The 72,089-nt window shown below is 38.5% G+C and overlaps 1 pseudogene; it reads right to left on the bottom strand.

Annotated features, from left to right (window-relative positions):
• Positions 1 to 47,913: 47,913 nt before the first annotated feature.
• LOC110560336 (transmembrane emp24 domain-containing protein 10-like) lies at positions 47,914 to 48,564 on the bottom strand (annotated as a pseudogene).
• Between the last annotated feature and the right edge of the window lie 23,525 nt (positions 48,565 to 72,089).

Below are 72,089 nucleotides of genomic sequence, written 5' to 3'. Positions count from 1 at the left end.
ATACCAATAATTTTAAGACTTTTCAAAATTTTGACCCTGAAGTGGTTTTTGGATACTGTTCCTTTAACACATGAATTAATAGCCTTTAAAAGTTCTTCCCTCTAATTTTAAGCACATCAATTATATATAGTTATCAATTCCAACTCTGCTCCTATAGCTTTAAGGGATAATTTTCTGAAAGTTAAAATCTTAATTTTTATAAATTATAAAAAAGTTATGAAGTCAAAATATATTGTAAATTTTATTTGACTGATTAGCAATGAGAAAGGCAATGACTTGTTAAGCTAGGTTCAGGGACAACCCCTTAACACATTTATCAATCAGAAGTTTTTCAGTAAACGTACAAATGGAGACAAATCTCTCTCCTCCCACAGGAGAGGGGACATTAAAAACCCTGCTATGCTGGACAGGAAACATGGTCGGTGCTTAGGTTATGAAGTCTTGACTTAAACCTTCTCAACACTTCCATAGCTAGAAAGCAAAGCTTACTCAGTACAGCTTATCATTCATGTTTTCAATTTTGACTTTTTCCAGGCTGTTCATATGTAATAATGTTACATTTTCTCTGGAAATAGAAGGGAGACGCTGATCCAACCAGCCAGTGTTCTAACAAGAGGAAATGTATATGGTAACTATCTCTTATATAGTTTACTCTGTGTTTTCACATCTCATCTCTCTGTATATCTATGAAATAGTCAGTCATTTAAGATACAATCAACTTTGTGTTAGACCTTTTTCCCAACTGTGGGGTCATATAAATTTTTGAGGAGGCTCAATGCTGATCAGGCTGAAGTATATTTGTAGGTTACATGTATTAAGTCCATTTTAAACTTACAATGCTTTCACCTGGTAATGGATTTGTTCAGAAATAACCGTACATTATTGTAAGTGGATAATAACATATACATATATGTTTATATATATATATATGGTAGATATAGTAATTATATAGTTAAAATGTCCATGTCCCAATTCCTAGAGCATGTGAATATCTTATCTTACATGAAACAAGCCGTTCTATCAATGGGGCTACTTGGTTACTTTAAGACAGAAGGCTTGACTTAGATAATAGATGTGTTCAGCATAATCACAAGGTTCTAATGAAAGGAAGCATAGAGGAATAAATAAAGGGAGAAGTGATGACACAGGAAGATGTTAGAATGACTATCTCTAAAGATGGTAGAAATGGACACAACTCAAGCAACTCAGGTGCCTCTGGAATCTAGAAATGGCAAGTGGTCCCTAAAAGTACAGCTGTTATGTCAGCATTAAATCTTCTGAGCAGCACTGTAGCCCATATAGATGAATAATAATACACGGAATTGAGCTGCCATATAACCGTATGCAGAGAACCTGTGCTGCCTAAACATGATGCAGTGGACTTTGAGAGCTGTTTGTCTTCCACGCAGGAACCACTCATTCCATGGGCATTAACTGTATACCGTAAATGCTGCTGAATAGAATCAGGTAGAATCTCCTGCAAAGCCTCCCCAACCTTGTCATTTCTTCAATATTCTTTCTTTCAAGTTTTAGCCTCTTTTCACAATTTTGGATTCACATCTATCATCACTATATCCCTACTAACCATTATCTGTTTTTAAAACACTCGTTTAATTAACTCATTTGATCACATACACACATTACAAGTGCCTCAACACCCATTGCAATCAATTTATTAACGCTTTTTAGATCAGTAAGACTGTGAATACCTCAAGAAATAGTAACATTAAGTTCTGGGTACTTAGAAAAGAAAATGTGGAGTAAAGATCTGGAGTTTATATATTCAGAATTACAGTTTTGAACTACAATTTTTGTATTTGTTTTAATGTGTGTGAGCATTTTGCCCAAGTGTATACTTGTGCCCTCGCGCCTCACATGTACACCCAGTTACCGCAGAGTTCGGAAGAGGGTGTTGAATTCACTGGAACCAGAGACTGCTGTGAGTCACCAGGTGGGGGTGCCAACTGAACCCAGGCCCTCTACAAGAGCAAGCAGTTCTCTTAACTAACTGCTGAGTTATCACCCCAGCCTTCGCTTCCAAATTATTTTTGATGAGTGAATAAATAACTGATAAGTGTAGGTAAAAAATTATATATATATATCATATATTTAAGCCTTTCTCAGTGAGTAGATTTTAAATAATTTATTTATGAATAAGGATCTTAGTTAATTCAGGCATTAACTACCATTATTTGCCATATATATTTGATTTACATTCCAAATACTATGACATTCACAGACCAAATTTGCTACTTCTTCTTCTTCTCTTGTTTTTAGTGATTTAATGCTTTATTTTTTGTTGTTTTTTTTATTAATTACACTTTATTCACTTTGTATCCCCATATAAGCCCCTCCCTCCTCCCCTCCATACCCCACCTTTCCACTCCCTTCTTCACGCATCCCCCTCCCCAAGTCCACTGATAAGGGAGGTCCTCCTCTTCTTCCTTCTCATCCTAGTCTATCAGATCTCATCAGCTGTGGATGCATTGTCATCTTCTGTGGCCTGGTAAGGCTGCTCCCCACTCAGGTGGAGGTGATCAAAGAACAGGCCAATCAGATTATGTCAGAGGTAGTCCCTCTTCCCATTACTATGGAACCCACTTGGACACTGAACTGCCATGGGCTACATCTGTGCATGGGTTCTAAGTTATCTTCATGCTGGTACTTGGTTGGAGTATGAGTCTCTAGAAAGACCCCTGTGTTCAAATTTCTGGTTCTGTTGCTCTCCTTGTGGAGTTCCTGTCCTCTCCAGATCTTACTATTTTCCATTTCTTACATAAGATTCCATGAACACTGCCCAACAGTTGGCCATAGTCTCAGCATTTGCTTTGATAGTCTGCAGGGCAGAGTCTTTCAGAGGCCCTCTGTGGCAGGTTTCTAGCTTGTTTCCTCTTTTCTTCTTCTTCTGATGTCCTTCCTCTTTGCCTTATAGATGGGGATTGAGCATTTTAGTCAGGGTCCTCTCTCTCGATTAGTTTCTTTAGATGTACAGATATTAGTAGGTTTATCCTATATTACATGTCTCTATGAGTAAGTGTATACTGTGTGTGTCTTTCTGCTTCTGGAACAGCTCACTCAGAATGATCCTTTCCAGGTCCTACCATTTACCTACAAATTTCATGATTTCCTTATTTTTAATTGCTGAGTAATATTCCATTATGTAGATGTACCACAATTTCTGCATCCATTCCTCCATTGATGGACATCTGGGTTGTTTCCTGGTTTTGGCTATTACAAATAAAGCTGCTACAAACATGGAAGTCTATTTTCATATGACCTACACCGACAGAACTACTAATACAATGTTGAACTTGTTGCACTGCATTTATAGATGTATAGGATGGCTGGAATTTTTAGTTAGTTTTTGAATTGATTTTCTTTCTTTGGAAACTGCAATTTGATAACTGCTCAAAAGAATGTATTACCATAGTGCATTATAATGGAAGGGGACAGATCAAATGGATGAAAAAATATTTCAAAGATTACCCTTTAATTTTTTAATATATTTGTTATTTTTTATTAATTATACTTTATTCACTTTGTATCCCCCCATAAGCCCCTCCCTCCTCTCCTGCTGGTCCCACCCTCCCTCCCCCTTCTTCATGCATGCCCCTCCCCAAGTCCACTGATAGAGGAGGTCCACTTCTCCTTCCTTCTGATCTTAGTCTATCAGGTCTCATCAGGAGTGGCTGCATTGTCATCTTCTGTGGCCTGGTAAGGCTGCTCCCCCTCAGGGGGAGGTTACCCTTTATTTTAAAGCAAGCAATCAAACTAAATCCAAACACTGTCTATGAGCAAATAAAGGGAACTTCAGATTAGATATATCAAATCATCTAAAATAATATATTAAGGATGGTTACATAAAAACTGTCATCAATTAAAACATGAAATCTTCCAACATTTACCTGCAAATTTCATGATTTCCTTGTTTTTTATTGCTGGGTAATAGTGGTAACTGGAAAAGATCTTCCTGAGTGAGGTATCTCTGAAGCCCAAAGACACACATGGTATATACACACTTATAATTGGATATTAGACATATAATATAGGATAAACACACTAACACCTGTACATCTAAGGAAGCTAATCAAGAAGGAGGACTCTGGCTAAGATGATCAATCCCCATTCAGAAAGACAAAGAGGATGGACATCAGAGGAGGGAGAAAACAGGGAACAGGACAAGAGCCTATCACAGAGGGCCTCTGAAAGGGTCTACCTGTAGGGTATCAAAGCAGATGCTGAGACACATAGCCAAACTTTGGGCAAAGTGCCGGGAATCTTATGAAAGAAGAGGGAGATAGTAAGACCTGGAGAGGACAGGAGCTCCACAAGGAGAGCAACAGATCCAAAAAATCTGGGCATAGGAGTCTTTTCTGAGACTGACACTCCAGCCAAGGACCACTTATGGAGATGGCTTGGACACCCTGCACAGAGGTAGCCAAGGGCAGTTCAGTGTCCAAGTGGGTTCCATAGTAATGAGGACAGAGACTGTCTCTGACATGAACTGATTGGCCTGCTCTTTGATCACCTCCCCCTGAGAGGGGAACAGCCTTACCAGGCCACAGAGGAAGACAATGTAGCCACTCCTGATGAGACCTGATAGAGTAGGATCAGAGGAAAGGGGAAGAGGACCTCCCTTATCAGTGGACTGAGGGAGAGGCAAGGATAGGAAAGAGGGAGGGAGGGTGGAATTGGGAGGAGAGAAGGGAGGGAGCTACAGGTGGGATACAAAGTGAATAAACTGTAATTAATAAAAATAAAAATAATAGATAAATAAAACATGAAATCGTTCATGGTGTAGCAAAAAGAACTTAGTTTCTTGAGAGGAGGTCAGACTTGTAGTTTGCTGGAGTTGATGGACATTTGAAGAAGAGCTATACTACATTAAAGCATCAAGTTATATGAGATAATCCTCAGGAAATGTGGTCAGAAATGACATGCTCAGGCTAAGGTGGAATCATGACTTCATTTCTTTGGGGGGGGGGCACTGTGCACACATAATCCTAAGTGCATCAAGGCATCTGTTCACATTGTACACGGATGATCATATGATATCACGGTAGTAGTTTCTTGTTCTCATTTGCAAATTTCTTAATTTGTTAACTAGATTATTAAGTCATGGAAATACCTAAGAAACAAATAAACATCCAAACAAATAAACAAACAAATAACAACAACAACAAAACCAAGGATAGAACTGTTTTTCAGCACCCACATGCTGGATCACAAACATCTTTATCTTCAGTTCTGGGTTACATTCTGGCCTCTGTGCGCAATGCACATATACATACAGACAGACAAAAGAGCCAAACCATGCAATAATTTTTATGAAAAGGAAATAAAAGCAGATGGTAGACGTATATCACTGATAGTAAAGTGTTACTGAAAAGAAAGATACCTAGATAGAAAGGTTCCTTTCCATACCTTGAAATTCTGTAACTAAGATAACTTGAAGAATATCCTCAGTGCTGCAAATAATAAAAAACAATGCTTTGGTCATAAAGGCTGCTGGTTGATCTAAATTTTCAGAGTCTCACAACAGTCTGATCGCTCTTCAGATTCTCCACTGATACCCTTCCTGTGCAGAGTCTCCTGAATCCATGACTCAGAAGGGTGTGATGAGCCCCAACCACTCTCTTTTTCTCTCCCACTAGGGAGAAGAGATAGTAGAAATGGGTCCTTGGGAAGGGTCATGTTTCTCTAATTATATGGTCACTCTTGGGTGGTTTTTCATCCAAATCTGCCATATTTTGGAGATTAAAAACATTCTTGCTTTGTTAACAGGTTTTGGGACCACTCCTGTACAACTTTATTCACTGTGATTTATATCTTTTCCCTTTGATAAGAATGTCCTTACTTGAGTTACCGTGTATTTAAAAGTATGTATGCATGCAAGCATATGCACATGAACATATAGCCAATTTGACTATAAAGCAGCAGGTTGATATTTGAAGCTTGTTGTAGTCATATGCTCCAGAAAATATAAGTAGAGTGAATATAGCATAAATGTACTCTTTTTCTTCCCATCTTTCTCAAACACACCTGGATTTTACTTAGGTGGAAATGCAAAAAGGCTCCTCTTAAGCTCGTTGCTTTACACTGTGTATCATTTAGTATATAATGTACTTACTAATTATCACATAAGTATGCTATAATTTTCTAAAATTAATCTGTTAATTAAAGTGAAAATGTTTCTTTAGGACATAAGCCCTCTAGTGTTTTAAACAGTATAGTTTCGATGCAATACAATATCAAGGAAATGCCTAACTAGACATTTGCTTTAATTTTGACTTCCATTGTCAAGATAAAAACTTAATGTGTAAATTACAGGACATCTAAACACATAAATGACTTAAGACCCAGTCTCCTACTTGGGTCTTAGACAGACTTACACTTACTGAAGACAACATTTTTTTAAATGAAAATTTAAAGCCCCATTTTAGGGTACTAGCTTTCATATATTTTACTGCTGAAGAATTATAGCAAAATCATGGTTAAGAACATTTTATAGCAGTTATGAACTGCAACCTTTGCATAAGTGTTGTAAGTTAAAATGTCTATGCGATCACATCTTAAATATGGCTTTGGAGAATTTATAAACTACTGACCAGCCTTATAAAGTACATAACTGAATTGTTTGGGCAAATAGATGAGTATGAAAAACCATGCACTCTATTAGAAACAGCAAGTAATTTTTTTGCCACAATAATTAAAAATTACAACAATGGAAATATTTGATACACGTGTACTTTATTTGTATGGAATAATGGCAAAATATATTGAAATCCCAAAGTATTTAACATAGCCATCATTATTTTCTTCTTTGAATGAAATTTACAAATAAATTGCATTTGAAACATATCAAAAATGGATTTTCTCTTGCTTGCTAAATTCAGTGAAAGTAAATTGTGCCTTAAAAACAAAGGTCTGTATAGGATGAGACATGCAGCACTTATTTATCATTTACCAATCAATCAATGTTTTGTTTTTCAATATATTATCTACCTCTCACCTATCTACCATTATCTATAAAAATCTATCATCTATCTATAACTATTTATCATTTATATGCACATATCATCTTTATGCATGTATATATCTGCACATCAATCTATGGGTCATCTATTTATCTGTCTAGAACCTGAGTCATGTATCTGCCACGTCATTTCATATCCTCTATTCCACCAAGGAGTACTTTGCAATTTAGCTTTTTGCAAGGTTACACAGTTTAAAACAAACAAACAAAAAACATAATACTGGTAACAAATATCTATGAAAAATGATGTCAAGTTTAGTTTTAGCACAAGTCATAAAAGTTGCCAATAAGTAGACACATATAACTATTTCTTTACTATTTTGAAGCTATCACTTTTCTTCAAATTACTTTACAATTAAACATCATTTCAGCTATAATCATTATAACGTTTATGTTCAGAACTTGTCTGAGTTAGGACATGGAAGAAGCTTAGATGTCATCACTTTCTTTTAAAAGTCAAAAATCTATTCTTAGATCTGTCAAAGAATTGAAGTCATAGAGCTAACTTCTATCTATCAAATTAAAGAGATCCACAGAGGCACTGATTTGTAACTCAACTAGAAATCCTTGAATGGGTGGCATTATAGCAAACAGTGTGAAGGAGAATCCGAACCAAATTTCTAGAAGTTCAGAGTGGACAACTTGAGACGTAAACTCACCATATAAAAACCACTTAGTTCCCATATAACCACTGTGAATTTTATTTTCTGAAGTTCAACAGATCCTCATATTAATTAGAAGGAAATATCTATGGCTTTGGCAGGAGGAATTTAAAGGGAACTATTGATAAATGTGGCAGGGCATTGCTCTTTACTTAAGAAAAACTGTCCTCAGGGCAATTTGTTCTAGCCAACCCTTTTCTGCTCTAGTTTTATCACAGTCTAAATGACTTGTCAGGGAGAAAACACAAGTCTCCCAGAAGATCAATAATAATAATAATAATAATAATAATAAAAGATTAAAAATGCCATCCCTCTTTAGCCACTGTGTTCTACCCAGGAATACAGGTGCTGTGAGATCATGCTATGTATTGGTAAAGTTTACAGGGCCACAGTCTCACAAAGGGAGGACTTAATTCGTGACTGTAGAATATTTCTTTTCATGGTACCTTACTGCTTTGCATAATGTCTACTTACTTCAGTTTGTTGTTTTTTTGTTGTTGTTTTGGTTTGGTTTGGTTGGCTTTGTTTTGGGTTTCTTTTGGGGGGGAGAGGTTATTTGATTTTTGGTATATAAAAATTGCCAATTCAAAATAGTGACAAATATAATTTATATTAATTCAACCATTTCAAACCCCTTCTTCATTGGCAGTGTGAGTTTACCAACATTTAAAGGCATGTTCCTTTGGATTAAACAGTCCTGATGAGACCTGATGGGCTAGGGTCAGATGGAAGGGGAGGAGTACCTCCCCTATGAGTGGGCTGGGAAAGGGGCACGGGAGGAGAAAAGGGAGTGAGGGCAGGATTGGGAGGGGACCACAACTGGGATACAAAGTGAATAAATTGTAATTAAAAAAAAAAGCAAACACAAACTACCATATGTTATCTCCATAAAACTCACTTTAAATACCAAGACACATATATTAATAACAAAATAGAATAATGTTTACCAAACTACATTAATAAAAAGTAGTAATACGCTTACTAATTTCATCAAAGTAGGCTACAGAGCAAGCACGGCTCAATCAATGCTGTATCATAATGAAAGAGTAAGCCACAACTGTCTTCATCTTTGTCAGATAAGTAATAAAAAAAACTTACAAAACTTCAAGAAGAAACAGATGAATCCACTATCAAGGTGAATTTTCCATTTTAACGAAGATGCTCATCATCATCTCACACAGATGAACAGGTCCCACAGACCCAGGGTGCGCACTCAAAGCACTCAACAGAGATCAACGGATGATAGTAGACACCTCGCTCACTTGCACCAGAGTGTCGTCTGCTCTCCTCAAACTAAAAAAGGACACTCACTGCGAAAGACCACATCCTGGGTATGATACACATCTTCAGAAGATTAAAGAAGAGTTCGTGATAAAACGTCTCTTCTCAGACCACAAGGAAATTGAACTAGAAATCAATCATAGAAATATAACTGGAGATCAAACGTGCCCTCAGTGTAAATGGCTCAAAAAAATAAATCCCAAGAGCAATTACAATTCGGGATGTTCATCTCCAAGACTTCATCCTTTGACACGATAAGCCATCCAAGCTGATGCCTCATTCGTGGTTATTATTCTGAGATTTATTTGCCAGTGCTTTCTGTTGGGTATGTAGCTTGGTTCATACCCAACAGGATGCCGCTGTTTGATTTAAATTATTATTCATTTCAATATAATAATTTACAGGGCTATTTTTAATGCACTGTTTACTTCATGTACACATTATTGAATGTTAAAGTCTTGGTTTTCATTTACAATAAGTCTTCGGTTTGGCCTGTACCAAGCAGCAGATGAGCTACATTCTATTATTAATGCATAAATTTCCAAACTCAGTAATGCAAAATGTATAGCTAAAAGGCTGTCCCAAATAATGCTTAAAAGAAATGGTCTCTATAAACACTAACAGAGCTACATTAATGAAACCAAAAATAAATTTAAACTATCATATTAAAACATTGATTTTTATAACGTGAATAAAATATGGTACAATTGTCTGAACAGTGCCATCCAGTATGTAAAATATTAATATGTATCTAAAGCACTCTGTGTACACAAACTATTCTTTTATTGTCTTCTCATTTTACTTCAATTGTGTACCATAATCTAAGAATATTCAAATATTCTTGTTATTTTTATTTCTGTTTGATTGCAAATTAAAATACAGGTAAGATAGTACATACATTCAATTCCAGCTCTCTGAAACCAGAGGTATGTAGATTTCCGAGTTAGAGGCCAACCTGTTCAACAAAGAGAATTTGAGGTCAGCCAGGGCTCCATAGGAAGACTTTTTCATCAAAAAAATCATTTACATATATATAAACTTTGGTATCTATTATACTTAACTTAAAATTAAATTCATATGTCTTTCATATTAGCTGTTGGTAGGCAAAAATTCTCCCCTAGTTGAATTATTTGCAGACATGTTGAGATCTACATTAAATTATGTAAGTATCCAACGAATTTTCTCATTCATAAATAGTAACCAAACCAGCTAACACTATCAATAATAACTAATAACTTATCTATTTCCAACTCAATATGTTACCTTAAAATAGACTTTGTAATCCTCTTACCCAACTATGTTAGGATCAAAGACCAAGATGGAATAGTTTTTGAAAATGACATTAACAAATATTTGCCACTTTCTTGACCCTGGAATCTGTAAAAGAGCTGAGCTGCTAATGGGATTGTGTCTGCCTCCTGAAGGTCTGTGCTGAAAGCTCTTTGCCTGTCCTTGCCTTCCGCTGTCTCAAAAGAGCTGTTAAAGCAGTTAGGATAATTATAAGCATTATTGACAGGCAATAACTGCTTTCCAAAATATCCATTTAAAATCACAATGATACTCATATTTGCATTACAATGAAGCTGCTTAATCTCTCGGCCTATATAGAGACGAAGGAAAATGTGCTGGGTTCATTGTTGTTCCCTATATGATAGTTGATTTGAAAATTCATTTTTACATCAAGGAGGGATACTGTAGGAGGTTTAACAGAAAATTCAATACATTGGAACTTTCATTTTATTTGTAGGACCCATTATTTATGTATCATCGAGGTACAAATTTCAAACATTAAAAATATTTTTATAGACCTGAAATATCCACTTTTCTTGCCTCCTCAAATAATTCAATTTTTATCTCACTTTTTCAGTGGATGTTGGATTTCTCTTTACTTATGTTATATGTGTTCCCTAGTCTCAATAAAATGTGTGTATCTCCATTTACTATTACCCAGCCATATTTAATAAGTACATTCTTATTTTCTTCTTTTAAAAGTTATGACTGACATAGTAAACTATGTATTTCCTAAATTGCATCAGTAACTGAATGACAAACATACAGTATTGCCATTTAGGTGAAATCATGAGATATGAGAAAATAAAAGATAAATAATTTAAATTACAATATTCCAATTATGCACAAAAATTCGAGGTTCCAAAAATATAGCATGGATCAAAACTGTATAACTGTGGAAGTCAAGGCATATAAATATATAAGCTCTAAGTCTACAAGGGGTCCAATTGAGATTCTTGGTGAGAAAAATGAATTTCGCTTGACTACATGGTTTCCCAGATAAGTTTATCAAGCTGTGCGTGTGTATACCCCACCTAACACACCTTGCTTGGGTCCCTGTGTGTCTGTTGTTGCTTTGGGGTATTATGCAGAAGCTCTTAGAATGTCTGCCCTGATCGACACCTTAGCTGAGCAAACAATGACATCTTCTGCTTTTGTATCATAATTGTCCCCTGAGACCAGCTTACAATTCCTTTCAGACTTCTTTTATGCCTTGCAGCCTGTCTGTGATAAATTCCTTTCACATAATTTATGGCATGTAAAGATTTTCCATCTTAGCACATTCAGACAAATGAGAAACTGTAGCCCAAGATGCATTAAACTCCTATTCTTGGTGGCCGGCTAACCTCCATACAATGGAACAGGAACATTTTTTTTCCAACAGCCAATTTGCTCAGCCCTTTAATGAAATCCAAATACATCCCCTCTCAGGATGCTTCTCTCCCTTCATACAAAGTAAAACACGTATATTGCACAAAACAGGTGGGAAAATTTCTTTCTCCATAGTCATTCCGGGATGTGCATGGAAAGGTCCCTGATATCATAATCTATTCTTATTCAGCACTAACAAAGTACAATGAGTCATCAAACGATACCACGCCACCCAGGTTATTTAGTATTTATTGTCAAAAGAAAACATGGCAATATTCTATCTATATTTCGGGACTGATATAAAGATTAATGAAGGGGCTGCTTTGTTCATAAAAAATTATATGTCCCACTTCACATCGGCATCAATCACTTGATAAATGGGTGAGGATTGTGTTCATAACACACTCAAGCCTCTATAACCCAAAGAGGACTAGCATATGCTGTGGATCTTCCTAATGAGTGAGATGCAATGCCATTCTCACCATTACCTTTCAGAAGGCAACAAAATGTCCGCATTCGTCAAAATAGAAACACTGTGAGTTGGCATAGTGCTAAAATTTCAAAAGTTTTTCTCGCCTTTCACATCTGTTGTCGGAGAATGACATCTAGGTGTCTTGTAAGTTTGTGCCCAGCAAGTTCAATTCATGTGCTGTCATCACTCTAGAGAACAATTGTGGGGTATCGCCCACTTGTTAACATGATCAGGATGCCTGTCCATATCTTGAAGAGTTTCACTATCATTGGTTAATCTGTTGGAAAAGTTAAGTCTGAGATTTTAACCCAGAACTGCCAAATTAAAATTCCCATTTTAATAAGATCTCCAGGGGGCCTTAAATGGAAGCTTAAGTGTAGATACCTTAGACTTTGCTATGAAAAAGAGAAGAGTAAGATAGCCTAGAGTGAGGACAGTTGAAATACACGTCTGCTGTTGCCCGGTGAAGGTGAATGCCTAGAGACATGCACCTGAGGTTGAGGGAAAAGAGCTTTGTCCAATGAATAGGTACTTGCCAAATGCCAGCTGCTGTGTGACTCTGGATCAATAACATAATAAAATGCCTGACACAAGATCCAAGACTCACACACATCTCTTAAGTCAAAATGAAACTAAGAAGGCAACTCAGCTATACTTGCAGACAGGAGCTTACATAACTATCTTCTGAGAGACTCCACCCAGCAACAGAGACCCACAGGCAAACATTAGGCCAACCTTTGCGAGTTTTGTGGAAGAGTGGGAGGAAAGATTGAGAGAGCTGGAGGGGTCAAGGACATCACAGGAAGACCAACAGAGTCTATGAGACTATGGGTATTCACAGAGACTCAAGCACCAACCAAAGAGCTTGCTTGGCCTGGACCTAGATCCCTTACATATATGTAGCAGATATGCAGTAAGGTCAATATATGCTTCCCCTAACAATGGGAGTAGGGCTGCGTCTGACTCTGTTGCCTGGACTTGGATCTCTTTCTGTTAGCTGGGCTGCCTTGTCTGGCCTCAATGAGAGAGGATGCCCTTTGTCTCATTTATAATTATACATTTAACATCTCAAATAATTCTCTACAGGCCATTTTCATGTATAATTTTCAAAGGAACCACTGCATGTGACCAATGAGACTAGCTCTAAGAGCTCTACTGTAGCACTGGATGTTTTATTACACATGAACATTTATCTATTGAGGAGTACCAATTTTAATGTTCTGACAGCTGCGCTTTTGACTTTCCATTGTAAAAGTGAATTCCTATTGACAGTCTACCATGTCTTGTCTAGTCCTTTTGATCTTTGGGCTACACTTTGTTCATACCCCATATTTAATTCTGTTTTTTTCATCATCAGCATCATCAGGGTCTAATTCTTATGGGTGAATCATATAGACTGTCTAGCCTTCTTTCATCTCATTAGTTAAAAAATAAACAAACAAACCAGAGAAAAGAGAAATTAGTAAAGGTTAAGGAATGCAACCAGAATCCCAGTATCCCGGTATACTCACATTGTGTACAAGCATAAGAATGCTATATTTCAATGAAAAAAAAAAAAAAACAGATGCTCTCAAGGCAGTCACAAAAAGGAATTATATATAGCTGTAAATATGCAAACCAAACTAGGATATCCAGTATCAATGTCTCAGAAATACTTTGATAACGTAATTATAAAAAGTATCCTCAATCAAATACATAAATGTTATGTGTATGAATAAAATTTAAGAAGTAAAAATGCAAAAGTGTAGAACATGTACTTAGATGTACATACATTTTTTACCAAATATACACAAACATAAGAAAGAATAAACTGAGCATGGTGCTAGGTAATCGCTCACTCACTAAAACTCTTATTTTGAAAACTCTGGGATGTGAGTTCCCACGACCAGCCCACACCTGTAATCCTAGAATCAGGAGGGGGTAATATCAAAATGCTTTGAGCTCCCAGCCTGCTAGTCTTTCCAATTTGTGAGCTTCAGGTTCTCCAAGAAAAGATGAACCTCTCAAAAATAAGCTGGAAAGCATCCAAGAAAGGCCATGATACTGAGTTGTGGCTTTCACGTGCACACATGTCTTTGCATCCACATACAGACATGAACATACATGCACTACCATCTCTGTCTCTGTCTCTCTCACTTACACATACAAAATGAATATGAAAAAAAATCATGCAAAAATACATACGAGAGATGACAAAAAGAAATATAATTTCTGAAGAAACTCATGAAGGCATACTAAAGTTCTATGTCTTAATTTAGGGTAGTAGGTACACTAGAGATATTTTCAGTATGTCTTAAAGCCCTCTGGAAACTTTGAATATATTATGTCATATACATCAATAGTAATAAAACAAATGTTGCAGTTCAAGAGTGAAAGGGCAAGTGATCAACTTCAGGGTGAGCTGTATGTTAATAATGTTGTTAGAGCTCTATATTTATTTCTGCTATTTCTAAGGGTAAATAGAGTGTAATTATGATCTGGTTGCTTAATGCAGATCAGTGTGATGAAGCATACACTTACTTGGAGGTCATTGTTTAGTTCACAGACACTCATTGTACACTTGAGAATCTTTCTGTTCACTGACAACAGCAACAGCAATGAAGAAAAAAAATGGTATTTCATATTCAAATGAAAGCCCAGAAAAGCACATACAAAATAAAGTCCTCCTTTCACTTTCCATGAAGAGCTCATACCTCTCACTAAAAAAATAAAAAAGAAAGAAATACTACATACATAAACAGTCTCTGCAAAACATTCATTACATAGCCATGAGTAAACTTTTTTAATACCCATAAATCTGATTTATTTATTAAGCAGAGCTTGGCATGCTTCAGATTACAGTTCCCCCTCTCCCCTTCTCTCTCTCATGCTTTCATTTAGCTCAACTATACTCAGCACTGAAGACCATATATCCCAGAAAATATTTTATAGGGATAGATTGGCTATTACTAATTTAAAGCCTTACATCTGACTGGCCTCAGCAGCCTGAGTGTGCAGCAGAATCTCATCAGTCCCCTGTGTATTGAAATTCTGGTAAAGATCTGATTTTTGTTCCACATACGTTGTAACTAAATTTTTTCACAACTTTATACCTTGGGGCTAAAGGGGGTAACGATTGGTAAATGCTTCAATTTTACCAAATAAAGGAGAAAGTCGTGAAGAGTTGATGGGTTTAATTCATATATTTTAGCGTATATTTGTTATCTTCTTTAGATACATACAAAATTTTTCATCAACTTTGAAAAGAAACATAGAGCCCAGAGCTAATTTGGAAAATACAGACTTCTAAAACATACTCATAACATAAAAAAAATGACCTCTTTTAATTTATTTCTAATAAAAGGTCAATTAATGTTTTTTTTTAATTTTCTTCTTATTATTGCCAATTACAATATTTTTCACTTTCTACCCAGTTGTAGCTTCCTCCCTCGTCTCCTCCAAGTCGCCCCTCCTTTCCCCTCTCCCCTATACCCCTTCTCTAGTCCACTGAAAGGGGAGTAGAAGGGAGGTCCTTCTACTCGTTTATATTACCCTAGCTTATCAGGTCTCATCAGGACTAGCTACATTGTCTTCTTCTGTAGCCTGAGAAGGCCTTACCCCCCAGGGGAAGATGATCAAATGGCTGGATACTGAGTTCATGTCAGAGACAGCCCCTGATCCCCTTACTAGGTCACCCACTTAGACACTGAGCATATGGGCTACATCTAAGGCCGATGATACAACCAAACCATATTATAACATAGCAAAGGCATTAGGTAATCTCCATGCATGGTTCTTGGTGGCCTCTGCAGGCCACCCTGGGTCCAGGATTTTGGCTCTATTTTCTCCTTGGGGAGCCCCTGTCCCCTCTTGGTCTTTCTATCTCCCCCTTCTCCCATAAGATTCTTTGCACTTTGTCCCAAGTTTGGTTATGAGTCTCAGCATCTGCTTTGATGCCTTATTCAGTAGAGTCTTTCAGAGGCCCCCTGTGGTAAGCTCCTGTCCTATTCTCTGTCTTCTCCTGCTTAGGATGTTTTTCCTGTTTGCCCTTCTGAAGGATGATTGGGCATCTTCCCTAGGGTTCTTCTTTTTGTTCAGCTTCTTTAGGAGTACAGATTTTAGTAGGTTTATCCTATGTTATATGTCTAATATACACTTATAAGTGAGTATATGTCATGTGTGTCTTACTGCTTCTGGGTTATCTCACTTCAGATGATTATTTCTGGTTATATCCATTTGCCTGCAAATTTCAGGATTTCCTTCTTTTTAATAGCTGAGTAGTATATAATCATGTAAATGTCCCACAATTTCTGTATCCATTCCTCAATTGAGGGGCATGTAGGTGGTTTCCAGGTTCTGATTATTACTAATAAAGTTGCTACAAACATGGTTGATCAAATGTCCTTTTTGTATAGTTGAGCAAATTTTGAATATATGCCCAGAAGTGGTAGAGCTGAATCTTGAGGTAGCACTATTCGGAATTTTCTGAAAATGCACCAGATTGATTTTCTAAGTGGTTGTACAAGTTTATCTTCCCTCCATCCCTAATCTTAAGCTGTAGTATAGAGCAACAGTAATAAAAACTAAATGGTACTGCCATATAATCAGACTGGTGGATCAATGAAATGAATAGAAGACCCAGATTTAAGCCCACACACCTACAGATACTTGATTTTTGACAAAGAAGTAAAAAACATAATAGAAAAAAGATAGCATCTTCAATAAATGGTGCTGGTCTACCTGGATGTCTACATGTAGAAAAATACAAATGGATCCATACTGATCATCCTGCACAAAACTAAAGTCCAAGTGGATAAAAAAACCTCAAAATAAAACCAGACACACTAAATCTGTTAGAAGAGAAAGTGTGGAAGAGCCTTGAACTCATTGGCAGAGAGGGCAACATCCTGAACAGAACACCAACAGAACAGGCTCTAAGAGCAACAATCAATAAATGGGACCTCAGGAAACTGAAAAGCTTCTGTTAAGCAAAGGACACTATTGTCAGAACAAAACAACAACCTACAGATTGGGAAAGAATCTTCACCAACCCTCTATCTGACAGAGGGCTAATATGCAGTATATATAAAGAACTCAAGAAGTTAAACACCAACAAACCAATTAATCCAATTAAAAATGGTGTATAGAGCTAAAAAGAGAATTCTCAATAGAGGAATATAAAATGGCAGAGAAACACTTAAAGAAATGGAGCACTTTTCCTATCACTGAACTGGAGGAGGGGCATGGAGGAGAAGAAAGAGGAAGAGCAGGATTGGGAAGGGAGAAGGGAGGGGGCTACAGCTGGGATACAAAGTGAATAAATTGTAGTAAATAAAAAAGAAATTAAAAAGGAAAAATTCTGTAAATTTGATTTCTTCCTCACCAAATTTCCCACAATGAATTATTTCACTATAATAAAATAAGTGATATATATATATATATATATATATATATATACATACACACATAAAAAAGAAATGCTCAACATCCTTTTGTCATCAGGGAAATGCAAATCAGAATGATATATGTTTTAGTGTTTAACTTTTGTACATATGTTAGTGTTTGTATTTTTACACATGTATGTGAGCTCTTGCTTCATGCACTTATGTGTGTGTACATGTGTGTGGAGAGGCCAGAAGTTAATGTTTGGTGACTTCTTCAATAGTTCTCTACATTATTTTTGAGACAAGGTATCTCAGTAAAGGTGCTGCTAGCTGATCCAGCTTGAATACAAGTCAGCAATGCTTAGGGTTCCTGTCTAGGTTACAGCCACATGCCACCTTTCCAGGACTAAATGCATGTCCTGGTGCAATTTTTTGAATGAGCTGACACCTAGCCTTTAATTTATTTATTTGAAATAAATATTTATATATATTTAACATACTTGTATTGAATATATATTAAATATATATGTAAAAATGCTGTGTGTTGAATGTGTTGTAGTATGCGCAAACACAAAGATATTTTATTATTAGGGGTGGTAGGGTGCACTTTCACTCAGGTTTCACTTGATTCATCTTTAAAAGTGAACCTTTTAATTTTTTAAGTACATCTTACTGTTCCTACTTTTCTCATAGTTAAATCTAAGCCTGAAGGTAATGCTGAGAACTACTGAGGAGATCTTAAGGGTTAAAGATGAAAACAATACACCACGAAGAAATGTGCAACATGACTTTTCACCACTAAAATGTGAAGCAAATAGCATATAAACAGGTGGATTTTAGCATCCACAAAAATATTGTCCAAACTCACATCTTGGGTAAGTAAAAAGTCTAGAAGTTGAATCTGAGTTTCAGCCTGAGTTTGAGAGGAAGTGGTGATTTGAGGTCATGTGTGTTTAAATATAAACTAAAGAAAGAATTCAGGAGCAGTAGGAAATACACAATTGTGAAAATTCAGCTCCAGTTTGTGGTGATGTTATTATACCTTTTCCTAATGGCTTGTCTTGTTCAAATGCTTGAATATGGAGTGGCTTTAAGAGCAATTCAAGGACATTGGCAATATTTATGTCGTTTGTTCAAATGCTACTTTAATATGTTCATGCTGCTGTCTCAAATATTAAAGTAAGCAATGGTTGCATACACTTCAGACTATTGAATGGGCCAGTTTCACCTGCCTACTGTCACAGACACATGTAAAATCAAGGACAGGAATAAGAGTCAAAATTATAAAAGTTCACTTGGGAAAATAAGAAAATAATAGCCCTAAATAATGATGTTTCAGCAATTTTGGCTTAGTAAGCAATCAGTTTTGAACACACGCACCACACACACACACACACACACACACACACACACACCCTTAGAAGATTGCTATCTAGGAAATGTATCATCTGTTCTATCATTTGCAATTCAATATTTTGCATTACTTTTTAAAATTAAATAATCAAGGCTTTAGGTTAGCATAAGAATTAATGAGTTTTATCATAGCATCTTTTTTTCTCTTTCTTTATTACAACTTATTCACTTTGTATCCCTGCTGCAGCCCTCTTCCCGCATATCCTTCCAGTCCCAACCACACTCCCTCCTCTTCCCCTATGCCCTTTCCCTAGTCCACTGATAGGGGAGGTCTTCCTCCCTTTCTATCTTACCTTAGCTTATCAGGTCTCATCAAGGCTGGCTGCATCCTCTTCCTCTGTGGCCTGGAAAGGCTGCAACCCCAGGGAGAGGTGATCAAATTGCTGGCTACTGAGTTCATGTCAGAGACCCTTACTAGGGAACTCATTTGGAATCTGAGCAGCCAATAGGCTTCTTTTGAACAGGTGCATCCTTTCCATGCATGGTCCTTGGTTGGAGTATCAGTCTCTGCAGGACCCCTGAGCCAGGTATTTTGGCTTGTTGTTCTCCTTGTGGAGCTCTTGTCCCTTCCACATCTTTCTATCTCCCTCTTGTTCCATAAGGAAACATGCACTCTGCCCAAAGTTTGGCTATGAGTCTCAGTATATCCTTCGATACCATAGTGGTTAGAGTATTTCAAAGGTCTTCTGTAAAAGGCCTCCTTGTCTTCTACTTCCAATGTCTATTCTGTTTGCCTTTCAAGAAGTTAAACACCAACAAACTAAGTAACCCAATTAAAAAATGGGGTACAGAGCTAAAAAGAGAATTCTCAACAGAGGAATATTAAATGGCAGAGAAAGACTTAAAGAAATGCTCAACATGTCTGATTGCATGCGGGTTGATGCCCCAGGTCCCGCCTCTGAGAAAAAAGGTATCGGACGGGTCTGATGCTCTTTGGGTGGATGACACCTAAATGAACATCAGTACAAAGTCCCAATTTATTTCTAATATCAGAGATCAGACCTCTACTCTTGCCTGATGCGTCTAAAACAAAAAGGGGGAACTGTAGAGAGCTGCGGAATGCTGTGCCTTAAAGATGGAGCTGGTTTCTGCCTTCCACCTTCCCGACGGTGAGTGCTCTCTGTCACGAACAATTCCACATTTGGCTAAGGCTGAGGATCTGGCTTGCTTCCATATATGTGGACCTATCTGCATTGCCCACGTGGCACTCTGGGGTTGGCTACCCAGAGGCTATTTAAGCTGTGGGCTGGCTTTCCCCAGGGTCAGATGATTGTTCAAGGTTCCTGAATAAACTGCATTGAAAAAAAAATTAAAATTAAAATGTTAAAAAGAAAAAAAAAAAAAGAAATGCTCAACATCCTTAGTTATTTGGGAAATGCAAATCAAAACCACCCTGAGATTTTGCCTCACACCAATCAGAATGGTTAAGATAAAAAACTCAAGGGATGATGCATCCTGGAGAGGATGAGAGAAAGGGGAACCTTCCTGCATTGCTGGTAGGAATGTAACCATGTACAACCACTTTGAAAATCAATCTGGTGCTTTCTCAGACAATTAGAAATAGTGCTACCTCAATATCCAGCTACACCACTCCTAGGCATATGCCTAAAAGGTGCCCTACAATTCAGTGAAGACATTTGCTCACTTAAGTTCATAGCAACTTTATTTGTAATAGCCAGAACCAGGAAACAACCTAGATACCCCTCAATGGAGGAATGAATACAGAAACTATGGTACACAATGGAATACGACTCAGCAATTAAAAACAAGGAAATCATGAAATTTGCAGGCAAATGGTGGGAACTAGAAAAGATCATGCGGAGTGAGGTAACTCAGAAGTAGAAAAACACATATAATATACACTTACTTATAAGTGAATATTAGAAATACAATATAGGATAAACATACTAAAATCTATAGCCCTAAAGAAGCTATCTTTATAAACATGTGTCATTATGCTTTGCTATTTATTCCTATATCACTAAATATAAAATGAAAGTAAAAAACAATTGAAAACAATTTAAAATGAGAGTCTACAGTCTGAATACTGATTCCGTGTTAATCACTGTCTATGAAGGAATAAAACAGAAAAATGAATATTGGTATGTGTATTTGTTTTGGGCAGTACTCTTAGAAAACCCAAGAAACTGTAGTATATGGGAAACTGCAGTGTCCTCAAACAGGAAGCTCTTAGGCTGCCCACTACTTAATGCCACTCTTCTACTGTTGTACGGTTTTGATCAGTTGGTAAAATTAGTACATAATAACTCTAGATCCACTGGCTGCTTTAAGTCAAGAGTTGAAGGATCAACAGCCTAGGTAGATGCCACTCAATTTGCCTTCCACAAATAATGCTCTGAGGTCTACTACAATTGCGAAGTATCCTACAGAAGAAAAAAATAAATAAAAGAAAGAAACATTCTGTCAGGTTGGCTCTGAGTAGTAGGACTGAGTTCTGCATGGAGCCTGTACCTGAACTAGTCTCAGAATGGGGTAGTCTTACCAGAAGTACTTAGATTGAGTGATTTCAGGGGGCAAGAACATGGGAAAATGCAATGTAATTGGGTGGCAGGAAAACAACAGGACTCCATTTTATTGACCCTATATAATGTATTAGCTCTATGCTCAAGGCTGAGCACTTGATTCCAGAGGATAGAAAGATTCATGGTAAGAAGCTGCTGTGCAGAGTTAGGGTGATTGTTGTGCTGATGGGTATGCTCTCTGCAAACCTAGATGTGGCCACAACAAATGCAACCAGAGTTCTGTGCCAGAGCAAAGAAAAGCCACGACTGTGGATTGGTGTGAAGTTCCATTTGTTCTGCTACAAACCATACCTCTGTGTCCCAGTTGTCAGTCAAAGTGAAAGTCTCAAATTGAAAGCAGGCTAGGTGTTTTTATTGTTAAAGATGTCTTGTCATCAACCGTTGAACCATGATCACTGGGAGCTGATGCAAAGAGTCAGGACTCATTAAGAAAAGCATGGCCTTGGATTGCCTAGTTAGTTCAACTCAAAATTCTGTGGAGTCTGACTACAAGAAATGGAGGTAGGTATTTAACCCCCATTCACCGTATCACTGGAAATAATATTGTTGTACATTTTGACATCTTCAAAATACTAAATACCAAGTAGAGATACCAGCAACAACTTGGGCTCTTTAAAAATAATTGAAGTTTTTCAATCAGGTCATGTATGATTTTACATATAATATTCATTTTTCTTAAAGTTGGTTGTGCAATTTGTGAAATTTGTACATTTAATTTTGGTATAGGTTTGACCAGTCATGATTAGTCCTTCAAAAATGTCAATCAAACTATTTTTTAATGATTAAACAGGGAAGAGAAGAGGGAGGGGACAACAACCAGCATTCAAAGTAAATAAATTATTTTAAAATGTCATAATATAAATCAATCCCACTGAAATCAGGAACAAGGCAAGGCTGCCCACTCTCTCCATATCTCTTCAACATAGTTCTGAAGTCCTAGCTAGAGCAATAAAACAATTAAAGGAGATCAAGGGGAAACAAATTGGAAAGGAAGAAGTCAAAGTATCACTATTTGCAGATGATATGACAGTATACCTGAGTGACCCCAAAAATTATACCAAGGAACTCCTACAGCTGATAAACACCTTCAGCAAAGTGGCTGGATACAAAATTAACTCAAAATATTCAGTAGCTCTCCTGTATACAAAAGACAAAAGGGTTGAGAAAGAAATTAGGGAAACAATACCCTTCACAATAGCCACAAAGGACATAAAGTTCCTTGGTATAATTTTAACTAAGCAAGTCAAAGACTTTTCTGAAAAACAAAAAAATTTAAGTCTTTGAAGAAAGAAAGAAAAGAACATATCAAAAGATGGAAAGATCTCCCATGCTCATGGCTTGGCAGGATTAGCATAGTAATTAGTCCTGGCCATGTTACCAAAAGCAATCTACAGAGTCAATTCAATTCCCATCAAATTACCAACAGAATTCTTTACAGACCTTGAAAGAAAAATTCTCAACTTCATATGGAATAACAAGAAACCCAGAATTGCTAAAGTAATCCTCTACAATAAAAGATCCTCTGGAGGCATCTCCATCCCTGAACTCAAGATGCACTATAGAGCAACAGTAATAAAAACTACATGGTACTGGCATAGAAACTGGATGGTGTATCAATGGAATCGAAAAGAATTCCCCCCAAAAAAACCCATGCACTTACGGACACCCGATTTTTGAGAAAGAAGCCAAAACCATACAATGGATAAAAGAGCATCTTCAACAAATGGTGCTGGTCCAACTGGATGTCTACATGTAGGAAAATGCAAATAGATCCATATTTACCACCCTGCACAAAACTAAAGTCTAAGTGGAACAAAGACTTTAGCATGAAACCAAAGACACTAAATCAGTTAGACGAAAAAGTGTGGAAGAGCCTAGAACTCATTGGCACAGGAGACAACTTCCTGAACAGAACACCAACAGCACAGGCTCTATGAGCAACAATCAATAAATGGGACCTCATGAAACTGAAAAGCTTCTGTAAAGCAAAAGACACTGTCATCAGAACAAAACAACAGCCTACAGATTGGGAAAGGATCTTCACCAACCCTTTATCTGACAGAAGGCTAATATCTGGAATACATAAAGAACTCAAGATATTAAACAGCAACAAATCAAGTAATCCAATTTAAAAATGTTTTAAAGAGCTAAACAGAGAATTCTCAATAGAGGAATATCAAATGGCAGAGAAAGACTTAAAGAAATTCTCAACATCCTTAGCTATCAGGGAAATGCAAATCCTAACGACCCTGAGATTTTTACCTTACACCTATCAGAATGGCTAAGATAAAAAACTGAAGTGACAATACTTGCTGGAGTAGATGGTGAAAAAAAGGAATCCTCCTCCATTGCTGGTGGGAATGTGTACAACCACTTTGGAAATCAATCTGGCATTTTCTTGGGCAATTAGGAATATTGCTACTTCAAGATCCAGCTATACCACTCCTAGGCATATATCCAAAAGATGCTCAAGTATACAAGGACATTTGCTCAACCATGTTCGTAGCAGCTTTATTTATAATAGCCAGAAGTTGGAAACAACCCAGATGTCCCTCAGTTGAGGAATGGATACAGAAACTGTGGTACATTTACACAATGGAATACTACTCAGCAACTAAAAACAAGGAAATCATGAATTTTGCAGGCAAATGGTTGGAACTAGAAAATATCATCCTGAATAAGGTATATCAAAAGCAGGAAAACACACATGGTATTACTTATAAGTGGATATTAGACATGTAATATAGCATAAGCATACTAAAATCTGTACACATAATGAAGCTAATCAAGAAGGAAGAATGAGCTACCATGGGTTGCATCCGAGCACTGGTTCTAGGTTGTATTCATACATGTTCCTTGTTTGGAGAAACAGTCTCATAAAAGAACCCTATGCCCAGATATATTTGGTCCTTGTGGAGCTCCTGTCCTCTCCAGGTCACACTAACTCCCCCTTCTTTCATATGATTCCCTGCACTCTGCCTGCCGAAGGTTTGGTTATCAGTCTCAGCATCTGCTTTGATACACTGCTAGGTAGAGTCTTTCAGAGGCCCTCTGTGGTAGGCTCCTGTCCAGGGACATTTCTGACAGAAACTCAATGGCTGGCTCTTTGACACCCCCCTCCCCCGAGGGAGGAGCATCCTTTCTAGGCCACAGAGGAGGACTTTGCAGGCAGTCCTGAAGAAACCTGATAAGAGGGTAAGACATAAGCGGAGGAGGACCTCTCCTATCAGTGGCCTTGAAAGGGGCAGGGAGGAGAAGGTGGGATTGGGAGGGAATGAGAGAGCAGGCTACAGTTGGGATACAAAATGAATAAACTGTAAACTGTAACTGATATTAAAAAATAAAAATTTAATTGAAAAATCATCAAAAAACAAAAAAAGAAGGAAGACTGTTGGTAAGATGCTCAATTCCCATTCAGAAAGGCAAAGGGGATGGATATCAGAAGAGGGAGAAAACAGGAAACATGACAGGAGCCTGTCATAGCCAAATTTTGGCAGATTGCAGGGACTCTTATGAAAGAAGAGGGAGACAGAAAGACCTGGAGGGGACAGGAGCTTCTCAAGAGGAGCAACACAGCCAAAAATCTGGACACAGGGATATTTTCTGATACTGATACTCCAACCAAGGATCATTCATGGAGATAACCTAGAATCCCTGCACAGATGTAGCCCATGGCAGCTTAGTGTCCAAGAGGATTCCCTAGTAATGGGAACATAGACTATCTCTGACATGAACTCAGTGGCTGGCTCTTTGATCACCTCCCACTGAGGGGGGAAACAGCCTTACCATGCTACAAAGGAAGACAATGTACCCACAGTCCTGATGAGGCCTGATAGACTAGGTTCAGATGGAAGGAGAGGAGGCCCTCCCCATCAGTGGAGCGGGAGAGGGGTATGGGAGGAGAAGAGGGAGGGAAGGTGGAAGTAGGAGGGCCTAGGGAGAGTGCTACAGCTGGGATACAAAGTGAATAAACCGTAATTAATAAAAAATAAATTAAAAATTAAAAGTAATATAAAAAGAAAATTCTAATGAAAGAAGATTAAACAAATTAATAAACTAAATTAATATTATTCATTCTATTCCTTGGTTGCCATTTAATAACCTTCAGTAATCCTAAGCTTTTTAACTATAGATAAAAAAAAATACTGAACAATATTTCTCTGTGCATATCACTGCTTAATTACATAAAGATATTAGAATAGTCAAAGAAATCAGTAAAGGCAGAGGTTTCCCGTAGATCTGCCAACGTGCTATTTACATAATTAAGTCTGGACAGGCAGGTGGAGAAGAAAGCAAGTATCTTTTATCTTCTCTAATTGTAAATTATGATCCTTCTTGGTATTTTGACACATTTTTTCCCAGTTTAGCTTTGAAATATTTCATAACTGTTTAAGAATTTCTATACAAGTACTTTGATTATGGTTTTCTCCTTTATCAATACTCTCCAAGATCTTCCCCCACTTTCCACACCTATACAACTTTATGTTCCTCATATTTTTAAAACTATATTCTTATTTTTTCACCTTGGACAAAACTTAATACCACCCTCACAAGGGACTTTAAAATATTTTTAAGATGTTCAAAACTTTAGACATCAACGAAATGCAAAACTACCTTGAGAACTTGTGTTACCACTGAACAGATGGCTAAGAAAAAAACGATAATAAATAATATTGTCAATGTGGAAAAAGAGCCCCTTGTGACCCTGGTAGGCCAGGCAACAAAAAGGAACCCCACAAGAAGACCAAAAAAGCCGAAAACCTGGGCCTGTGGTGGACTGCAGACACTGATGCTTCAGCCATAGACCATGCATAGAGAGGACCTAGACCCCCTGCTCAGTATCCCATAGACAGCTCAGCGGGTAGGATCCCTAAAAAGGGGAGGAGACAATCTCTGACATGAATTCAGTTGCCTTCTCCTTGATCATTTCTCTCTGGGACTGTGACCTAGTTAGCCCACAGAAGAAGAGGATCAAGGCCGTCCTGATGGGATCTGATAGGCTAGTGTGAGAGAGTTGGGGAAGAGGACTTCCCCTATCAATGGACTAGGAAAGAGAGATAAGGGAGGTAGAGACAGAGAGGGTAGGCTCAGGAAGAGAAGAGGAAGAGGGCTACAACTGGTATACAAGGTAAATAAATTGTAATCATACTACTACTAATAAAAATAATAATGAAAAACAGAAGAAAAAGAACATGGGAAAAAAGGAATACTTAGCCACTTGTGGTGGTAGTGAAAACTGGTCACACCCACATAGAAATCAGGGTGTAGGCTCTTCTAAAATTTAGAGTCAGATCTGCCACAGAGCCCACTACACCGCTCTTGAGCATAAGCTCAAGAGACACTATTTCCCATCTATAGAAATTTGTGCTTATGCATATTTATTGCTGCTCTGTTTGTAATAGCCAGGAAACAGAAACATCTTAGATGCCAATATATGGTTGGCTGGGTAATGAAAATGTGGCACATGTACACAATAGAACAGTAGTCAGTTGTTAAGAAACATGAAATCCACTATTAGACAGATGAAGCTGGAAGCAATCACGGTGAGTAAGGCTACATAGGCTCAGAAATACAGTGTTACATGTTTTCTCTTGTATATGGATAACACATGCTATTTTCAATGTGCACAGAAGTCAGGATTAATTGAGGGCTATGGATAATTCAAAAGAGCAGAGATGGGATACAGTGATATGAATGAGAAAAGGAGAATAATGACATAGGAAGAGTCAAATAGAGTGTGTGGTGGGGGCAGTAATAAAGGAAAAAGGGGGGAGATGTCTCACACTCAGAACTGAAAAAGTCATATGAAAGACTATGTCTGCAAAAGCTTCCTGAAATAATGTACCTAGTTGAATTTAGGACATTTGGTAATTTTAACTATAAATGACAATTTAAAGTGAAAATATCCAAGCCTGTATTCATCCATAGGTCGTCATTTGAGACTATGTTCAGTTTTAACATTTTATAACACACACACACACACACCACACACACACACACACACATATATATACATACATACATAGGATATTATATGATTTTAGTGCTCAAAATTTTACTGTAAAATAGTCGAAATCAGAGTATGTTTTATATTTTAGCCATGAGTTTGTTAACAATTTCAAAATGTAGTTCTTGATTGATAACAACTCTCCATTCACATTAAAATTTGTTCAATATTAACTTACATAACACATGGAAAATGCAGCTACTCTTCATCAAGTGCATAGACCATGGCAGATGCACAGAAAATTTAGTTTTATATTCTTCAATATAGAGAAACTTATTCATAAATATTAGAGATAACTTCCCTATTAAACAGTCCCAATGCCTTTTGAGAATTAAAGTTCGTTTTTAATTATAATTTTAAAAGGCATATTTCCAGTATTGTATATTGCTATCTTTTTTTCGTTCCCACGTCATAACTTTATTATTATTATTATTATTATTATTACTGTTATGGATTGTAAATATCTGCTATGCAACTGTGGGGGTCGCGACCTACATGTTGAGAAACACTTGTCTAGAGACCTGATCTCTGCCCCTTCTGTAACTGTCCCCTTTTGTGAGCCTTTCGGAGGGTCTAGGTGCCCTCTGGATCCGCAACTAATGGGTTGTTGTCCATCCCTGCAGAATACCCGCAAAGAAGGGGTCACAGTACCACCTCGGGGCAGCCTGGAGCCAGCCAGCCCGACTAAGGCCCACCAGTGAATGATGTAAGCCACTATGCGCCTGTCTCTCTCTCTCTCTCTCTCTCTCTCTCTCTCTCTCTCTCTCTCTCTCTCTCTCTCTCTCTCTCTCTCTCTCTCTCTCTCTCTCTCTCTCTCCATACCCCGCCTCTTTTATGTAAGGCCAGGTTGACTTCAGACTTCTTGAGTTTCTGTTGCAGGGATTCTCCATTTCACTCACCAGTGAGCCTGGCAATGCTGTCCACGCTGTGGTCACAGAGGAGAGGACAGCAACCTGCAAGGAGGCTGCAAGCTGAGACCTGAGGGCCTCTCTCTCTCATCCTGACTTCCTTGGCTGCGAGTCCGCACTATGCTTCATCCTCTGCAGCTGCAGATAGGCTCTGTATAAGTCAGGGAAAACGATTCTCAGCGGCGGGGCTCCTGCTCCTTCAAGGACATACAGCCGTCATTTCGTCAGCCTCTACTTGGACAGCATACATTGCTGTCTTAAACTACGAAGAGGGATGTTCTTCTCAAATGCCCAAACGATCTTGTGCGAGTCTGCAGGATTTTTCACAATTATCCTTAATTTATTTACCCGATAAATATAATTTTGATCCCAACATAACTACGGAAGAGTCTGTCTGAAGTGATAAATAAAAATCATTAGCATTGATATTTATGACAAGGCTATTCTTATTTGGGGTACAGGGACATAATCCCATTTATCTTAGGATGGCCTTGACATTTCTACGGTAGCTAGGGATGGCCTTCAACTTCTCTCTGTGCTTCCGGAGTTCTAGGGTTGTAGTCATGCACCACCAGCCCTGGTTTATGAAGTCCTCAGGGAGGAACCCAGGGCTTCTGCATGCTAGGCAAGCACTCTACCTATGGAGCCACAGTCCCAATCCCCAAAGCAAACTTAAACAAAATAGAAACGGAGACAAAGACACTGTGAAACTTTATGTAATATACTGGTGCTACCTTATATGTTTTGTTTGTGTGTTTGTTTCAATTCATTTTACTATATTGGGAGAACTTAATTTTCAGACCATCTACAATATTTGACTAATTCACATCAAGTATTTTCTGTTTTCCATGGCAGTATTGTGAAGTTTGTTGGGAAACCATCTTTCTTTTCTGGTAGTTCTTTCTGTTGTGTGGCACTTTAGGCTTTCTTTTTCACACCCGGAGTGTAGACATCTTTCAGGGACCAGAGATTCTCTGTGGGGCTCTGTTGTAGCGCATAACCTTTTCCAATTAAATATTTCCCAAACTGCCATAGCACACAACTCTTTCCAATAACAATTATTACAAGTTTTATCCCAGTTCAACTGAAAGTAGCCATGCCAAACTCTCCCCTCTTTCTCACTTTTATGAGTTGAAGAAATATTCTTCATTATACTAAGCAAAAAACATCTTCTGCTCCATCATTCACTTTGGCTTTCTTCCGATTAAAGTATTTTAATACACTTTTTGGATGTGCTGCTGCTGCTGCTGCTGAGGCTTCAAACTGGGAGTGGAAAAGCCATGACAGTGGACATGCTTTTAATTGTTACGATTTTTAAAATTTTCAGTTTATTTACTTTTCATCCCAAGGATGCCCCCTCCCTCCTCTTCTCACAGTCTCTCCCACTTCCTCTCCTTCCCCTCCCTCTCCCTTTCCCTGGAGAAGCAGGGTACCCCCACCCCCATATTAGCCCTTCCAGCACACCAAGTCACATCAAGACTGAGGATATCCTCATCCACTGAGGCCAGGCAAGGCAGAGCTGCCAGGGGGAACTAATCCAAAATCAGAGTCCATGTTAAAAACAGCACCTATCCCTCCACTCACCAGGCACCCCGTATGAAGACCAAACCAGCCATTGGCCACATATGTGTAGGAGGCCTAGGTCCACACCTGGCATGCTCCTGAGTTGATGTCTCAGTCTCTGTAAGTCCCCACGGAACTGTGTTAGCTGTCTCTGTTGCCCTTCCGATAAGGTTACTGTCCCCTCCAGGTCCTTCCATCTTTCCTCCAGCTCTTCCACAGGATGCTTGGAGCAACTCCACACACTTGGCTGCGAGTCCCAGCATCTGTCTCCAACCATTACATCATGTCTACTCTGATAATTTATTTGGTGTGCTGATAGAGCCTTTGTCCAAAGGATGATATGGATAAGAGTATGAGTATGAGTAATATCTCTCATAAAACCTAGGTAGGAAATTTGAATTTACAAATATTTTAGAAAAGAAAAAAAAATAGAAAAAAAAACAACATTTAATTTTGAGTTAAGTAAGACATTTCTTCTTATTCTTCTTCTTATTATTATTTACAGTTTATTTGCTTTGTATCCCAGCTGTAGCCTTATCCCTCATCTCCTCCCTATCCCATCCTCCCTCTTCCCCTGCTTCATCCTCTTCCCTAGTCCACTGATAGGGGAAGTCCTCCTCCCCTACTGTCTGACCCTAGCCTATCAGATCCCATCAGGACTGTCTGGATCATCTCCTTCTGTGGGCTGGCTAGGTCACCCAATCAGGAAGAAGTGATCAAAGAGCAGACAACCAAGTTCATGTCAGAGACAGTCTCTTCTCTCCTTATTAGGGCACTCACGTGGAGTCTAAGCAGTCTATGTACTACTTATGAGCAGGGAGTCTAGTTTCTCTCCATGAATGGCCTTTGGTTGATGTGACAGTCTCTGCAGTCCCCCCTTTGGGCTGAGCTATTTTTGGCTTTTTTGGTCTCTTTGTGGCACTCCTGTCCCTTCTGGGTTCTTTTATATCCCCCTTCTTCTATAAGACTCCCTGGGCTCTGTTCAAAGTTTGACTGTGAGTTTCTGCATCTTCTTCAATCCCCTGTTGGGTTATCTGTGGTAGGCTCCTGTCCTGTTCCCTCTCTTCTAATGCTTCCTGTGTCCTTCCTGTTATCCCATCTGATTGAGAATTAAGCATCTTCCTAGGGTCCTCCTCATTGTTTTGCTTCTTGAGGTCTGTAGATTTTAGTATGTTCATCCTATATTATATGGCTAATATCCACTTATAAGTGAGTATATACCATGAATGTCTTTCTAGTTCTGGGATACCTTACTCAGAATGATCTTTTATAGTTCCCTCCATTTGCCTGCAAATGTGTTTAATAGCTGAGTAGTATTCCATTGTATAAATATACCACAATTGTTGTATCCATTCTTCTATTGAGGGATATCTAGGTTGTTTCCAGATTCTGGTTATTACAGATAAAGCTGCCATGAACATATTTGAACAAATGTCCTTGTGATATGGTTATTCATCTTTAAGATATATGCCCAGGAGTGGGTTAGCAGGGTCTGGAGGTACCACTATTCTCAGTTTCTGAGAAAGTTCCAGACTAATTTCCAAAGTGGTTGTACAAGTTTACATTCCCACTAGCAATGGAGGAGGGTTCCCCTTTCTCCACAACCTCTCCAGCATGTGTTGTCCATTGAGTTTTTGATCTTAGCCATTCTAATGGGTGTGAGCTAGAATGTCAGAGACATTTTGATTTACATTTTCCTGATGACTAAGGACATTGAACATTTCTTTAAGTGTTTCTCTACCATTTGGTATTCCTCTGTTGAGAATTCTCTGTTTAGCTCTGTACCCCATTTTTTTATTTGCAAGTGATCTTTATTTTTTTTATATTTTCATACTCTTTTTTTTAAAATTTTTTAATTTATATTTTTACATTAATTGCATTTTATTTGCTTTGTATCCCAGCTGTGGCCCCCTCCCTCATTCCCTCTTAATCCCACTCTCCCTCCCTCATCTCTTCACATGCCCCAATCCAAGTCTACTATTAGGGGAGGTCCTCCTCCCCTTCCAACTAACCTTAGCTTATCAGCTCTCATCAGGACTGGTTTCAGTGTCCTCTTCTGTGGCCTGGCAAGGTTGCTCTTCCCTCAGGGGTGGGGGTAGTCAAAGAGCCAGCCACTGAGTTCATGTCAGAGACAGTCCCTGTTCCCCTTACTAGGGAACCAATTGGAGATTGAGCTGTCATGAGCCACATCTATGCAGGGGTTCTAGGTTATCTCCATGCTTGGTCCTTGATTGGAGTATCAGTCTCAGAAAAGATTCCTGGGCCCAGATTTGTTGGTTCTGCTGCTCTCCTTTTGGAACTCTTGGCCCTCCAGATCTTTCTTTCTCCCTCATTCATAAATTCCATGAGCTCTGCCAAAGTTTAGCTAAGAATCTCAGCCTCTGTTTCTATCAGCAGAGTCTTTCAGAGGCTCTCTGTGGTAGGCTTCTGTCCCAAGTTTTTAATTGGATTATTTTGGTTTGCTGGTGTTTAATTTTTGAGCTCTTTATATAGTCTGGATATTAGATCTCTGCCAGATGTCTGATTGTTGAAGGTCTTTTTCCAGTTTGTAGCTTGTCCTTTTGTTCTGTTGACTATGTCCTTTAATTTACAGAATTTTTTCACTTTCATGAGGTTCTTGTTATTTATTGCTTATCTTAGAGCCTGAGCATTTGGTATTCTGTCCAGAAAGTTGTCTCTTGTGCCAATGAGTTCAAGGTTCTTCTCCACTTTTTCTTCTAACAGAGTTAGTGTGTCTTGTTTTATGTGGACATTTTAAATGCAGCTTGACCCATAAAACAAAAAGAAAGAGCATATTATATCAAATTAAGTATTAGAGTTAATTGGTTTGTGCTTGGTGTTGTTAAAAGATGTAATCTAATGCCATAAGCAAACATTTAAATACATTTATTAGAAAAATGGAAACTTAGTACACTAAAATTTACTGATACTACTACTAATAAGAAATAGTGTACTTGAGACTCTTTTGGGTATATGCCTAGGAGTGGTATAGCTGGATCTTGAGGAAGCGCTATTCCTAGTTGTCTGAGAAAGCGCCAGATTGATTTCCAGAGTGGTTGTACAAGTTTATATTCCTACCAGCAGTGGAGGAGGGTTCCGCTTTCTCCACAACCTCTCCAGCATGGGTTGTCTCTTGAGTTTTTGATCTTAGCCATTCTGATGGGTGTAAGGTGAAATCTTAGGGTCGTTTTGATTTGAATTTCCCTGATGGCTAATGAGGTTAAGTATTTCTTTAAGTGTTTCTCTGCCATTCGATATTCCTCTATTGAGAATTCTCTGTTTAGCTCTGTATTACATTTTTTTAATTGGATTACTTGATTTTTTTGCTATTTAACTTCTTTAGTTCTTTATACATACTGGATATTAGTCCTCTGTCAGATATAGGGTTGGTGAAGATCCTTTCCCAATCTGTAGGCTGAAGAACCAAGGACTATGCATGGAGATAACCTAAGACCCCTGCACAGATGTAGCCAATGGCAGTTCAGTATCCAAGTGGGTTCCATTGTAATAGGAACAGGGACTGTCTCTGACATGAACTGATTGGCCTTCACCTCCCCCTGAGGGGGAAGCAGCATTACCAGGCCACAGAAGAAGACAGTGCAGCCACTCCTGATGAGACCTAATTGACTAGGATCAGAAGGAAGGAAAAGAAGACCGCCCCTATCAGTGGACTTGGGGACGGTGGAGGAAGGGAGGGATTGGGACTGGAGGAAGGAGGGAACCACAGGGGGGATACAAAGTGAATAAAGTGTAATTAATAAAGAATTTAAAAAAAAGAATTATAAAAAAAAGAAAGAAATAGACAGTAAGCTAGGGGAAAAAATTCCCACAGTACCAACTGAAACATTTGGATGGCCAATGTAATATAACCAACATAAGTATTATTTGAGAAAAGTGTGTAATCTAGATATGAAAATAGTGAAAACGAAAGGTAAATTCATGTTGCTAAGTTAACAGCATATACTTCATTATTTCAGATATGAGATAGTCTGTGAAAGAGAAAGCTGAGGAACGGAGGAGAATATAGTGATTTTCAGAGATCTTACATGAGCAAACAAACAGGGAATGAGATGGATCAGCAAAGTGCACTGTCTCCTGCATATTTGATTGATTTAAGTTACTATGCCTATCTCAGAACTCTGAGGCAATTCTGATGTACATACATTAAAAAAGGATATTGATAAACCTCAAAATGTAATTCAAACAACAGACATATGTCTATGTATTTGTAACTGTACCTACACTGAAAAAGTTGAGGTGGAGAAATAAAAATCTAACTTATGTTTTAGCAGACAATACTCCAGAAAGACAACACAGAGTCAAAGACAACTGTCCAAAATTTGCTTGGTATTGAGCATAAATCAAATGCAAATCCAGATACCAGCTTCTAAATGTGTTTACCCAGTAAGAGAAGCCAAATGTTCCTGAAGAAACATGTAATTCCAAAGTTTAAAGAACAAACATTTTCAAGAATCCTGAGCAACTTTGCAGAGACCATCTTAACCATGCTTAAGGATGACATTACCATACTAAGACATTTAAACCTCTGATTATTTAAATGGTTAGATCCTTTCTGTGGCGAATATGTCAATATAAAAAGACATTTAGCACGTGTTCTTAAAGTGGAGACATTCCATAAGTGCTACACATGTCAAAGTCGTGTACCACCATGGCTGGATTTAATTTCTGTTTTAATAAGAGCAATAATGTCATTTTTCTAGATGTCAGTATTAGAGAGGCTGGATACATGGCATATTTGAATTTTTAACAGGGGACAAACAATGGCTATTACAGTCCTCTTCAACTAAAATAATGAGTAACACATGGGTGGAAATATATGTTCATTGAAATGATAAGTTTCTGTGAATTCATCAAAAATGTATCTTATCTGAAATTAAAGGATATTTTAATATATTTTCATACCTTCATTTTTTTGGATTTGTTAGATGGCATACCATTATGTATTAGTCAGGCTAACAATATCAGGGGCATATTAATTTATACCTAATTCCTATTATAACCTTGTTTTTATTTACAGAGAGTACCTAAGACCATGATGAGTGCATTTCAAAACTAATGGAAATATAAATCAGAACATTTCTATTGGATGAAAACTCAAAGGCAATCCTGCTTTTTGCCGAGGAGTATCATAATTACTGCTTTATTGTCTTAAGTATGAATAAGATCCTGTTGAAATGCACTATGCTCTAATACCTATTTGTTCAATACTTTCAGCTTAAGCCAAGACATTCATTATCTTTCAAGGTCAAATTTATGTACTTAGTAAGGTATCGTTGTGGGTATTGCAAAGAAGTATTTTGTCTTTTTGAGATTATTAAATTTTCAGAATGGAAATGAGATATTACGAGGCTTACTGTTGAAGAAAATGTCAATACGCATCTATTATTTAAAATGATGTTTGTCTCCAGCTTGACACAGAGATCTCCCCGCCAGCTTCTCTTTTCTCTACAGGCATTCTGTCCTCTTTTTCCCACTGTCCCAGGCCTATTCTCCACCCTTATATCTTTCTGAACCACCTTCTTACCTTGTTCCTACTCTTCAATCACTGCCTCTATCTATTCTGTTTCCCCTTCCAAGTGAGATTCAAGCACACGCCCCTCCTTGGATCCTCCTTGTTACTTATCTTCTCTGGGTATGTGCATTGTAGCATGTTTATTATGTACTACATAGCTAAAATCCACTTATAAGTGAATACATACCACGTGTGTCTTTCTGGGTCTGGGTTTCCTCACCCAAGATGATCTTTTTAAGTTCTATTTATTTGACCAAAAATTTCATGATTCCTATGTTTTTAATAGCAGATAAATATTCCATTCTGTAAATGTGCTACAGTTTCTTTATCCACCCTTTGGTTGAGGGACATCTAGGTTATTTCCATATTCTGGATATTACGAATAACACTGCTATGAACATAGTTGGTCAAGTGTCGTTGTTTGGTGGAGCATATACCAGAAGTGGTATAGCTGGGTCTTGGGGCAGAGCTATTTCCAAAGCAGTGCTTTTCTGAGATTTCCAAAGTGGTTGTACAAGTTTACACTCCAACAACGGAGAAGTGTTCTGCTTTCTCCACAGCGCATGCTGTCACTTAAGATTTTTATCTTAGCTATTCTGACCAGTGTGAGATGTAATCTCAGAGTCATTTTGATTTGCATTTTCCTGATGACTAAGAATGTTGAGCATTAATTTAAATGCTTCTTGGCCATTTGAGATTTCTCTGTTGAGAATTTGTCCCATGTATTTTCTAATTGGTTTATGTTGTTTATTGATATTTGCTTTCTTGAGTCCATCATATATTTTGTATGTTATTCCTTTGTTGGATGTAGGATTGGTAAAGGTATTTTCCCAATCTGTAGTCAGGGTAGGCTCCTTGGAGTATATAAGTAGCACTCAAATAGAGACTCCTAACAGCAGAGGCCATAGAGACTGAAGAGGACACACTAAACAAGTCTCCTAGTTGACAGGGGAAGAAACACTAACCCATCCAAGAAACCTTATTTACCCTGCCTGCATGATGTGCAGGAATAGAGCAGAAAGAGTTTGAGGGAATGGCCAATCAATGTCTGGCCCAACCAAAGCCCCACTCTATGGGAGAGTGCCAACCCCTGACACTATGAATGATACTCTGCTAAGCTTGCAGACAAGCACCTATCAGCATTTTTCTCTGAGAGGCTCTATGCAGAAGTGCCTCAAAATAGATACTGAGACCCACAGCCAAACATTGGGTGATGGGTAAGGAGTCTTGTGGAAAAGTTGGAGGAAAAAGAAAAGGAACCTGGAGTTGACAGAAGCTCCACAGGAACTCCAACAGAGCCCAGAGGGGTTTCCTGAGGCTGACACATCAACCAAGGACCATGCACGGACAGGACCTGGACCCCTATAAAAATGTACTCGATGAGCAGCTTAGGCTTCAGTAAGTCCTTCAGTAAGGAAAGCAGAAACTGCATCTGACTTGGACTCTCTTGCCAGCATTTTGACCATGTTCTCCTGGTGGGACTGCCTTGCCAGGCCACAGAGGAAGAGGAAAAACTCAGTCCTGTTGCAACTTGATGAACTGGGGTGGATGGGATCTAGGGGCTCCTCTTTTCTGAAGAGTAAGAGAGGAAAGGAAATGGAGGGAGGGTGGAACTGGGAAAGGAGGAGGGATGGTTTTACGACTGGGATGTAAAGTGAATAAAAATAAATAAAGAAGAAAAATCAAGAAATAACATATTGTTCAAAGTACTCAAAATATATCCATTTTGCCCAATGTGTCATAATTTGAGTGGGTAATAAATGTTAAAATTATCAAAAAATTTTAAAAAATGATGTTGGAAAACGCAAGCATACAAATAAGAGAGAAGGAAACACATTAGTGGGGAGAGAAAGTAAAAATTTCCCAGACCCTCTCTGAAGGTGTCCTCTGTCCCCATCCATCACTTTACAAACTGAGCCCCAACATTTAGCCAGACTTAGGAGAAGTGCTGGTGTCAGCTTTATCTCTTCATTATTTTGAGGTCACCCTTTGTAATTGGCTAGTCACATGAGGTTTGTCTTATTTATCACCGACATCTCAAGACCTGAGGCCGAATGGAATTGCTGTGTCTAGAAACTATGGGTTAATTATAGTTTGACTTTCCACAGGAGGAGTTTGGACAAAGGCTTGTAAGCTTCAGAGGTGAGGCCACCACAAGTGCAAGGAAGAGAAGAAGTCACCAACAGGTCCATCACTGAACTAGCCTAATTGTGGATGACTCCATGAAGAACTACAAATTAGTATAGAGCACATTCTCGGAATTGTTGAAAATGTTAAACCCAGTGTCCTAGAATATCACTATAACAGCCTCATCCCACCTCAAACACCTGCCAACCATATTGTTAATAATCCAAATTTTTGCTAAACATTTCTTCTTTAAGATGTCCTGGCATAGTAGCATAACCTGTGCACAGTAAAAATCTGGCTAGAGAATTAATAGTTTAAAAACTCCGTTAATGAAGTCTGATCACGTGCTCAGGGCAATCAGTGTAGTTTGAAACGAAGTGGCCAATGTGCATTGCACAGCTCCTCATCAAAGGCTTTAGAGGGAACAGAGGCATGCCATTTTCGTGGTTCCCTTTTTCTTAGAAAGGTGGAGCTACCTTTTCTGGTTTTCACAGAGAAATTGATACAATGAATATTTTACATCTATCTGACCTTTTATGAAAATGACATTCAACTTCAAAAAGTATCTTATCCCGAATTAATGGAGTAATCTGTACAGTGATCATTGAGGTAGACAGAATAAAGGCATCAGACAAAATGCAGCATACCCTCATGAATAGAAAATAAAGGTTGGGGGCAGGGAGAGACACTCTGCAAGACTGGATTAGGAAGAAACTTCTTTAATCTGAAAAAAAGAATATTTATCAAAAATAGAACCCACAATGCATATGATATTTAATGGGGAATATCTTCCTTCTAAAGTTATGAACAAGACAAGAGTGGTCCTACTCACCAGGTTCATTATGCATGATCCTAAAAGTGTTACTTAGGGGAACTAATAAAGAAGATAAAATGGAGTGAATTCCAAATAGAAAAGAAGAAACAAGATGTTGTTGATGGAATAATTGTGTGTATATATAATCATAAGGACCTGACAAAAACATGATTAAACCATGTGGCTATTTGCATTGTGTTCACTGCACAAACATTGATTGCATTTGTATTCAGTAGCAATAAGCAAACTGGAAAGGCAACAAGGAAAACACTTGTTATTAAAATAGTATCCAAACTGGGGGCTGGGGAGATAGATTAGTAAGTGAAGTGCTTGCTGTTCAAGCATGGGGACCTCAGTTAAGAATCCCAGCACCAACTGGGGAGGCCCCAGGAAGTCTCTGGAGGGTCACCCTATGTGAGACTCCTAGCAGCAGGGGACATGGAGACTGAAGTAGCCACCTTCTATAGCCAGGCAGGACTTCCAATGGAGGGATAAGGACAGCAACCCAACCATGAAACCTTTAGCCCAAAATTTGTTCTGACTATAAGTTGTGCAGGAACAAAGATAGAGCAAAGACTGAGGGAATGGTCAACCAAACACTGCCCCTTTTTGAGACCCACCCCATGGGAGATATCCAATCCCTGACACTATTAATGTTACTCTGCTATGCTTGTGGACAGGAGCCTAGCATGACTTCTCTCAGAGGCTTCACCCAGCAGCTGGTGGAAACAGATACAGAAGCCCACAGCCAAACATTACACAGAACTCAGGGAGTTCTATCAAAGAGTCCAGGGAATGATTGAGGGAGACAGAGGAACCAAGCACTCCACAAGAAGGTGTACGGAGTCAAATAGCCTGGGCCCATGGAAGGTCACGGAGACTGAACCAGCAACCAAAGAGCATGCGTGGACTGGTCCTAGGTCCCCTGCACATATGTCGCAGATGTGCTACTTGCTCTTCATGTGGGTACCCCAACATCTTGAGCGGGGGCACTCTCTGACTGTGATGCTTCTCTTTGGATCCCATTTACCTAACTGGGCTGCCTTGTTTGGCCTCAGTAGGATAGGATACAATAGGATACAACTAGTCCTGGGGAGCCTTAATGTGCCAGGGTAAGTTGGTACCCATGGGGGACCCTTCCTTGAGGAGAAGGAAAGGGGAGAATAGGGGAGAGGGAAAAGATGTGTGAGGGGGGGCTGCAATCAGGATGACAATTAATAAATAAATAATTAAAAATTAATCCTGGCACCCTTGTAAAAAAACATTTGTAATCTATAGTAATCATTGTAATCTATAGTAATCATTGTAATCTATAGGCAAGGGTAGGCAGATGGATCCTTGGAGTTCATTTCCTACTCAGTTTTACCAAATGAGTGAGCTCCAGGATCAGTGAAAGACCCTCAGTTAAGGAAAGGCACCTGACATTGACCTCTATTTGGCCTCTGTTTTCAGATGCTTATTAACTTGCACACACACACACACACACACACACACACACACGCATAGACATGACATATGCACAAAGAAGGAATTTAAAAAAATAAAATAAAACTACTTAGAAATAAATTCAGAACAAGAAAGAAAACCATATATTCTGAATACTATACAACACTATGGGGGAAAATTACAGGAGAATTAAATGATTGAAAAAGTCCCCAGATCCATCAATCAGAGGGCTGGATGACGTGAAAAGGCGCATTCCAGGAACTGATGCACAGATCCAGTGCAGAACATATCAATATCCTACACAATGTCTTTACAGAAATTTACGTTTTTTTTTTCTCTTTTTAATTAGATTTTTTTATTAATTATTTCAATTTACATCTCTGTCATAGGCTCCCTCCCTCCTCTCTTCCCAGTCTCACCTTTTTGTCCACATCCCCTCTTCCCTATACCTCAGAAAAAAAGGAGTCCCTCTATCCAGACACCCAGCTCACCTGTATCCGCACGAAGACTGAGTTTGTCTTCCTGTGTCCTGGTAGGGAAGTCCCATCAGGTGGAAGTGATCAAAAACCACGCAACATAATTCATGTCAGGTATTTCCCTCACTTCTATAACTAGTGGGTCCACACGAAGCCTAAGATGTCCATTAGGCTTAACTTCTTTTTATTCTTTCCTTTTGTTTTATTATCATTTATTGCAATTTATTAAATTTGTTTCCTGGCTGTGGCCTCCTCCCTCTTCTCCTCCCATGCCCCTCCCCCAGTCCACTAATAGGGAGGTCCTCCTCTCCTTCTGTTTAACCCTAGCCTATAAGGTTTCATCATGTTCATCATGACTAGTTGCACTGTCTTCCTCTGTGGCCTAGCAAGGCTGCACCACTCAGGGAGAGGTGATCAGAGAGCCTGCCACTGAGTTCATGCTACAGAAAGTCCTTGCTCCCCTTGGAGATGGAATCTATGGGCTATATCTGAGCCTGGGTTTTAGGGCCTCTCCATTCATTGCCCTTGATTGGGGTATCATTCTCTTCAGGGCTCCAGGGCTCTGTTTTTAGGTTTCCGTTCATCTCCTTTTGAAGCTCCTGTCCCCTCCAGGTCTTTCTGTCTCCCCCTTCTTTCATAAGATTTCCTGTACTCTGCCCAAAGTTTGTCGATGAGTCTTAGCATCTACTTTGATACCCTGCTGGGTAGTCTTTCAGAGGCCCTCTGTGGCAGGCTCCTGTCCTGTTCCCTGTCTTCTCCTGCTTCCAATATCTATGACCTTTGACCTTCTGAATGAGGATTGAGCATCTTCCATACGTTCACCTTTTTGCTTAGCTTCTTTAGGAGTATAGGTTTTGGTATGTTTATCCAATATTATATTTCTCTTTTTTTGATTGCTTAGGTTTATTCTCTTTGTAGTTCTTATTAGCTAATAATGGTACAGATGAGATTAAAAAAAAAAAAAGTTACAGCAGTGAGCACAGAATAATGGGAATCAGAACCAGCTGGAGCCAACCCTCAGACTCTAGGCAAATCACCCAGCTCTCCTCAGTCAAGAATATCCATCTCAAAAATGAGCAAGTTAAACTGCCATTGAGAATTCTTTCTGCTGTATAAAACACAAAGCACAAGAAACACTGTAGTTCTTAGGCAGTCATCAGCCCATTAGGGCCATGATCATAGATCTTGTTGATTGTATGTCTTCCATTCTTTTTTTTTTTTCTGCTGTGTCTTTTTTTTTGTTTATTATTATTAGTTACATTTTATTAACTCTGTATCCAAGCTGTATCCTGCTCCCTCATTCCCTCTCAATCCCACCCTTCCTCCTTCAGCTCCTCCCTGCCCCTTTCCAAGTCCACAGATTGGGGAGGACCTCCTCTCCTTTCGTCTGGCCCTGTTATATCAGGTATCTTCAGGGCTGGCTGCGAAGTCCTCCTCTGTGGCCTAGCAGAAATGCTCCTCCCTTGGGGGTTGGAGAGTCAAAGAGTTTGCCATTGAGTTCCTGTCAGAGATAGTCCCTGTTCCCCTTACTATGGGAAACCAATTGGTTATTGAGCTACCACGAGCTTCCAAGTAAAGGTTCTAGGTCATATCCATACATGGTCCTTGGTTGGAGAAACAGTTTCAATATTATATTTCTAATATCCACTCATAAGTGAGTATGCACCGTGTGTCTGATACTAAAACCTTTGGGGAATTTGGGGTTTTCAGAACAGCCAAAATCATCTTCTAAAAGGCCAGGAAAGGACAGAAAAGTTACTGATTTCAGAACATGCTCCAAGACAAAAGGGTGAAGAGGATAGATTCGGAGAAGAAAAAACTCACAATTCACTATAAAGAGACTTTGAGTATCCAGAGGTAAACATTCTTACATTAAGTAAATTAATTTTTCCCCTTGCTTTTAAAATTAGCATGCCGGGAATGTATTTCTTTATATGAGTTTCAGGTATACATCGTCTTTTGAGAGGACCATATTCCCACTTCTCTCCTGACGCCACCACTTCCTGTTCCTAGCAGCCTAATGCTGCATTCATTTCACATGTGTTCAATCGTTTCACTGTTTAAGATCACTGGCTGCACTTCCAGAAGGCCCAGATTCAGTTCCCAACACTCATCTGGTCGCTCAAAACTTTCTGTAACTTCAGTTTCAAGATATTTGATGACTTCTTCTGGTCTCCATGGGTACCAGGCATATATGCACACACACACACACACACACACACACACACACACACACACACGCAAGCACTTATAAATATAAAATAAAGAAAATTAACATAATATAATTATAATATATACAATATAACTATAATTATATTACTCCCTTTCCTTCCCCTCCCTCCAGCTATTTCCATGTCTTACTATTACCTTAAGTCAAATTGATGGTCTCTTTGCTTCCTTATTATTGTTATGTACATGGATATACATAAATATACAAACACAACCAGGTTATATATGGGTTTATTGAATATAGATTGTATGTTCATAATTTCAGGGCTTGGTCATGATCATATTTTTAAGAGCTGGTTAAAATTTCACTGTGTACAGGTCCACATTTTTTTTAAACATTCATCAGTTGATGACACATAGGTTCTTTCCATTTCTTAGCAATTCCGAACAATGCCAAAATAAATACAGATATAGCAAGACTTAATGTCCTTTGAGATATCCCCAGAAATTTTACAGCTGGTTCATATGGTCATTCTATATTTAGCTTTGAGAACTTTACTTTGTGTTCCTGGCTACACTAGTTTGTATTTTCACCCAGCCAATCTGTAAACTCAGGGAAGCATTTGCAAAAGCAATGCATGCAAATGATTTGAAAGCTCTTATTTCAAACAACTGAAATGTGAATGATATCATATATGAACATAGTTGATGTCTTAATAACAGTTAAAATTTGTCTCTGCTCAAAAGAAACCTTTCCCTTCTCCAATAGAATAATTACCAATTACAAAAGAAGTCCATTTCAACTGTGTAACACCACTATGAGTGAGAAGCAAATTTTGAAGTCCAGCATTGCATGCTTAATTCATATCCTACAAGAACCTCTTCTATAAACTACTTATGAAGAAAACACCTAGCATGTAAATATTAGTGGCCACTACTTTTCTAAGGCATTTGCCACTCTTTAATTAAAATATCTTACAACAATCTTGTATGTTTTCTTATGGAATAAAAAAAACATAAATACAGTTCTCTCATTCTGAGTTTTGCCTTTGGGGTTATACCAAAAGGAAAACAGTGCCACCTAATGTTAGCTATCATGGTAATAGCTCTGAAAGTTTATGTAATAACAGGGAAAATTAGACGTTCCAGAAGGCTTTTCTCAACATTATTTTTATGACCAATTAAACCACCGTTTGAGATTCATATGAAAGAGAAATTCTGTATTTAAAGATATGTTTCAGCAATCAGTAGAATGGCTCTAGTGACATTTGTTTAATGTTTGACAGAGTTTAGCTATTACATTAAATCTGAAGATAAACATGGGCAGCGTGTCTCCCATCCCTTCTCTTGAGCTGATTATGTGCTGATTAAATGTTTGGTATATAGAACTCTCCTATATAATATGACCTGTGACACAAAGTATTTAAATGTCAAATATACTTAATAATAATAATAATAACAATAATAATAATAATAATAATAATAATAATAATAAAAAGAAATAGGTTCTACTGGTTGTTTGTTTTTTACTGAGAAGAGACTTTATGTGTCTTAAGCTGGCCTTTTAAACTCACTGAGTTGCAAAGGATACCCATGTACTCCTGACTCTCATGCCTCCATATCTTCACCTGATAGAGTTTAAGTCTGATAATGGGGAATAAATTCAGGCCATGGTTTCTTGCATGTGAAATAACATTAAAAACACAGATATGTCCCCTGTCTCAACTCTTCCTTTTATAAAGAAGGTGCATCAAGATTATTGAAGATTGGGAGACCTTTGATGAACAGAGGGACAAATAAATGGCCTCAGTGGAAAATAATTAAAATTCATTTCAAAACCATTTTTTCTTTAAACATTTTATGTTCCTGGGTTGTTTATTTTTTGGTTTTTTTTTTTTGTTTTTTTTTTCCCATCATTTATGTTTGTACACTACACATCTGCTCAGTGTCCATGGAGACCACAAGAAAAGGGCAAGTCATTTGGAACTGAAGTTACAAATGATCCTTGGCTACCATGTGGATCTGGGAATCAAAGGAGGTCCTAAGGAAGAACAATCAGTGCTCTTACAACAGGACCATCTCTCCTGTGTCTAGTTTATTTTTTCCCCCTTGAGAGAAAACCTTTATAGAAAGCATCAACTACCTTCAAACTTAGCTCCCCCTCATCCCCTTATGGAACACTGGGATTACAGTTATACATCACCATGGCTTGGATGTACTAAATGTCTTTTTTTATTTATGAAGCAAAATACATGGCAAAAGTAAGGGGTTAACTGTGACTAAGAGTTTGGGAATCCGTTCTGTCATAAGAGGAATTCTTTGTGGTTAGATCTTTAGGTAACTGGTCACACTGCATCCATATCAAGGAGATATAAGGGAGATAAGTGCTGGTGCTCAGTTCACTGTCTTATTTTTCATTATTTAATTTACATCCCAATCACAGCATCCTCTTCCTTCTTTCCTCTCAGTTCCTCCCTCTCACCTCACCTCCCTGCTCTCCTCCTGTCTTCTCTTTGTCCTCAGAAGAGGTTCAGAAAAATGGAGGCCTCCCATGGATCGCCTTCTGATTTTAATCAGTCCAGAAGACAAGGCAATGAGGATATGCTCCCCACATTCAGGATGTGGCTTTCTAGCCACAGGTTCTCATGTCACAGATGATTCCAAATTAAGTTAAGTTGACTTGGAGATTACCTAACACACTGGCTTAGTTTTGGACTATTCCTTTAAAAGTTTTTGTAGTGTTTGTTATATAATTTTGCAAAGCTTACTATCAATCTTATAATCAGTTTCCCTATTTTTTAACCTAGCAGCCATAAATGTTTACACTTTATTTTAAAATTTTGAACAGTCATATAATTGTCTCATGTTTATTCAAATGAAATAGGGCCTTGATTTTTTTTCAGTTCGCTCCGTTTGGACGCTTAGAATGTATTGCATTTAATATCACTAGAGAAGCATATGTTTGCGGTAGGAAATATGACTCAGTGGTTAAGAGCACTTGCTACTCTTCTAGGTGACCTGGGTTCCATTCCCAGTGTCATGGTGGCACACAACCAACCTCTGCTTCTAGTGGTTTTGATGCTTTGTCCTGGCATCTGAAAGTGCCAAGAATGGACATGGTGTACAGACATGCATGCAGGCAAAACACCTAGACACACTAAATAAGTATTTAGAAAGCATAGCTATTATATTAAAGTACACATAATATGTTATTTCTGATATAGTTTTTTGAATTGTTTAATGTGTGTGTGCATGATGAGTGTGTGGTGGGTGACACACACATGTGTGTTACAGCATTCATATGGAGATGAAAGAACAACACTTTGAAAGTCACGTCTCTCCTCCTGACTGTATGTGTCTACATGGCAATCAACCTTACCCACTCAGTCATCTTAGCTCACAATCACCAAATCTTATTTTAATATTTTTTTTTAGTAAAATTTATGTTAGGAGTCAATTCTAATTCCACAAATTTTTTCATGCTCTAAATTATTCCATTTATAACATTTTCCTCACAACTTTATTAAATGATAGAAAAACTCAGTATTTCATGCTTCATTGAGCATAAATGTTTTAATTGTATAAAATAAGAATTTTTAATTACTGAATAGTATTCCATTGTGTAAATGTACCACAATTTCTGTATCCATTCCTCAACTAAGGAACATCTGGGTTGTTTCCAGCTTCTGGGTATTACAAATAAATCTGCTACAAACATGATTGAGCAAATGTCCTTCTTGTGTACTTGAGCATCTTTTGGATAATATGCCTACGAGTGGTATAGCTGGATCTTGAGGAAGCGCTATTCCTAATTGTCTGAGAAGTGCCAGATTGATTTCTAAAGTGGTTGTACAAGTTTACATTCCCTTCAGCAATGGGGGAGGGTTCTCTTTCTCCACATCCTCTCCAGCATGTGTTGTCATTTGAGTTTTTTATCTTAGCCATTCTCATGGGTACATTCACACAATGGAATACTACTCAGCAATTAAAAACAAGCAAATCATGAAATTTGCAGGCAAATGGTGGGAACTAGAAAAGATCACCCTGAGGGAGGTATCCCAGAAGCAGAAAGACACAAATGGTATGTACTTACTTGTTAATGGATATTAGACCTATAATATAGGATAATCATACTAAAATCTGGACACCTATAGAAACTAAGCAAGAAGGAGGACCCTGGGTAAAATGCTCAATCCTCATTCAGAAAGTCAAACAGATGGACATCAGAAGAGGGAGAAAACAGGGAACAGGACAGGAGCCTACCACAAAAGGACTCTGAAACACATTACCCTACAGGATATTAAAGCAGAGGCTGACAGTCATAGCGAAACTTTGGGCAGAGTGCAGGGAATCTTTGACAGAAGGAAGAGATAGAAAGATCTGGAGGGGACAGGAGCTCCACTAGGAGAGAAAAAAATTCTGGACACAGGGGTCTTTTCTGAGACCTTCATACTCCAATGAAGGACCAGGATATAACCTAGAACTCCTGCACAGATGTAGCCCATGGCAGCTCAGTGTCCAAGTGGGTTACATAGTGATGGGAACAGGGACTGTCTCTGACTTGAACTCAGTGGCTGGCTCTTTGATCACCTCTCCCTGAGGGGCAGGGGGCAGCCTTACCAGGCCACAGAGGAAGACAGTGTAGCCAGTCCTGAGGAGAACTGATAAACTAGGATCAGATGGAAGGGGAAGAAGACCTCCCCTAGCAGTGGACTGGGGGAGAGGCATGAGGGGAAAAGAGGGTGGAATTGGGAGGGGGAATGGGAGGGGGTTACAGGTGGGATACAAAGTGAATAGACTGTAATTAATAAAACAATAAATTAAAAAAAGAAATTTAAAAGAGATTCTTTATAGTACAGTGAGCACCTTTTTATGTTCACTTTTATGTTCACCTTTTCCCATCTATAACACTCTTAAGAGCCATAAAATCATGAAGGATACAGACAGCAGCTATGCATGCATTTCATCTAAGCACCAAGAGGTAGAGCAGAATGTTTTCAAAAGGAAACCAGAAGAGAACAACCGGTATGAGACAAGCTGACCAAGGTTGTACGAATCTTGGAAGAAGGACTATAGTGAAAAACAAAGATGATGACCAAGTGGGAGAAAGAAAGAAATCAGCTCAAACAGAACAAGTGAGGAAATCTAAAATGAATGATGGCATTGGCTTTATCTAGGTAACCTCTATTTTATTTTTATTTTTTAACTTCATAGGTGAATTTAATGATCTTGTTGCAAAACTGGTCCAAATCCTATGAACCTTGTTGACTTCTTGGGTATAGATGCTGCCGTGTTCTCCCATACCAAAAGACATCAGTTCTGGCAAGAAAACTCCATTGTTTTGATATCACCACTGGTAGGATAGTCTTGAGCTAAGCCAGGCATATCGCAGTGATGCTCTGCTGGCTGAGGTACAAGGAGACAGAAGACTGAGCCCCATTACTCTATCAAATTATTGGACTTGAAGAAGCAACACAGGTAGAAGACCAGACAGGTGGCTAGTCCAATGTGACTGAACATGTATAAGATGCTGAAGTACAGGACTTGAGAGTTCCTTTAATCACTGCTGTCACACATCTCCTCTCCCCACTTCTTCACGTACACCAAACCATTAACGAATGTTTCACAAAGGTCCTCTTGGCATCATAACTCCGCTTCCAATGGTTTGGATTGATCAGCTTTGGCAATCTCTGCGTAATTTTTACCCTCCAGTCTGTACTTCATGTGTAGAACCACAAGTTGTTCAAGTATCCACCTAATCTCCTTGCTCTCAAAAAACACCTCAACAGATCATACAGCAACACAGTAAAAGCTAAATTCCACTTAGTTGCATCTCCCTTGATGCACAAAGTATGTCTGGCAAATCTGTGATCTCGAGTTAGGTGCGCATGTCCCCATTGTTCCCTGACTGGGGAGTGAGCTACGCACCCATCTTTAACAGTGATTTGTGGATCTCCTCACAGAGACATTTGCAGCAGTTCACGAGAAGATGGAAGGAGATGGTGAGGATGGAACTGGGGCCAATCAGGAACAGAAAGAGCAAAGCTGGGAGGGGCCAGGCCAGGGTAGTGGACCAGACAGGCCAGACATGGCACAAGAGCCTAGTTCATCACCTAGGGCCTATAATAATTTATATTTTAATTTAATGAATGCCAGAACCTTCAAGTTCCTGTTAGTTATTACTCTGATTAGAATACAGACCTTTTATTAATTTAATATTATCATGATACGTCTCCCAATCTATTATTTAAAAAAACCATGCTTTAAATTTTCTACATTCAGTTATGATTGAATGTGACTTGAAAACTTTTGACAGGGTTTGGTTTTATGGTTTTATTTTAAAGGTAATTTAATCTTCTTTCATTTTTCTACCATAATGAAATAAATTTAAATTAGCATTTGAGAAACCTGAACGCCTGCTGCTACTCGATTAAAGGCTATGAACCATCCATTTTCTTAAGACCATCCTTCCCCATGGAACAAAGCCATATGTACTGATCAGAAATACTTCATGAATCGCTTGATGGATTTTCACAAGGTAAAATATATTTCTAGCCAGAAGCTAGTTAGAAAAAGAATAGCATTAGCTATTCAGAACACTTACTCATTCTGAACTCTCTGTTAAGAATTTCTACATAGACTATAGCTACTCTACCCACAGATATCACACACACACACACACACACACACACACACACACACACATACACCAGGGGAAACCATCCTTCTGATTTGCAGTTCTATACATGGCCACTTAATACATGAAATCATACAATTTGAATATTCATATGTCTTGTTTCTTCTATAATACTCCTAGGCATATACCCAAAAGATGCCCCACCATTTCAGAAAGACATGTGCTCAACTATGCTCATAGCAGTTTTGTTTTTTAATAGCTATAATCTGGAAACAACCCAGATGTCCCTCAATGGAGGAATGGTTACAGAAAGTGTGGGACACTTACACAATGAAATAGCACTCAGCAATTAAAAACAAGGAAATCATAAAATCTGTAGGCAAATTAGAACTAGAAAAGAGCATCCTGAGTGGGGTAACCCAGAAGCAAAAAGACCTATATGGTATATACTCACTTATAAGTGGATATTAGCCATATAATATAGGATAAACATATTAAAATTTATAGTCCTAAAGAAGCTAAACAAGGAGAACCCTAGGGAAGAGGCTGAAACCTCACCCAGAAGGGCAAACAGGATAGGCATTGGAAGTAGGAGAAGACAGGGAACAGGGCAGGAGCTTTCCACAGAGGACCTCTGAAAGACTCTACCCATCAGTGTATCAAAGGAGATGCTGAGATTCGTAGCCGAACTTTGGGGAGAGTGCAGGAAACCTATGGAAGAAGAGGGAGATAGAAAGACATAGAGGGGACAGATACTCCACAAGAAGACCAACAGAACCAAAATACCTGGGTCGGGGGGCGGGGGCTAGAGAAACTGATACTCTAACAAAGGACCATGCATGGAGAGGACCTAGACCTCTGCTCAGAGGAAACCCATAGGTTTCCAAGTGGGTCCCTTGCAAGGGTGCAGGGGCTGTCTCTGACATGGACTCAGTGGCTGGATCACCTCCAGGGGAGAGGGGTTGCAACCTTGCCAGGCCACAGAGGAAGACAGTGCAGCCAGAGTTGTTGAGAACTGATGGGCTAGGTTCAGATAGAAGGGGAGGACGACCTCCCCTATCAGGGGACTAGTGAAAGGGCATAGGTGGAGAAGAGGAAGTGTGGATGGGACTAGGAGGAGATGAGAGAAAGGAGTTACAGCAGGGAGTAAAACTGAATAAATTATAATAAATAATAAAAAATAAAATAAAATTAGTGTTCTACATAAAAATACATGAGATTCATCTATGTTGGTTATATAGTTACAGTGTTTTTATGGTCTTTGATTTTTAACATCCACTGTTTAACTATGTAGTCTGTATTTAATCTATGCAATTGGAATGGGCAGAACTTATTGACCAAATCCAATAAACCACCTGGGTTTTCAATCAAACTGGTGAAATACAGCTAAGCAAGCTTGGTTAGAGATTTTCTAGATTTGGTTTACACTCCAAAGTCATAACAAGGTATTTGTGGCAGAGACCACATGGCGTACAGAAGCTAAATAGTTTACTATCTGTTCTCCCTCAAAATCTGGCTGCTTCTTGCTTTATCCTGTATGATGGGCATTTATTTGGTCTGCTTCAGTCTCTACCTTTTATGAAAAGCATTGCATTAAACATTATTATAAATATATTTCATGAATATATATACATATTTATCCTGTCAAAGAATATTTTCCTAATTCAGTATTTCTGGGTGTGTTCTACTTTAGAAGGTATGACTTTTATCAGTTTACATTTCCAGCAACCAAGTGAGAGTGTTTAAACGCTCTCTCTGCACTGAGGCTGAGTTGGGGATCTTTTTCATTACATTCTGTTGTGTATATGATAGTGTTAAACTGTGATCTCAGTTTTGTATGTCTTTAATAACTAATAAATAAGATTTTAGCTACTCAGTTACCTTCCTTCAAGAAGGTAATGTTCTAAGCTTTCTGTTTCCAGACCAAGTAATCTGCCTTTCTCTCTTTAATGCAAAGTATACGTGGTTTCATTATAGATCTGTTTATTACAACATACTGTCCCCTAGACTGTAATTTTCCTTTTCACTCCATGAATTCTCTTAAAATAATATAAATTATTAATTTTAATACAGTCTTCTTTGCTCAGCTAAGATCTCTTAGGTAATTGGAATTGTTGGTTTCTTTAGGATAATTTTGCCTACTCCAACTTTCTCCAACAAGACTTCTACGTTTTCTTTTAAGTGGTCTGTTTGTTATCCAAGCAATTAGATATCAAATGTGCCCGAAAGTGCGAGGTACATTAAATGAAATAGGAGGTATCATTATTTTGTTTAGCAGGGGCCTGCATCTGACACTGACTCACTTGCCAGCTTTTTGATCACTTTCCTCTGGTGGGATTGACTTGCTAGGTGACAAGAGGACATGCTCAGTCGTGATGTGATAGTGGATGGGCAAAGGAGCTCCCCTTTTCTGAGGAATAGAGGATGGTGGGGTGGGAGAGTGGGACTGGGAGGGCAGATGAATGGGGCTATAACCAAGATGTAGAGTGAATAAAAAACAAATTTAAAAAATTAAATTCGTCCAATATTATTAAATGAAAAGAAAATTATTTTCTCTGATACATTGCGGTGATATATTTATCACATTCATGGTTAATATTTTCATTTTATAAATTCATCTTTCTTGTATGCATGAAATAATATTCAGGTTCTTTTGTATCTACCTAGCTATGTCATTATCTGGGTATAGTGCTGGAAATGGAACACTGGTCCTTGAACAGGCTAATGTTTTAATATTGAGCTACACCCTTAAGATTCAGGTACTTACATTAGCTTGTTAACTTTTAGTATCCATACAACAAGTAACTTTCCACAATTATATAAAATTGTTTTAAATGTTTTATAAAAGCATGCTTTATTTTTAGTTGTGGAATTGTTTTTTTACATGTATATATGTGCACAACATATATACCTGGTGCCCATGGAGATGACAAGACGACATCAGAACCCTTGGGACTGGAGTTACAGATGATTGTAAGCCATCATGTGAGTCCTGGTATCTGAATCTATATCCTGTACAACTGCAACAACTTTCTTCACTGCTGAGCCATCTCTCCAGCCCCATCTTAGAGGCTTCTTACAGAGGTAGTAATTCTTCCTAAATATTTCCTGTGCTGGCTTTATTTTCTTACCTCTATGACTCGGCAAGGTCATGTGAACCAATCTTTCGGCCCAGGCTTCAAACTCCAGTGTAATTCTCAGCTAAAGCAATTGAAGGTGAAAGATAAAGGGACTATAAGTATTCCCTTTGGCTCTGTTCTGAGTGCAGAGTGGAAGGGACAACAAGTGTTTACAAAGCTTTATTTCTAAGTCACCACAAGATATTAACAAAGAGTCACCAAAGCTAACAGAGATTGAACACACAAGGAAATGTTCAAGGGGAGAAACGTTACTGAGATTTTTGAGAGTTATATGGCTCCCATATCAGCACCCTGTGCTTCTCTGACTAATGCAATTATTCTTGTTAGTGATTTATTTCTAAGAAACAAGTGTCATTATCTATTGAAGTCTAATTACATGCTATCCAGAAAAGTAGATGCCTTGTTTATGACAATAGCCAGTTCCCTTGGGTGGATTATGCTGACGTTTGTGTGAGAAGCCAGTGCTGGTGGATAAAGATAATGTATGCATGAAGAGAAAATGAGCTCAGCTTGTCAGAATTTTTACAAAGTCCAGCAACATTCATTTCACAGAGATGCACAGGCCTTTAGCACTGCAGGAATATCTCAGTCTCAGGGTCCTTGTGGCATCTTGACTGACTTAAAATTAGGCAAAATCTTAGGTGGTGTTATTTCTTCTAGAATGTTTTCATTTCCCTCTCCTGAGTCAAGAAAACCCTAACTAATGCAGCAACGGAGTCCTGCACAAAAGATTTTCCTCCAATTTTTGGAAATGTCCTGCAATTATCTTCATCTTCACTATTCACTATCATATCCCCTGCCATTCTGAGAAGAGTGTTAGATAAACTTGTTGAAAGTTTATCTAAGTATTTTTGTCTTCTTTCCTAATGAAATAGTGCACTGGGAGGTTACTTTGATGATTCACATTATAAATTAAATATATGTGTATCACTCTTTCTGCCTACTTTGGGGAGAGGAGTGACCATTGAAGTTCAAGGAATATAAGAATGTAATATTGACCTTAATGTGCTGTGATATTAATCAGCCAAAGTAGAATTTTGAGCAACAAAGCAATCTACCTTCTGAAATTTCCATCTATCTATCTATCTATCTATCTATCTATCTATCTATCTATCTATCTATTTATCTATCTTCATTGATTCATTTATTTATTTATTTTGGCTTTTTGAGACAGGATTTCTCTTAGTGGCCCTATCTGTCATGGAACTTTTTTTGTAGACCAGAGTGGCCTTGAACTCAGAGATATTCCTCTATCTGCCTCTCAAGTGTTGGGATTAAAGGCATGTGCCACCACAGCACAGCTTCTCTTAATTAATGTAAAATATCAGTGTGCTTACTAATACTATGCCTCTTACTGAACAATTATTTTCTTGGAAAAAAGTACTGGAATAAGTGATACTGTCAGGTGAAACTTACCTTGTGATATACATAGAATATACAAGCTGATCCATGTTCAGTCACATAGGAAGCTTTCTAATAAGAATTCAGTAATCAGGAATATGTGGTCCCAAATAAAGAAAATATTCATTTATTTTTAAAAAAGAATCTATTTAAAAGGAAAGAAGAAATACACCATTCTAAGGATAAGCTTGGACCAAGGGATAACTGAGGAAGAACAACCTCACTGTTATGATAGAAACCCACACAGGGAGTGACATCTCTTTCTGTGCTTTTACCCCATTGCTTTCAGACCCCTAAAACGTTTGGGCATAGAACTTTAAATTACTTCCCAGCCACCATGCTTACATAGTCTGAGGATAGGTGATGGGACCACGGGGTGGGTCTCATCTGATCTGCGCCTCACACAGAGACCCCACAGCAAGTGAAGACAGTTTTCTGAGAGTTGAGATATATATTAAAAAGAAAAAAAAAAAGAAACTAAAGAAAACCCAACATTTCCCACACCTGTCATACTGGCAAAGTAACCTACAAGGACTTCTACAAGATGACAACATCATTAAAAAGAGTAGCTTAGAGAATAAGCCCTTTAGGAAAAAAAGGGGGGGACGGGGATTTCCAATACTTCTTTCCGACACTTAAGGAAAATCTGGAGAGGCACAAAAAGAACTTAGAAAAGTTAATACCAGTAACAAATTAGGAAAAAACACAAAGACCAGAGGAAATGTACACGTATTTATACATATTTGATATACAAATTTTATATTTACTATCAGCATGCTTTCCTCCAAGGTTCACGTATGTTGTCCTACTAATCTTGTCCTGCGAATAAATATGTGAAATGTGTTCGCACCTTAGTTACTTGATTACTGTTTCTCCAGATGCTGATGTCACCTGTGTCTTTCCAGGTATATGTAAGAGCTATTTTGACTTTTCCTCTAGTCCACCTGTGCTGCAATAACATGGGTCTGGAACCTTCTGACTAAATTTTGAAGTTTGTTTAATGCAGAAGAACACAATACCACACAGATGAAATATGGACATCGTTGTTTCCTTGGTGTCCACTGAAAACTATGAGGAAAGAAATGTGAACAAGTAGTTTCTATTATTCTCTTTTCTTTAAAGGGGTAAAGACACCAAACTATAGGAGTGAGAGAGTGAGGCAGAGGGGACTGTGTGCCTTTGGAATATTTACCTATAATTGCTGACATGCTTAGACAGAAGTGTCCATGCAGGGATGGACACTCCTATGCCATGTACACCTTAAACGCACAGTTTGGTTCTGTTCCTGTGGATTGCATCGCACCTATCTGTAGTTAAACATGTGTCAGGACAACCAAGGATGGCCTCTGTGTGTAGGTGGGGAAGTCCAAGACCTCAGAAGGCCTGATGTAGTGTGTGATTCCAATTATATTTACCTACATCTAGTTGCTTTATATCAAATCTTACAAATGTTCAGGTTCTGAAATGAATAAGTTTTGAGGTAACGTATCATTGTTCTGGTTAACACTTTATGGGTGTGTTTTCATTTCCATGTTAAAATTGTTTGATAATTTCATCCCCCCATACATGTTTTCATCAGATCCTTGTCTACTCTCCCTCCCTACTGCAATCCCTTTCCTATTCTTTTCTCCATTTTTCCCACACAAGTCCACACACTCTGCTTTTAAACTCACTAAATCCCATTTGGTGCCGCCACTGTGTCCATGAGTATAGAACAGTCTGCTGCAGCATGTGAAGCCAAGCCGCACAGACCCCGCTTCCTGAGGATGAAAGACATCTCACCGTCCAGTCGCCATCATGGTCAATAGGATCTCAGCCACAGCATGGGACTCCAGGTCCCACCTTCCCATATTCTTTCTCGGAATTTGGCTAGCTTGATCTGGAACAAGTCTTGTTTAGGCAACCACAGCCATTGCAAGTCTGTATTCCTTGAAAATTCTATATATACTCCTGGTGAAAAAAAAAAAAGTTGTTGATAGCCTTATTTAACCGTGAATCCTGTGAGATAGAACAATGCATGGACCATCAAGGACTTTCCACTAGGACAACAGTGGCTCAAATGTTATGGGAATAACCAGTAGTACTCTCTGGACTTAACACCCACTCTGCAAGAAGAAAATCTCCTGTTACCAATAACTGGGAAAAATGGATTGCTATGGTAAGCCATTTGGAAACTGAGTCACCAATGGGCTTCTGCTGAGCAGGGGTTCTAGGTCCTCTCAATGGATGGCTAGGCCTTAGGAGAGAACCTAAGAGCTATCCAGGTCTTTCCATCTCCTTCTTCTTCCATAAGGTTTCCTACATTCTGCCCAAATTTTGGTTATGAGTCTCAGCATCTCCTTCACTACCCTGATGGGTATAGTCTTCCGGTGGTCCCCTGTGGAAGGCTCCTGACCTGTTCCTTGTCTTCTCCTGTCTATCCTGTTTGCCACTCTGAATGAGGTTTCAGCCTTTTCCCTAGGGTCCTCCTTGTTGTTTAGCTTCTTTAAGACTATATATTTGAGTATGTTTATCCTATATTATATGGCTAATATCCACTTATAAGTGTGTATACATTATGTGTGTCTTTCTGCTTCTGGGTTACTTCACTCAGGATGATATTTTCTAGTTCCCTCCATTTGCCTGAAAATTTAATGATTTCCTTGTTTTTAATTGCTGAGTAGTATTCCACTGTGTAAATATATCACAATTTCTGTATCCATTTTTCAGTTGAGGGGCATGGATGGAAAGACCTGGAGGGGACAAGAACTCCACAAGGAGACCCACAGGACAGAGACCAATATTTCAACCAAGCACCATGCATGAGGAGGACCTGGAACCCCAGCTCAGACCCCTCCAGGGCTTTCTATCTCCCTCTTCTTCCATAAGAATTCTGGCACTCTGCCCAAAGTTTGGCTATGAATCTCAGTTTCCCCTTTGATACCTTGGTGATTAGATTCTTTCAGAGGTCCTCTGTGGAAAGCTCCTGCCCAGTTCCTTCTCTTCTTCTACTTCTGATGTCTATCCTGTTTGCCCTTCTGAATGAGGATTAAACATCTTCCCTAGGGTTCTCCTTGATTTTTAGCTTCTTTAAGACTATAGATTTTAATATGGTGTGAGGTGGAATCTCAGTGTCATTTGATTTGCATTTCCCTGATGACTAAGGATGTTGAGCATTTCTTTAAGTGTTTTTTTTTCTGTCATTTGACATTCCTCTGTTGAGAATTCTCTGCTTAGCTCTGTATCAATTTTTTAATTGGATTACTTGATTTGTTGGTGTTTAATTTCTTAAGTGCTTTGTATATTCTGGATATTAGCTCTCTGTCAGATGGTGGGTTGGCGAAATTCTTTTCTTAGTCTGTAGGCTGTTGTTCTGATGACAGTGTCCTTTGCTTCACATAATCATTTCAGTTTCATAAGTCCCCATTTATTGATTGTTGATTATTAGAGTCTGTGCTGATGGTGTTCTGTCCAGGAAGTTGTCTCCTGTGCCAATGAGTTCAAAGCTCTTCCCTACTTTTTCTTCTAACAGGTTTAGTGTGTTTGGTTTTATGTTTTATGTTGTAATCTTTGAGTCACTTGGACTTTACTTTTGGCGAGAGTGGGAAGTTGAAATCTCCCACTATTGAGGTGTTGGGAATCAAGGGGTGATTTAAGCTTTTATAATGTTTCTTTGACAAATGCAGGAGTGCTTGTGTTTGATGCATAGATGTCAGGATTGTGATGTCCTCCTGGTGGATCTTTTCTTTGATGAGAATGAAGTGCCCCTTCCCATCTTGTTTTTGTTTTTTTGTTTTTTTTTTTTTAATAAACATTAAGGAAACAAAAATGTGATTAATACTTCGAGTCCTCCTCAAAATTTGAGAAATTTTTATTTTTTTCCATTGAAATAATATAATTTCCTTTGTATTATCCCAGAGCTCTCTCTTGATTTTGCATATGTTCCATTTAATATAGTCACTGTTCCATGAAAAGTAAAAGAGTAATGAGAGTTGGGTGAGTCTTTTTATATCACAGATCTCTTCTTCTTTTGTGTCAGAAAATTAAACACTTTTCATCTTGAATATCTGCCCAAGAGCATCTCTGACCCAACATGACATTGGCATGATTGGGTTTCATAGCCAGAATCTATACAACTGAGGACTACCGCTGATTCTAAAATGGAATCGCAAACAAGTGTAGAAAAGAAGTTTTTCATGTTTGCTTTACATGTTTATGTTGTTACTGTTTCATTTCTTTATCAACAATGAAATCTATTCAAGAATGGTTATAAAATTACCCAGTCTAACAGAGTAGTAATAAAATATATTTGCTAAACATTTTCTCACCAAGTTTCTAATATTGATGCATAAAAAATTAAAAACATTAAAAATTCAATTAATTTTTCTATTTTTGAGATGTCTTAAAAATTACCATTTATGCCACACAAAAAGTACTGTGAAACATAAATACCACAAGGCTTAATTTTCTGCCAAAGAACTGCTCTTATAATTAATTTGAAACAAATGTAGCCAGTATATTGTGTTTACAAGAGAAATGCTCAGCTGAGTATCTGGTAATTCTCCTTTATGATGTGAATCCGACATGAAAAGCATGCTATCAATTCAACACCATTGCCTGACACTAGGACAACATATTCACATCAGAATTTCCAGATACCACTGCCAAACTTTATAATCGGTTCCAGCTAAATCTTCAATCCACTGTGAAGTTCAAAGTAAATCAAATCATTGTGGCACTTTGCCTTAAGACTGATCAGCAGTAGAATCAAAACTGAGATGAATAGTTTTAAATAATCTGCAAAAATTAGGTATGTTATCCGAAATGACACGTATAATGTTACTTAATTTACCTTTTTAAAAGGTTCATTTTTATTTATGTGCACGTGTCGGTAGCATTCTTGGAGACCAGTGCAGGATAGCGTTATAGGTGATTGTGCAGTGCCTGATGTGCATGTTGAGGACAGAATTCCACTTCTCTTCAAGAGCAGTGAGCGCTCTCAGTTACTGAGCCATCTCCCCAACCCCTACTTATATGCTTTTTAAAACAAGGCTACTTGTCAAACAGCCTACTAGAGTAATCCTGCAAGTCCATATGTTCTGGTGGACTAAGGTTAGACATCTTAACTACATCCAGGTGCATTTTTTTCTTCGTGTTTTCTGTCATTAAAATGTAGGCTAAGATTTTAAGGTCAGATAATCTGTCAATTATTATTTGATTTTTTTGATCCACTTTTTTCTCTGACACTTAGATTAGTGTATTTGAGAAGACCCAAATGTTACTAGAGAACGTATTCATTTTGATGCCTCTACTGGTTCATTCCCCTCTCCTCTCTTCCCTTTTGTCTAGCTGATGATTACTTATTCCTTCTATACTTGATGGTCTACAGGCTTGAGATTTCTATTCTGTTATCATTTCTATTCTATTATCTGAATCCCCTAGAAGTTTCAAAATGTTTAACTAACTTTTATAAGCGTTTCAATTTTATTTATAAATGTAGAGTTTTAAACACTCTTTCTATAGATTAGTAATCTTCCTTTCTCTGATAGTGGGCTAGAAAATATTTTTCAGGATATTATATCAATGTAGTCTAATCTTCTTAAAATGTTTTGAAAATATTCTCTCTTATTTTGTTTTCATGAAGGAGAACTTTAAAACTAATGATGTTTTATTGACATTAGTGAAGGCATTTAACTGACATCATAAGACATTGTGAATTTCTTTCTTGGGGAATATTTTTTTAAAACAAGACTCCTCCTAAACCTTCTCCTCCTCCATTTCCTCTCTCTGTCTCTCTCTCTCTCTGTCTTCTCTCTATGTGTGTCTCTCTCTTTCTCTCCTCCTCATGTGGATGTGTGTGTAGTGCTTTTGGGTGTACGCTTATTTTGTTATGTGCGTGGGGGTGCAGGTACACAAGTGTGCACACAGATGTGGAGTCCAAGTTTGATGCTAAGCGTCTTCCCCAATCAGCCTGCTTTTTGCATATACAGTATTTTCTTTTTAACCTAGAGCCTAGCCAATTCTTGCAAATATAACTAGCCAGTTTGTCTATTGCTTTTACATGGGGTATGGAAATCCAAATTCCATTCCTCACCTTTGCATGGTGAGAATTTGATTGATACAAAGAGTTGTCTTCCCAGCCTTTCTCTTCTTGTTTGAATCTGATTCTTTAGGCTTTCAGGTTTTGTTTTGTTTTAATTTAACATCAACTTTAATTTATTCATTTTACATCCTGGTCCTAGCCCCATCCTTCCTCTCCTCCCAATCCCACCCTCTCTTCCCTTCCTTACTCTTCAGAGAAGAGGAGCCCCACCCCCACCCCAGCATATCAAGTTATATCAGGACTGAGCACATCCTCTTCTGCTGTTTCCTGGAGAGCTAGCCCTGCCAAGGGAAAGTGATCAAAAATCAGGCAACAGAGTTCCTGTCAGAGTCAGCCACCATTCCTCTAACTAGGGAATGACTATATAAAGACTAAGCTGCTTACTGACTACATCTGTGTAGGGGGCCTAGGTCCAGTATATTGAGACCATTCAATTTTATTGTTCTTCCTAGAATTATTTTATTGATTTTTCCACTATGACAGTTTTATTTTTATTTCAACGTGTTGCTTCTATTCTTGTTATTCCTTTGATGATTGTTTTCCAGTTTATTTACTCTTGTCTTCCAATGTTCTTGAGCTGGAAACTTAGATTCTCGATACAAGTTTCATTTTTGTTTACTCAATGTATGTTGTATCATCTCCTTTCAGTGCTGATGTGTTTGTATCTCAGGGTTTTTAATAGATTTTATTTTTAGTTTTACTCAAAAAATTCTGTTTCCTCATCTTCTCTTGACTTCCCATTGACTAATGGATCATTTCTAAATATGTCTTTCAGTTTCACAATGTTGAAGAGCTTTTGAGTCTCCTGTATATTTGATTTCTAGTTTTTTTTTTTCATTGTGCTCACAAAAGGCACTTTGCATGACTTCATTTAAATATATACATGAATGTGAGGTATGGATAGTGTTGTCTTGCAAGCATAGAAATAGAGTGGAAAAAGGAAGACAGACAAGATGATGAAGTAAGGTAGTGCTCTTGACCATGCAAACACCTGGGAATGAAAGATGTCTCACACTCTATAGCCTAGGCTTTCAGTGCCCTCACTATGGATGGTTGTTATAGAACAAGACCTTCATGTGTCTGTGGCAATTTCTATTTTTGTTTCTGTAGAGTGACTACTCTTTCATTCCTCTCAAGCATACTCTTGGGAATTGATAACACACATCCCTTCTCTGGAACTCCAAAAAATATATCTCCTGGTAGGAAAGACATCTCTAGTGACAACTCAAGTCACTTGGTGATTTAAACAAACACCTGTAAAGCATTTCTAATAGGAAATAGCTGTGATAGCATGGGGTGTCCTCGTTTATGTCTGGAGACAGGTGGAAGACTGCCTGAGGGAGAGATGGTGTCACAGTCCTGAATAGCCTCCAATTTCTCCTTCATATGTTATCCCGTCCTCAAGGACAAATGCCATAGACTTGTTAAGTCATGGCAATGAGGGCTAAGAAAAGGAAGAAAAGGCTGGAAAGTCTTTGAGGTCTAGGCTCAGAACCAGCACATTGTGGCTTCTGTCAAATTCCTTTGATCAAGACAAATACAAGGCCAGCTTGGGTGTTGGGACTGCTAAAATTCCTCTGGTGAGAAATCAAAGAGCCAGATTTAAAGAACACTTACATGGAGAGGCAGGAAAATCATAATAGATATAGAAACAGACAGACAGGAAGCCTAGGGATTTTTTTATAATCACTCTACCATACCTGGGCATATTTATGAACTTATTATAATCTCCATTATTATTAGATGGGTATTTGGGACAATCATATCTAGACTTACTAGATATACTCTGAAGCACAGTTGACCTAGTTTAGCTAGTCTAGCCCTAATGCAGGAAGGAAGTCTTTTTCTTTGTAGGGGTCTTTATTGTATAGCAGGCTGGATCAGCTATGAGAGACAATTGTGTTGGGGGGAGAGCAATGGGGAGAAAACGAGGAAGGGAGAGAGAGAGAAACAGAGAGAGATTAGGCAATAATATCCAATCACATATGCAGGAAGACTCTAAGAGGTCAGGCAGTTGCGTGGTAATACCCATTTATCCCCACAGCGTCCCTGGATCCTCACACTCCCTTGTGTTTCCTTCAAGTGTATATGTCATGTAAATTTATTCCTTGACATGCAATTCAGGAAATTGAGTCTCTTTTATAGAGTTCACTGATTGTAAAGTCCATGAACAGTTTATTGGGTAGTTTCCACTCAATCAGACTGCCTGGCATAATTTCTCCCAAGGGACTGAAGCCCCATGTTTTTATTTCCTTCCCAAGTAGCTCTACTTGCCTTGCAATCCTGGGGAACTCATGATTACCATCTGCGGTGGCTTTCACAGACTTGTTATTAAGTGGTTGTTTCCCTTTCTTGAATCTCTTAGCAGCAACACCAAGAAAAAGAAAACTTGCAAATGAAAGACGGTTGTTTAGTTTATGCTTCATTAAACACAGAACCATCAGGAATATTTTCCTATTATTTTTCTTGTATTTCACATCAGAAAAAGGCAAAATTGTTATTGGTACAAACTGTCTATTCTTTCTCTTTCACAAGATAGCCTCCTTAAAACACAAGTCAACCATGTTGACCACAGGTTAATACATTACAGAACTACTTCAAAATATACTTAAAAGGTGAACTCTGCTATATTGAAAGGCAATGTGGTATTGTTTGGTACATTTACACTTTATTCTTTTTTATATGTTTTTATTATCATTTCTTACAAATGATTCAATTTGTATCTCAGCTGTGACCCCCTCCCTTGTCTCCTCCCAAACCCACTGTCCCTCCATCTTCTCCCTCATGCCCCTCCCCTAGTCCACTGACACAAGAGGTCCTCCTCCCCTTCTATATGACCCTAGCCTATCGGGTCTCATCAGGACTGGTTGCATTGTCTTCCTCTGTGGCCTGGCAAGGCTACACCCCCGACACACACACACACACACACACACACACACACACACACCATGGAAGGTACTCAGAGTACCTGCCACTGAGTTCATGCCAGAGAAAACCCCTGCTCCCCTTACTAGGGACCCCACTTTGATACTGAATCTATGGGCTACATCTGAGCCAGGGTTTTAGGTCCTCTCCATGCATTATACCTCGTTGGGGTATCAGTCTCTGCAGGGCCGCCAGGGCTCAGTTTGTTTGTTTTTTGTTTGTTTGTTTTTTGGCTCTGTTCATCTCCTTTTGGAGCTCTTGTCCCCTCCAGGTCTTTCTACCTCCCCCTTCTTTCATATTCTTTTTCATATATCCTTTCATTGATCTGATTCACTGATACTGGTCAGCCAGTATTGGATAGTCTGCTGTTTTATGGCTTGTGCTAAATTCTTCAAACTCAGGAACACAGGTTAAAACGTTAATAAATATCCCTTAGAAAAGAGCAGGATGGTAATAGTGGTCCAGAGAAATAAAGTTCATGTGTACATATTCTTACAATTTTTTCTCCACCTATTTATTTGTTTATTGTGTATTTAATAGCTTTACATCCTGATCCCAGCCCCCTTCCTCTTCTCTTCCCAGTCACACCCCACACCTTCCTCCTCCCATCCCCCTTCTTCCTCCCAGAGAAGAGGAGGCTCCAATTGATACTAATCTACCCTGGTATCTGGAGTCATAGTGAGATTAAATAATCCTCTCCCATCAGGAAGTGACAAGGTAGCCTAGGTAGGGGAAACTGACCAGCCATCTGGTAACAGATCCAGAGACTGCCTCTACTCCTATTGCTGGGCAACACACATGATGACCAAGCTCAACATTTACTACATTTGTGTAGAGGGAGAAAGCTCAGTCCATGCAAGCACTTTGGTTGGTGGATCACTCTCTGTGAGCCTATTTGGGCCCAGGTTAGATTGCTCTGTAGGTCTTCTTGTGGTGTCCTTGACCACTGACTAGCTCTGTCCTTCTAACCATTCTTCCACAGCACTCTCCAAGCTCAATCCACTGCTTGGCTTTGGGTCTCTGCCTGTCTCCATCAGATGCCAGATGAAGCCTCTCAGACTACAGTTAGCTAGACTCCTGTCTGCATCACAGCAGAGTATCATTAACAGTGACAGAAGTTGATCCTCTCCCGTTGGGTGGGTCTCAAGCTGGACCAGTCACCAGTTTGCCATTTCCTCAGTATCCGTTCCATCTTTGCCCCTACACTTCTTATAGACAAGACATATTTTGAGTGGAGGGCTTTATGTGTGGGTTGGTGTCCCCCTGCCTTCATTGGAAATTTCACCTGGCTACAGGAGGTGCCAACTTCATGCTTCTTAACACACATTGCTTGAAGTCTCAGCTAGAGACACCCCACAGAGATGCCACCTCATACACCGATTTCTATTCTCTTTCCCAGTTCTTCTCCTCATAACCCCTCCTCCTCTCTCTGCTCACCTGATCCCCTCCCTATTATCAGCCTCACCTCATCCTCCACTTAGATTCCTAATGGCAAGAGGAAGGCAGAGAGAAAGAAGAAAAATGAGAAAGAATGTATCCCTAGAAGGCACAGCCCCAGTGATACATATCCTCAAGCTAAGCCTCCTCTCAAATTTCCCTTACAGGCATAATGCCCTTCAGTTCTGGATCAACTATTGATACATCATTGATGATGCCAAAGTCTTCAGGAGCCAGTCACTTCCCTTTTCTGAAAATTCTCTCACTCTCTTAATGCCCTTGAGTTCCGAATTCATTATTGATAGCTAGTTTATGATGCCAAAGCCCGCAGGAGCTAATTGGTACCCTAAACTCTACCTTTGAGCAGGGCTACACTGTGAGCCAATCCTTCCCACTTGAGCCTTTTAGATGTCTCTGTATTGAAGCCACAGCAGTGTCGGTGTATGGCTATCTCAACATCTATTCCAAAATACCACTCTATAGTCCATTTTGGTGATCATTACAATTCTTAGCTTCACAAGTACACATGGAATAAAAGTGCACTGTTTCCTTTTGAGAAATTGGATAAAAACTAATGTAATAATAAATAATTTTCAGAAGGAACAAGATTTCCATATTTTCCTTTAGAATAATCTTGATACATGCAATCATATGTGAACTAAATGAATTATGTACTGGTTTTAGACTACACATTATTTAACATATTTTTTTAATAATTACAATAGGAAATCTGATAATTTAATAAATATGCTTATATATAATCCTCCTCAACTTCATTCTAGATGGACAGACAAGCTGCTGGAAGCAGATCAGTAGCAGACAAACAAACATCCATATTTAGACATATATACTTCTGAAAATAACTTTACAATTCAGTAGTTTTGTCAGCAAAGCACAACATTTCAACCTCCTAGTTACATGTGATGATTAAGCAAACCAAGTTACATTAAGCATGTCTCCAACAAGAAGGAGGACCCTGAGTAAGATGTTCAATCCTCATTCAGTAAGGCAAACCCGGTAGACATCGGAAGAGGGAGAAAACAAGGAACAAGACAGGCACATACCACAGAGGTCCTTTGAAAGAATCTACCCAGCAGAGTATTAAAACAGATGCTGAGACTCATAACCAGACTTTGGGCAGAGTTCAGGGAATCTTATGAAATAAGGGGGAGATAGAAAGACCTGGAGGGGACAGGAGCTCCACAAGGAGAGCAAGAGAACCAAAAACTCTGGGTCCAGGGGTATTTTCTGAGACTGATAGTCCAACCAAGGACCATTCATGGAGATAATCTAGAACCCCTGAACAGATGTAGCCTGTGGCAGCTCAGTGTTCAAGTGGGTTTCCTAGTAATGGGAACAGGGACTATCTATGACATGAACTCAGTGGCTGGCTCTTTGATCACCACCCCATGAGACAGGTGCAGCCTTACCAGGCCACAGAGGAAGACAATGTAGCCAGTCATGATGAGACCTGATAGGCTAAGGTCAGATAGAAGGGGAGGAGGACCTCCTCTATCAGTGGACTGGGGAAGGGGCATAGGAGGAGAGAAGGGAGGGAGGACTTGATTGGGAGGGGATGAGGCAGGGGGCTACAGCTGAGAAAAAGTGAATAAATTATAATAAAATTTAAAAAATGTTAAAAAGAAAAGCACAGTGTAAAACTGTTCTTTTTGGGGGTACTAAATTGTATGTGAAGAGCCAGCCTGCCTCCATCTTTCTTGGGCTTTAAAAGCCATCTTATAGTAAAGACATTAGGTTCATTCCTGTTTATGATTAAACCTTTGTTTTGCAAGGATTGGGCCATGCCCCACCTGTAACCTTAACTACAAACGCTGTGTACTGCCTTATTATGACTACCTGTCCATTTCAGCCTCCTCAGAATTATGTCTTTGTTTCAGGAGCTGTTAAGACTAAGAGCTTATCTTCTGCTCCTCTAACCCCATGTATTTGCTGGCCAAAATTCTCCCATTTGGAAACCCCCTACCACTGAGCTATGAAACCCTTGTCTTCCTTATGTGCAATGCTGACCTCTCTAACCCTTTCATAGAGGGAGGCAGCCTGTATACATGAATAAAAAGGCCACAGAGGAAGACAGTGTAGCCAGTCCTGAAGAAACCACACAGGCTAGGGTCAGAGGGAAGGGGAGGAGGACCTCCACTATCAGTGAGCTAGGGGAGGGGCATGAGAGAGATGAAGGAGGGCGAGTAGGATTGGGAGGGGATGAAGGAGGGGGCTACAGTTGAGATACAAAGTGAATAAACTGTAATTAATAAAAAAATAAATTAATTTTAAAAGAAAGTAATAGGTTTAAAATAAATGGACAAAATTATCTATTACATGAAAAGTGTGATTAAAATGAACATTATACAGGTAAATTAAGGGTTTGTTTAGTCAAAAGAAAATTTTTATACAATATCTACAAAGAAAAGAGCAGTTTGAGTGTCTTGGTTTTTTGTTTGTTTTTTTGTTTGTTTGTTTATTTTTGTCAGCAAAGTCTGTGGAAAATAAACATGGAAAGAAAAGTAAGAATTTCCTTTTCCTTTTTGAACTTCATAATTTTTTTAGAATTTAATTATTCACTTTGCATCCTGATCACAGGCTCGCCTCCTCTCTTCTAGGTCCGCATTCACACACCTCACCCCTTTCTCATCTCCTTAGAGAAGCGGGAGGTCCCCTATTACACATACCAACCAGCTCTGGCACATTAAATCCCTGCAAGACTAGGTGCATCCTCTCCACAGAGGCCAGATAAGGCAGCCTAGTTAGGGGAACAGGATCCGTAGGTAGGCTTCAGAGTCAGGGACTCCCCGAGCTCTGTCTAAGGTTTGGGTCTCTGCCTCTGTTTCCGAGAGTTGCTGGGTAAAGTCTCTGAGACATTATGCTCGGTGCCTATCTACAAGCACAGCAAAGTAACATTAATAATGTCAGGGGCTGATTCTTTCCCTGAAATGGGTCTCAAGTAGAGCCAGCCTTTGGTTGGTCATTCCCTCACTCTTTGCTCCACCTTCGCCCCTGCGCTTCTTACAGGCAGGACTTGTTTGGGTCTAAGGTTTTGGGTGGAGTGGTGTCCTCATGCCTCTGCTGGAAGTGCTATTGGCTACATAAGTCAGCCACTTCAGGCTCCATATATCCCCTGCTGCAAGGACTCTCACCTATGGTGACCCGAGTAGACTTCCCGGGACCTTCCCCATCCCATGTCTCTGGCAAGTTCCCAGAGATGCCCCTAAACCTCTAAATTCCATTCTCTCACCCATTCAGCTTTTCCTCTCCCACCTCTCTCTGTTCTCTCTACTCCTAATCCTCATGCATGCTCCCCTCCCCATCACCCAGTTCCCTCCCTCCATCCACCTCCAATGCCAGTGAAATTCAAGCATCCTATCTTGTGCCCTCCTTGTTATTTAGCTTCTTTGGGTTTGTGTATTATAACATGGTTATCCTGTACTTTAAAGCCAATATACGCTTATAAGTGAGGAAATTCCATGTCTATCTTTCTGGGTTTGGGTTGCCTCACTCAGGATGCTCTTTTCTAGTTTCATCCATTTGCCTGAAAATTGCTTGATGTCTTTGTTTTTAATACATTGTGTAAATGTGCCACAGTTTTCTTTAGCCATTCTTAGGCAGAGCTACATCTGAGTTGTTTCCAGTCTGGCTATTGTGAATAAAGCTGCTATGAACATACTTAAGCAAATGTCCATGTGGTAAGGGGGAGAGTCTTCTGAGTATATACCCAAGAGTAGTATAGCTGGGTCTTGAGGTACATCTAGTTTGAATTTTCTGAGAAACTTTCCTATTGATCTCCACAGTGGTTTACAAGTGTGTAGCCCCACCAGCAATGGAAGAGTGTTCCTTTTCTCTCCATCCTTGCCAACATGTGTGTCACTTGATTTTTACCTTAGCCATTCTGATGGGTGTAAGATGGAATCTCAAATCATTTTAATCTATATTTCCCTGATGACTAAGGATAATGATCATTTAAGTGCTTCTTGGCCATTTGAGATTCCTGTGTTAAGAATTCTCTATTTAACCCTGTATTCCATTTTTAAATTGGGTTATTTGGTTTGTTGGTGTTTAATTTCTTGTGTTCTTTAAATATTTTTGATATTAGCGCTCTGCCTGATAGAGGGTTGGTGAAGACCTTTTTGTAGTCTGTAGGCAGTCATTTTGTTCTTTCAATGTCCTTCACCTTAGGGAAGCTTTTCAGTTTCATGAGGTCTCGTTTAATAATTATTGATCTTAGAGCCTGAGCTGTTGGTGTTCTGTTCAGGAAGTTGTCTCCTGTGCTAATTAGTTCAAGGCTCTTTTCCACTTTTTTTCTTCTAGTATATTTATTATGTCTGCTTTTATGTTGAGGTCTTTGATACACTTGAATGTTAGTTAGTGCAAGATGATAGATAAGGATCTATTTGCATTTTCTACGTGTAGACATCAGTTTAGATAAGCATGATTTGTTGAAGATGCTATCTTTTTTCATTATATGGTTCTGGCTTCTTTGTCAAAAACAAAAACAAGTGTTTTTAAGTATATGACTTTATTTCTGGATCTTTAATTCAATTCTATTGATCAGTCAGTCTGTTTCTATGCCAATACAATCCAGTTTTTATTAGTGTTGCTTTGTAAAACAGCTTGAAATCAGGGATGGAGATATCTCCCAAAGTTTTTTTTGTTTGTTTGTTTTTTTTTTTTTTTTTAAGGATTATTTTAGCTATTCTGGGTCTTTTTCGTTTTTCCATATGAAGTTGAAAATTGTTCTTACAAGTTCCAAAAAGAATTGTGTAGGTATTTTTATGGGAATTGCATTGACTCAATTGCTTTTGGTAATGTTGTGCCCAATTCGCAAGACCCCAAAAGACCAGCACCAGGAGTTGAGTCCGTTGTAAAACACATAAGGATCTTTTTATTACAAGCTACAGCTTACACACCTTCACTGATGAAGTGGTTGAGAGCTTAGATCCACATGCTTAGGTTAGTGTGATGATCCCAGCCTGCCCAAAGCAGGGGGATTTTATTGGTTGAAACACAAAAGGGGATGCTGCATTTTGAACTGATTGGCTATAGGAAGGCTCCAAACCATTAATGGTCTAGCTTTCTTTGTTTTGCCTGCCCTAGGGGAGAGGGGCCGGTTTCCTAGCAACTGTATCTCTAGTGGGCAGGAAAAGAATGCAGTAAGGCTAGTTCTTCCCCACAGGTGGCTGGACATGTCTCCACCTGGCTGGCCTTCATTGAGGTTTGTGCTTTAACTTTAAAACAATACCCACTGGTTTTTAATTCTTTGGTCTCTCAGTAAGATGGCTATTTTTACTATGTTAACACTACAATCCATGAGTCTAGGAGATCTTTCCATATTCTGATATCTTCTTCAATTACTTTCTTTAGAGACTTGGTGTTCTTCTCATACAGGTCTTTGCCTTGCTTGGTTAGAGTTACACAGAGATACTTTATGTGATTTGTGGCTATTGTAAAAAGGGTTTTTCCCCTAATTTCTTTCTCAGCCCATTTATCATCTGTATAAAGAAGGGATATTGAATTTATTATTTTTTAATGTAATTTTGAATCCAGCCACTTGCCGAAGTTGTTTATCAGCTGTAGGAGTTGCAGGGTAGAGTTTTGGGGATCACTTATGTATACTATCATATCATCTGCAAATAGTGATTAGTTGACTTTTTCCTTTCCAATTTGTATCCCCTTAATCTCCTTTAGTTGTATTGTTGCTCTAGCTAGAATTTCAAGTATGATGAATAGAGAGAGAGGCAGCTGTGTTTTGTGCTGGATTTCAGAAGAAATGTTTTACATTTCTCTCCATTTAATTTGATGTTGGCTATTGGCTTGCAGGGATGAGAGTGAGGGCCACAGTTGGGATGCAAAGTGAATAAACTCTAATTAATCAAAACATGAATTAATTAATTAGTTAATAAATAAATAAAAAGGAATAAAAATGAATGAAATTAGAATTGCTGAGGTTGAAATTCTACCTTGTGATTTGAATGTGATTCTATTATGAGATCAGAATGTACTTTTGAGGTTGTGAAACACTTTTCTGGAAAAAAAAAAATAAAGGTTTCTGCTCTCACCAATTGACTGCCTTTTGTTAATAGATACGCTTGCCTCATGGGATATGTTAGTTCATTGTTCCATCAATGTTCATCTCTGAAACCTAAGATTAACTTTTTCCAGATCAATGTGAAGTGACCTCATTTTTTCCTCTGGTTTCTATCCTTCAAGTGTTCCCCAGATGACTTGGGAATTCTTTCTTTCTCTCTTTCTTCTTCTTTTCTATTTATTTATTTATTTATTTGGTGTTTTGAGGCAGGGTTATTCTCTGTGTAGCTTTGGCTATTTTGTACTTCATTTGTAGACCAGCTTGGCCTTGGTCTCAAGGATCTGTCTACCTTTGCCTCCCTGATCACTGGGATTACAGGTGTGCACCACCATTCCTGGCTGGGAATACATCTTCAAGTTTGCTGCTTTAAGAGCTAGCTGCTGAGCATAACTGGTTTTTTCAGATCCTACAATCAGTCAGTCAGTCAAGCAATCAATCAATAACCATAATGATTTCTTTTCTCTCTTATGTATTTTCTGTGGATAGCCCCCAAATTTTATAAACAGCAAAAATTTAAGTCTGCATCCCTAAGGAATCCGATCTCGATGATGGGTTTTGAAAATTAAAAGGAATGGAAATACATCTCTAAGGTACTAGATTCTTAAGCCATGATATATTAAGGTGCTTCAAGTTATTTGGTTTGTTAAAATGTATAATGAAATAACCATAAATTATAGTATTAATTGGTTGAGAACTTACATTTTGAAATGACAAATAATGACCTGAGGGACTTGGGTTTATTCTGAAAACTGGAAGTCTAGACATTTATTAATCAAATATTTCTGATAACCTTATTCCAAAAAATATATATTGGCACATTTATTCAATGAATAATTACCACTGACCTCTTCATGAAGTTAGCTTCTCTACTTGGGATGTACAATGTTATTGTACATTTTTATACTGAATTTATAATTATTAGTTAGACTTATGCAGAGTATCTTATTTCTCTTGACATTTTACCATGAAAAATACCTAAATTGTAGATGCTTTACAGAAGTGACCCTTAGGAAACAGTGTGATTTTACTTGATACACGAAGTGCTGATAAGACCTACATTAAAATGTTATAGGAATAAGGCCATTTAAGTTGGTCGCCTAGATTTGCACCGATGTCTAAAGAGGATGTTTATCTCTCTACATGTTACAGAAGATACTTCAGAAAGGTCAGCCCTGTATGAGACAATAATATTGCATTCTCGGAAAGCCATTTTTCTTGAAATCCCCTTTCTGTGAACGGTCAGGCATTTTCTTGATCCCTGATTGCTATGAACTGGATTCATCCTACAGAAAGTAGTGCCAGCACTGGGCAGGTGTTCTTGAGTTATATAGCTCAGGCAGAGGAAACCGTGAGAAACTGCCCAATGAGGACTGTTCCTCCATGATCTCTGTTCCTGCCTCCAGCTTCCTACGTTGAGTTCCTACACTGACTTCCTGTTGTCTTGAACTGTGATTGGAACATTTATGATGATGTAAACACTTTCCTCTAATTTTTTTTTTTTTGAGAAAGGTATCTATACAGGTATCTACTATACAGCACAGATACCTGCTTTAATCAACACACTGAGTATAGATGACATATTCCCCCATGAAGCCTCTCTCATGTTGTATAAAAGGGAAAGATACTGGACTTCTCAGCAAATTACATATTCTGTTGTGATATTTCTCATTAATTATATCTTAGAGCCAAATATTGCTAAGTATTCATGGACTTAATAATTTCTGCCAAATTTTCATTTCCCTTTGACTTATATTTGATTGTTGTAGTAGTTGCAATGAGAATTTATCTGATACAGGAACATTTCAGTCAATCTAGTTTTTCTGTTTCTCCAAAGCATAAACTTAATGTATTCTTAATGATGCCGCCACTCATAATCAGTTTATGCTGAAAATAAAT

The sequence above is a fragment of the Meriones unguiculatus genome, chromosome 16 (genome assembly GCF_030254825.1).
Source record: "Meriones unguiculatus strain TT.TT164.6M chromosome 16, Bangor_MerUng_6.1, whole genome shotgun sequence".
In the NCBI taxonomy this organism is placed as follows: Eukaryota; Metazoa; Chordata; class Mammalia; order Rodentia; family Muridae; genus Meriones; species Meriones unguiculatus.
The sequence above is the reverse complement of the archived record's forward strand: the minus strand, read 5'-3'. Positions and strand labels throughout refer to the sequence as shown.